Raw genomic sequence first — 72,089 nt, forward strand, 5'->3', positions numbered from 1 at the left:
TTGAATTAAGTCGTGAAAGTGGGACAGGCCCTTTACATTGTTTAATAGTCCCATTGCACGAATGAACTAAGTAATAGCTTGTCAATATTGATGACCTCCCACAGTGGTAACTAGCAGCCTGTGTTCTTATAGAGACAGTGGTGTCTGATTATTGTGAGAACACTCCGTCCACTGTAACCGAAACCTGTTATAAAGAAGTGCGTAATAATTAGGATAGACTGTACAGATAACTCATTTGTGCATAGGATTCATGTAGCTCTCAGCTTGAGAACTAGTGAAAGTCGTAAGAAATGTAGGTATCTAGCAGGGCCACTTTTCAATATGAACCAAATTGTATGATGGTTGATTCCTCTTTAGGCTGGAGAGAATCCACTTCACATTGCAGTCCGACACTGTCATGCAACTGTTGTAGAAGAAATCCTGAACTACTTGACCAATGAGAGGAGCCACACGGAGGCTGTTGTGTGTGTCAACCAGGAAAATCAGGTAAAAAAAACAGAAACGTACTTTCATGACTCAAGCAGTTGAAGCAACTGTAAGCTGATGCAGCGGGGCTTGGAGCTGAGACTACGGGACCCGGAGCTGGGGCAGCGACCCAGAGCGAAGACTGCGGGACCCGGAGCTGGGGCGGTGGCCTGGAGCGGAGACTATGGGACCCGGAGCTGGGGCGGCGGCCTGGAGCTGGGGCGGCTGCCCGGAGCTGATGCTGTGGCGGGCTGTCTCGGAGCGGAGACGGCGTTCCGGCTTTCTCGGCGGCAACATCGCCACGGAGGTCCGCTGGACTGGAGGGCGGCATCTTCGGCCTGGATCGATCGCCTCAGCGCAGAGGGAGAACAAGGAGGGAAGAGACGGAGACTAAGACTTTGCCTCCATCACAGTGAGGATGTGCTTGGTGAACTCACTGTGGTGGATGTTTAATTTGTGTTTATTGTATGTTTTGTTTTTATTGGTTCTGTGTATGACTGCAGGCAACATAATTTCGTTCAGACCGAAAGGTCTGAATGACAATAAAGGAATCTAAAAAAGATCTAGAAGCCTCACTCCACCCAACCTGCCAACCATAAAAAAACAAAATCTGCGTTGCTCTGACTCCAACTCCATAATTCCTCTCCATACATTAGGACAAAATAGGTTAGATAGGACAAAAAATATAGTAATAGAGTTATACAGCATAGAAACAGGCCCTTCAACCCAGCTCATGCATGGCAACCAACATGCCCATCTGAGTTAATCCCATTTTTCATAGTCATAATATCAGAGGCTACATGTATACCATGGGAATTAGGCCCTTCAGCCCAACTCATTCATGCTGACCAAGTTGGGATTCTGGGCTAGTCCTACTTGCCTGCAACTTTGCAAGATTTTGAGACTTACAGTTACGTGCCAATCCTTCACTTCCTTCCATATGAGACCCACCCCTCCCCCCCCTCCCCCCCATTCCCTGTCAAGCCCTTGAGGCTGTTTGCTTAAATGTAGCATTACCTCTAAACTAAACTAAGCTTTTTGATTCTCTGTTTTTTCCGAAGTACAACGTAGATTCTGTTGAACTATTATGGAAATGAGAAAGGAATTAAAGAAAATGGTATTTGATTTTTTAATTCTGAGCATGTGGATTTACAAGCTGACAACTTGCTGAGGACATAGCACTGTCTCCACTTTGACCTATTACACATCCTTTGGTTTCATCCAGGAAGGAGAAACATGCCTGCATTTGGCAGCAGAGATAAAGAAGGATGTGATTCACTTTCCACAAGAGGATACTAAGATTGTTAAAATTCTCCTGGAGTATGATGCTGATATTACTGCAACAACAAAGCTGGTAAATTAATTTTGAAAATTGCTTGGGATGCAAGAATTCAAATAGGGTTCTTAAGGTCAGCAGTATCATCACAATACCTTACCTTGTTGTATATTTTTGAAGGAGATGGAGACAGCATAAACCTGGGAAGAAAACATAAAGGGAAAGACTGCACAGAAAGCTAATTAGCCGTTTAGTTTAGTTTAGAGATACAGCTGGGAAACAGCCACTATGGCCCAGCGAGGCAATGCTTACCAACAATCACCCGTGCACTAATTCTATGTTATCCTAGTTTCACATCCTACACACTAAGAGCAATTTACAATTAATCTACAAACCTGCGCACCTTTGGGATGTGGGGGGAATCCGGAGCACCTGGAGAAAACCCATATGGTCACAGAATGAACGCACAAACTCCATACAGAGAGCACCCGTACTGGGAATCGAATGCAGGTCTCTGGCGCTGTAAGGTTGCAACTCTGCCGCTGCGCCTCCGTGCCACTTCACTTGTTAACTCAATTAGTATTTTTGATGCTCGTTGGCCCCACTGAGTTAGTCCAACACTTTATGTACTTGTTTTCCCAGATCCCTCAGCTCTACAACATTCCCAGAGCCCGGCCATTCACTATGAGGGTTCTACATTGTTTGACTTTAAAAATGCAGCACTTCAAACTTATCTGAATTAAAAGCATCAGCCATTCCTCAGTCCATTTGTCCAGCTGATTAAGATCCTGCTGTAATTCTTGATAACTTACCATCCAGCAAAGCTTAGGGAATGAATTTGCACCTGGAAGAAACCCACGTGGTCCCAGAGGGGAGTAGGGACCCGGGTTCAACCCTGACCTTGGGTGCTGTCTGTGTGGAGTTTGCATGGGTTCCTGTGACTGCTTGGGTTTTCTCCAAGTGCTTGGGTTCCCTCCCACATCTCAAAGCGAGTTGGTAGGTTGATTAGCAATTGTACCTTGCCTCGAGTGTATAGGTAAGTGGTGGAATCTGGAGTTAAAAATAATGTGGGGAGAATAAAAATAATGGCTTTAATGTGAAATTAGTATAAAATGGGTAGTTGAGGGTCAGTGTGGACTCGAAGGGCATGTTTCTGTGCTATGATTCTAAATATAACTGGATCAAGCATTAGTCACTGGAGCTGTAAAGCCACAGGGCTACCTGCTGTGCCACCTTGCTGCCATAGCAAATAGTGAGGAAGCCAAATACATGGAAGAGAGATGATCACTGATCTGGTGGAGGCATTGAACACATGAGCTATCAAGGGAGACAATCAGAAAGCCAAACTGTCAGTGTGTTTTAGCTATAAAATTTGTCTTTGGAATAAAAAGGTTACTTTGTTGTCTTTTATAGATACATGAAACTCCATTGCATTACTGTGCACATGTGGGGAATTCTGATGTTCTTCTGGAAATCTTGAAATACATTGGCTCAAATAGAATGCAACAGGCCATCAATAAACAGTCCAAGGTAATTCCTTCGTCAAAGGCCATTGGGAGCGGAGTCTTTGAATAATGTTGAGGCGGAGGTAGATTGATAAGCAGGGCTGGGGTGAAGGTGGGGTGAATATTTACTGTGGCCAATGGGCATTACAATCAGCTCACAGATAGTCTGTTTGAACAGCAGAAAGTGGTCAAATCTCCTTAACACATGGAAGACTATTTGGCTCATCGAGTCTTTACTGGCACACAGAGACATTCCATTCACTCATTCCATTTGGGAGCCTTTGGCCCAATGTCTTTTCCATTCTCCCCCCCCCCACACCTTTCCATCGTACTGTCCGAAATGGTATTTATGAAGCACACTAAATATTTAATTTTGATCTTTGTGTATCTAGTGAGAAGAGGTAGGTACACCTGTCAGCCTGAAGAAAGGTCTCCAAATAACAATGTTAGACATAAATTATCACAATGTGCTTGTATGACATTATAATGAAATCCATTGAAAAAATTCTTGCAATTTCCATTGTAAAACAGAATGGCTCTTCACCATTGCTCCTGGCTGCAGAGAGAGGACACACCGAGATGGTGAAGATACTGCTGTTACACCATGCTAGAGTGGACGTATTTGATGAGGTAACCGTCGTGCTATTTTGATGTATTCAACCAAGCACTTAAATCTTAATATCGATGATTTAAAAATATGTTTGCTTATTAAAGTTATAATGCAGAACAATATTTATTAAAAATAAATCGCGTTAGAGTTACTGCTTTACAGCACCAGAGACCCAGGTTTGTTCCTGACTATGGGTGCTCTCTGTGTGGAGTTTGTACATTCTCCCCGTTACCCTGTGGGTTTTCTCTAGTTGTTCCAGTTTCCTCTCACACTCCAAAGACGTCCAGGTTTGTAGGTTAATTGGCTTTGGTACACTGTTAAAAATTGTCCCTAGTTTGTGTAGGTCAGTGTAAGGGGTGATCACTGGTCGGCGCGGACTCAGTGCATCGATCGGCCTGTTTCTTCACTGTATCTCTAAAGCCTTTGCACAGACTCGCTTAAAGGGCTTGTATCCATGCTGCATCTCTCTGGAACCTGTGATACATGGGTGATGCTCTCTAATGATTAGCATTTACAATACCAAGTCCTGCATTGCTACTATGAAGAATGGTGCTCCTTTTTGGATTTTTTTTTTCCTACAGCATGGTAAAGCCGGGCTTCATTTGGCGGCAGAGAATGGCCATGATCAGATCTCGGATATCCTGCTCTGGCACAAGGCGTTTGTCAATGCCAAAACCAAGCTCGGCTTGACACCACTTCACCTAGGAGCACAAAATGGCTACAACAGGCTGGTAAAGCTTCTGGTAGAGACCCATGCCTCTAGTATTGATGCACTCTCTCTGGTAAGTTGCTAAATGTAGTCACTAGCCAATGAGTTAGTGGTAGCTCCGGACAGAGACAGGAACTAAACTGTGAGAGAGGGCCAGGACAGGGATGGAAGGGACTGGAGGCCGTGTGTGGGGGGCGGGGTGACACCTGCGTGGGCTTGGGCACATTTAGCGGAGCCATTAGGAGCACGAGCGCCACCTCTTTATATCTGCTAAATGACACTGCAACATTTTCTGACCCTTCATCTCTCTGACCCTTTCCCTCTCTCTCTGCTCGCTTCCTAAAGCACATTTTTAGAAATATATTTAATAAGAGGTGGCACAATGGTGCAGCTAGTCGAAGCTGCTACCTCATCGCCACCTCAGGGACCGGGGTACGATCCTGATCTCATGTACTATGGGTGGTGTGGAGTTTGCATGTTTGCATGTGGGTTTGCTCTAGGTTCTCCGGTTTCTTACCACATCCCTAAGCCATGCGGGTTTGTAAGTAAATTGGCCACTGGAAATTGCCCATAGTATGTAGGGAGGAGATGATAAAGTGGGATAACATAGTGTGAATGGATGATCAAAGCTCAATGGTGGGCTGATTGGCCTGTTTCCTTGCTATATCTCTAAACTAAGTTAAGTAAATAAAGATTTATTTAAAAAAGTCAAAATCTCTTCTTCTCATAAAGTGAAAATATTTGTATAATCAGCAGCTTTCTGCACTTGCCAAGACTTGAACTAAATATAAAATGGTTAAGTGCAACTTTTAACGTAAAAAATAGATTACACTGACCAAGTGACGTTGCTGTTGCCATGGAGATAAGATGAGGATTCCCAAAAGATTTTCTAAGTTTAGAGTTTGCAACTCTGAGAAGCTGAAAGGCACTTTCCCAGAAGTGAAATCAATAGATGACTCGATCTTTCTTACGGCATTGAACTTTGCATAAGTGATTACGGTGCAGGAAGGAACAAGCTATCCATTGGAATGACCCATCGCAGTTGACACTCAATAGTATTGCATTGCAAGTTATCTGCATTAGAAGTACTGGCAGAAATAGTTGTGAAGCAGGCGCATCTCTTCACATAACTCAGAAAAATCTTAACATGTGTGTGTGACCAAAGGGTTGAAGTATCTGGACCAGACATTTTCATTAAAGTTAGCTTTGTCTGCGTAATTTCCATGTTGTGCTAGATTATAAATACCGTGGACCATATAATGCAAGACGGAAAAATATGGGTGTACTTCCTGAGTGTCCATCCATCGAATCATAATCATGGGGTCGTACAGCACAGAAAGAGGATCTTCAGCCCAACTCGTCCATGTCGACCAAGATGCCCCATCTAAGCTAATCAAATTTGCTCGCATTTGGTCCATATCCCTCTTAACCTTTCCTATCCAATGACTCTTAAATGTTGTTATAGTATCTGCCTCAACTATCTCTACTGGCAGCTCGTTCCATTTACCCACCACCCTGTGAGTGAGAAAGATACCCCCTCAGGTTTGTATTAAATCTTACCCCTCTTGCATTAAACGTATGTTTTTGATTCCCCTATCCTGAATTCACCTATCAGATCTAACTCTTTCATGGCTTGACAATCTATGAAAGAATGCCATGGCTGTTCAATGTTATCATATCACAGCTATGTCATTTTTACATAGAATATAATTTTTTGTAATAAAACCTTTCTTTAAAAAAACAGCTTTAAGATTACCAACGTTTGAGATAAACATCAATGCATAAATTCAAATGCAATCTGAATGCATCAGATCATAATTCTTTTCAGGTTCTGCAAATCATTGGCATATCAAATTCTGAAGGGATTGGTCAGGCTAGATGCAGGAAAAATGGTCCCAATGTTGAGGGAGTCCAGAACCAGGGATCACAGTTTAAGAATACGGGGTAGGCCATTTAGAACTGAGATGAGGAAAAACTTTTTCACCCAGAGAGTTATGAATTTGTGGAATTCTCTGCCACAGAAGGCATTGGAGGCCAATTCACTGGATGTATTCAAGAGAAAGTTACAGATAGCTCTTAGGGCTAATGGAATCAAGGGATATGGGGAGAAAGCAGGAAAAGGATACTGATTTTGGATGATCAGCAATGATCATATTGATTGGCGGTGCTGGCTCTAAGGGCCGGATGGCCTACTCCTACACCTATTTTCTATGTAAGGTCAATATTTATTGCGCAAATCAAGCCTAATTTTCTTTGAGAAGTTATTGGTGAATTGCCTTCTTGATAAAGGTACCTCATAGACTTGTGTAGGAAGGAACTGCAGATGCTGGTTTACACTGAAGATAGACAAAAAATGCTGGAGTAACTCAACGAGACATGTGGCATCTCTGGAGAGAGGAATGGCAGACGTTTTGGGTCGAGACCCTTCTTCAGACATTTTGTGTCTACCCCATATCCTTGTTGAGTCAGAAGTTCCAAGAAGGTAGATGACGATTTGTAACTCATTATATTGTCACTGTCACTACTAGGAAAACCCTTGAGTTCCTGATATTTGAGATCCTGAGCTTCATATTGAGGAGAGCTGGACATAGTACTCCATTGATGGTTGAACGAGCCTTATATAAAGGTTCATAGTGACATTCTCATACTTGGACTTACCCGCCTAGCAAAGCTAAACTGACAGGCCTAAATTTGCTGGCTTTATCATTGCATCATTTTTTCCTACCTATTTGATAACGTTTGTGATCCTCCAGTTTCAAGATGCAATCCTAAAACACTAGACATGTAAAAGAATATGGTCAATAACTACCACAATGTCCAGGCTTACTTCCCTCAGCAACCCAGCTCACAGACTACCTGGACTGGTTGATTTATTCACCTTGATTATGGCTCACCTTCCAGTGTCACTTCTTTATCAATTTTTAGCCCGTCCAGCATTTCAATTTCATTTTTCTTCGCTGAATCTCTGGCAGCATCTTCTTCCTTGACAAAAATCACTATCAAATGTACATTCAATACATCATCCTCCAAGCGTAGATTTTCTTCTTGGCTCCTTAATAGCTCTTCTTACTATCCATTTACTAGAGGCACTGTGGCGCAGCAGGTACAGCTGCTGATTCACAGCGCCAGACTTCAATCCTGACCTTGGGCGCTGTCTCTGCGTAGTTTGCACGTTCCTCATGTGAACGCGTTGGTTTCTTCTAGGTGCTCCATTTTCCTTCCACATCCCAAAGACTTGTGCAGGTTTGTAGATTAATTGGCCTCTGTAAAATTGCTCCTGTAGGGCATAGATCCAAGCATAGATCCAGCTACACCATTGGGGCAACAATGGAAAAGGCTTCAGGTCTATCTCTACATAAAGGGAAAGGTCAACATTAGAAAAATAAATTGGAATGTTTTTGCATTTATGTGAGGAAATGAAAGCAATGTTCTGCACTTGCAGTTTCAGATGTTAATGTAGTTTTCTTTTAACTGCATCTAGTCCAAACGGACACCTCTACACTTGGCAGCAGCAAATGGGCAACTTGATGTCTGCAACAGTTTACTCAAGATGAAGGCGGATGTGAATGCTACAGATATTGTAAGTCGACTGGAACACATTTAATCCAACAATTGCCTGATAAACGTGAGGCCTGAGTCCAAAGAATCTCCCAGAATATAATGTTGGTCCTAACTACAAAGCAAGAACTTTTATGTGTTCACATCTGTAAGATAGTAAAATAGCTGAGGCACTCCAAGAGGTTGATATCATACAGCTTAAATCCTAAACTGTGATGCAGCTGATAAAGCATCTGCCTCAATGTTCCAATGGTGCCCGTCCAATCCTGACCTTGCATGTTATCTCTGAGGAGTTTGCACATTCTCCCTGTGACCATGGCGACTTCCTCCAAGTGCACCTGTTTTCTCTCATGTCCCAAAGATAAATTGGCCTCTTGAACATTTCTTGCATGATTATAGACTTGTTTTCTAATTGTGGTTTGTACTAATGGCTTTTTTTTTGTAGTTTTATATTCACTGCCCTGAAGCTGCTGCAAGCAAAATTTTCATTATACTCGTACCTCACCGCACTTGTGCACAAGACAATGAATTAGACTTGACGTGAACATAACAGGTTGTTATATTAAAACCAGCACAGTCTTATTCATCTGCTCTAGGAATTTGAGGACAGTTAAGGAGGAGTCGATAGGTCCTTCAAATGATTGTTAAGGTGAATTAGATATGACCGAATTTTAAAATGGTTACCCTGCAAAATTCACAGAAGGTAGAAGCAACCTTGAGCTAATGATACAGATAAAAGTATTAAGATGAATGCTGCAATAAAACTGGCTGCATTAGGAAATTAGGCTTCTTCTTTATACAACGTTCACCAGAAAAGCCTCCGTGAAATGGAAGGTATTAGTCATAATGAAAAATTAATTGGACTCTGTTAGAGAGGTTTGTTAGCAGAGATTGCTGTCCTTGATGCAGAGTTACTATTTTCCAAAAGTCAATGAGTCTGAAGCAGGAATCTACATTTACTTAATTTAGGTTTATAGGAAGTAATTAAATGGAATGATTGAGATAGATTTTGATGAGTACTCTGACAAAGAAGGTCTTATTAAAGAATTAATGTGGAAATAGGTAACCAGGCTGATATTGATAAGTTGCTACTTAATAGGTGAGTAATTAAGAATGCCATGTGGCATTAATAGGCGGAATTTTGGGTTAAGTATATTGGTTGCATTCTTTATGGCAGCAATGTTTATTAAATACTTTAATCTTGTGCTGGGCATCAGCTATTTCTGAAAATCAATACAAAGAGAAGTAATTAGAGATATTGCACTTTATCAGTCTCCTGGATAAAGGCAATGTGGCATAATTTGAGTAATGAATCAAAACAATGCATGGGTATAGGAAACTAGATAAGGAGATAATGTAACAGGCAGACCTATGTGTGATGAAAGGCAGAGTTTGTATCTGCCAAATGTCATTAAACATACATGAAGTTATACACGCACCCAGATAAGGTCAGCACAAACAGCAATAGAGTCATAAAAACATAGGGTCTTACAGCACAGAAACTGGCCCTTCAGCCCAACATGCCCATGCCCACAACATGCCCCATCTACGCTAGTCCTACCTGTCTGTGTTTGGCCCATATCCCTCTAAACCTTTCCTATCCACATACCTGTCCAAATGTGTTTTAAATGTTGCTATAGTACCTGCCTCAACTATCTCCTCTGGCAGCTCATGCCATATACCCACCTCCCTCTGTGTGAAAAGGTTGCCCCTCAGGTTCCTATCAAATATTTCCCCTCTCACCTTAAACCCTGGTCTCGATTCCCCTAAACTGGGTAAAACATATTTGCATTCATCCTATCTATTCCCCTTGTGATGTCATACACCTTCACAAGATCTCAGGCCCTCAAGTTGTGGCAACATCCTTGTAATTCATCTCTGCACACTTTATAACCATATAACCATATAACAATTACAGCACGGAAACAGGCCATCTCGACCCTTCTAGTCCGTGCCGAACACATATAACTTTCAAACAACAACGTTCTTCTTTTAGCCAGGTGACCAAAACTGAACGCAATACTTCAAATGCAGCCTTCAAGTGTTAAATTATTTTGATCATTCTCTCAATTTGATCAGACCTTTCTTCATAATTTAGCATTTGAAACTCCAGTATAATTTTCGAAAATCCTCTAAAATTAATCCCCATTTATCTGATGTAGTTTCCAAAAGTAAATGAAGCCCGTAATGTTACTTCTTCTCTTTTAAATTCTAATGGCATTGGGAATAAAGCACAAAATCCCACGAGAGATTGAGATTGAGATTGTTTCTTTTTCAGTCCATTTACTTACACAGAATTTCAAATAGCTAAACAGGCCATTTGTTTCATGCTATTTGCCTATGCTCTGCATAAACTATCTGCCTGGAACTTAATTTAACAAATTCTATCAGCAAATTCTAATTATCACAGGTTATTGTACAAATCTGGCTTCCATGTAAGTGCAGCATTGCTATCAACCCTTGCTGCACTAATAGTACATTCTACATTCTAATATTATGCCATGCGTAACTTTCTAATTTCTCTGAGCATTCCCAAGGTTGCTGGGAAAGTGATTTTTAATTTCCTGCCAATGAATGTCAAAATAATAGCAGATGTTGCTACTCCAGATCTCATTATGCCAAGAGATTCTTCCAGTCTGCTAACCACACTGGTAGACCACTAGGGTCGCTGCATTGAAGGCGCCTCTGCCTACAGCTTGTCCGCTTTCCCTCTTTTTTAATTTTAGTTTGTCTAAATTGTTTGTTCTGGGGTCACTTTAGCTTTTCTATGTGGGGGAGGGGGGTAGGGTAAGGGGGAAACCGTTTCTTAGTTGCTTACTGGCGGGGATGCGACTATTTCTCCGAGTCGCTTCCCCGCCCCCCCTCCTCGCGGCCTACCAGCAGGACCAGAGTGGCCTTTCCTACCGGAGACCGGGGACCGGATCAGAGCAACTACAGCGGCGGCGCGGTGCTGGATTCACCGCGGAGCGGGCAATACCTACCTGGATCGCCGTTTGGAGCTCCAGAGCGTTGGGCCTGCAGCATCGACATCATGGAGCTGCGGTTTGTGGAGCTCCCAATGCGGGCGGCGCTGACCGACATTTTGCTGAGGGCCGCCAGTGTTGAATCTCTGCCCGGCGCGGCCTGGGGAGGTCGGGAGCTGCGGACTCCGGTGGAAAGCAGCCGTTTTCGAGGTCCAAGCCGCTGAGATTGGCCTCCAGTCCCGACGTCGGAGAGCCAACATCCCGGCGAGTGGGCCTGAGCGGCGGGCTGCCCATAGTGGCAACTGCAGAGGGTTACGGAGGCCCTGACCACGGGTGAACATCAAGGAAGGGACTGACTTGGGTGCCTTCCCTCACAGTGGGAAACGTTTGATTCTGCTGTGTGGGGATGTTTTATGTTTAAATCTATCGTGTGTTGTGTTCTTTATTTTAGTGTATGGCTGTATGGTGATCACATTTCACTGTGCCATCTAGCACATGTGACAAATAAATATATCTTGTATCTTGTCCAATTTCAGGTAGTCCTTACTTTCTCCCTCCTTCCCCTCCTCTTCCCAGCACTCCCACGCCTATTGTCTCCACCTCTTCCTTTCTTCTTTCCGCCCCCCACGTCCCCCCCCCCCCCCCACCCCACCTCCACATCAGTCTGAAGAAGGGTCTCAACCCGAAAAGTCACCTTTTCCTTCGCTCCATAGATGCTGCCTCACCCGCTGAGTTTCGCCAGCATTTTTGTCTATCTTCTATTTTTCCAGCATCTGCAATTCTTTCTTAAACCACACTGGTCATGTCGACGTTCTCTAATCATCCTTCTTTGCTGTTTCTACAGCAAGGACAAACACCCCTCCACCTGGCTGCGGAGAATAATCATTCAGAGGTCGTGAAACTCTTCCTCAAGCAAAAGCCTGAATTGGTGATGTCGGCAAACGTGGAGGGGTCCACTTGTGCGCATATTGCCGCTTCAAAGGGGAGTGTTGCCGTGATAAAGGAACTGCTGAAGTTCAACAAAGCTGGAGTTACCACTGCTCGGAATAAGGTGGGACCAGGGAAACAAATATAAACTATTGATTGTACAAGATAAAAAGTAACACCATTTTATTATACAGGCACGCCCGAGTCTATTCCGCCATTCAATCATGGTTAATCTATCTACCCTCTCAAACCCATTCTCGTGCCTTCTCCCCATAACCTTTCATAACCTTACTAATCAATTAAGGGCCTGTCCCACTTACGCGACCTTTACAGGCGACTGCCGGCACACGTCTTGGTCGCCGAAATTTTCAACACGTTGAAAATTCAGCGGCTACCAGAAAGACACTATGACTCTTTGGTGACCTCTCACGACCATAGGATGTATGGTCGTGAGCGGTCACCAGGGGTCGCCTGTATGGTCGTGAGAGGGTCGTGAGAGGTCTCCAAAGAGTTGTAACATCTTTCTGGTCGCCACTGAATTTTCAACGTTGAATATTTTGGCGACCTATGACGGGTGCCGGCAGTCGCCTGTTAAGATTGTGTAGGTGGGACAGGCCCTCAACTTGTCAATCTCCACTTTAAAAATATCCAATCACTTGGCCTCCACCACCCTCTAACTAAAGAAATTCCTCCTCATCTCCTTTATAAAGGTACATCCTTTTAATCTGAGGCTGTGCCCACTGGTCCTAGACTCTCCCACTAGTTTCAACCCTTCCCCTTGCTTTTCCTCATAGACATACACTTGATTCAGATACTGGCTAAAAATATATATATTTCTCATTTGACAGAATAGAACAATACTATTTATGGAAAAAAAGATTCTAAATGGTGGGAAAATAGACCTGTAGTAATGTGTGCACAATAGCCTTTCCTGTTTTGATGATTGTGATCTGTTTTTTGCAGAATAAAGACTCCAGCCCAATCCACCTTGCGGCTGCTGGAGGTCATGCTGAGGTTGTTAAAGTGTTGTTGGAAGCTGGTGCTTCTGCCACTGATGAGGATGCAGTAAGTGTTGGACTAATAAAGGTCCTTAAGTTTAGTTTAGTTTAGTTTAGTTTAGAGATATAACGTATAAATAAGCCCTTCGGCCCACCGACTCCGCGCCGACCAGCGATCCCTGCACACCAACTCTAACCTACACACGTTAGGGACAATTTTCAATTATACCAAGCCAATTAACCTACAAACTTGTACGTCTTTGGAGTACGGGAGGAAACTGAAGCACCCAGGGAAAACCCACCCAGGGTCAGGGGGAGAACGTACAAGCTCTGTAGAGACAATATCCGTAGTCAGGATCGAACCTGCGTCTCTGGCGCTGTAAGGCAGCAACTCTACTGCTGTTCCGCCCTTATATTTGCGAAGAGGATGATAGGGTAGCTGTGAGAAGATTTGGTTCTTAATGCAATATAGTTGCAATTAAGTCATAGAGCTATATAGCACGTAAATAGGCACTATGGCCCAACTGTTATATGCTGACCAAGTTGCCTAACTGAACTAGTCTCACATGCCTATGCTTGGTCCAAATCCTTCCAAACTTTTCCTATTCATGTATCGGTCAAAGAATGTATTTTAACCATCATAATTGTTCCTGTCTCTACCACTTCCTCTAGCAGTTTGTTCCATGTATGTATGCACCACCATCTGTGTGAAAATATTGTCCCTTTTAAATCTTCCCCCTCTCACCTTAAACCTCTGCCTTCAAGCTTCAGACTCTCCAACCGTGGAGTGGGAAAAATACATTACATTTGCTCCCAGGTATCATTGATAATGGCCATGAACAATCATTTAGTTTAAAACATAACCCCTGAGCAATTGTGCTTTATGGATTTTATCACTCTGCTCAATGCAGAAACCCTGCCACATCTCTACTGGTAATCCTTTTTCAAATAGCATCTTCCTTGATTCAGAGTATTGGAAAATTAGCAAGCTCCTAAACAAGCTACTAACAAATACCAGTGCAAGACAATAGACAGGGTCAGATTAGATTTTCAATGTAATCAAGCTTTCTGTTTGCTTGCTATAATTATTGGTTATGATTTCCCCTGAATATAACAATTTTCCATTGATTTTCTTTACATTTTCCAGGAGGGAATGAATGCAGTTCATTTGGCTGCCAAAAACGGACACATTAATGTCCTTGAAGCTCTGAAAGGTGCTATATCCTTTAAAATAACCAGTACAAAGGTTAGTCATTGACAATATTAATTTCATAATCTCTAGTAGGTAAATTGACAAGAATCTTGTGAACACTTTTGTTACAATTTTAAATATAGTCATAGTCATATAGCACGGAAACAGGCCCTTTGCCAACTAAGACGCCCCATCTACACTAGTCCCACCTGCCCATATTTCTCCTGTGTGTTCCTCTTGTCAATCTCGTACATAATAACAAAATAGATAATTGAATAGTCCACATCTAAAATATAAATGCATTCTTTAAGCAGAACTGAGTAAAAATAGTTCCAAACCCCCAGACCTAATTCATAATGCTATTATTGCTAAGTAACAGCTGTATTCAAAAGCAGCACAAAGGAGACATTTGTATAAGAAGGATCTGCAGATACTGGTTTAAAGATAGATACAAAAAGCTGGAGTAACTCAGTGGGACAGGCAGCATCTCTGGAGAGAAGGAATGGGTGACGTTTCGGGTCGACACCCTTCTTCAAACCAAAAAAGATGTTTCACTGGTTGGTGTGTTATTTAGAAATATCTTGTGACAAGTCTTCTGAGCTCTCTGATAGTGTTGGGCTGGGAGTAGAGGTGAAATGTATATAGACGGAGACATGTCCAAATTACTTTACTGTATACATCATGGATAAAATATAGTTTTGGACAAAAAATAGGGAAAAGACCCCAGTCTAGGATCCCATTTCCACTGGGTACCAATGGCTGGGCCCCATATAACAGCCTCTTAAAAGTTTCACTCATGCCATGTTTTAAGGATGAAACATTAATAACATCGACATATTGTAAGACAACATTTTGAATTGAAGATAATGGCATGACCGGATTGTATTTGCCGTATATAATGTGAATAAGGTATATTTCTGGGGGAAAATAGAGGAAGGCAATGTAAGAATAAGAAAACTGAGTAGGAATAAGTCAGCTGGTTCGTCAAGCCATCCCACCTTGTCCATTCACATGTGAGGTAATCTTCTTTCAGGTCATTATAGGATTTAGAGCTTAATCATGAAAAATATATAATTTGGAAGTTTTAAAGCAATAGCCTTAAAGAGCAAGGTACACAAAAAAGCTGGAGAAACTCAGCGGGTGCAGCAGCATCTATGGAGCGAAGGAAATAGGCAACGTTTCGGGCCGAAACCCTTCTTCAGACGTAAAGAGCAATTTTGACTTGATTTCCTGCTCTGAAGCAGTAACTAAAATAAATATTATTATTCACTGCGTGCAAAGTTAATGGCAATTTGTGAATAGATTTGATTATTCTAAAATCAAATATTATTCTTTATTGATTAACTTCTAAAAGAATGAGAGGTGAAATATAGAGTGGTCTGAGGACTAGGAAGTTGCCAAAGGAATGTTTCTCTTTTTGAGGAAATCTAGAAGGTATAGTGTTAGATGAAGAGCTCATCCGTTTAAGATGGGAAGACATTTCTTCATTCAAAGGGTTTTAAATCTTTGAAATGAACTACTCAGTGGAATGTGAAGGCTGCTTCTTTAAATATAGGCAAGGCTGATATAGATATTTTTGGGATTGTACTGAATTAACATTTATAGGGAACAGGCAAGAAAATGGAGTTGATGCCAAGATCAGATCAGCCATGATCTCACTACATAACTGCAGGCTTGAGGTGCCATAAGGCCGATTCCTGCTTCTATTTCTTATGCCTATGAGATTGTATAGCAACACGTCTTCATCTATAGTAGACAAAGCTATATTACTCAAAATAATCAATAAATTACCACCATCCCCTCCCCGTGCCTTGCTTTGAATACAAACATCCAGAATTGATTCAAAAATGAAATTGAATCTTTGTGTATTGCTCACGAACCATCATGTGGTGGCGGCTTAGATGTATTTTTACTCAAAGTTACTTTCCCAGATTAAAATCACTGATGAGCCTGCACTCGCCTGAAACAAAAATACACTTAATCTAACTAAACGTCCTTTTCTTCCCTGGAGACTGGATTCACAGCCCTTCATGTGGCTGCACACTTTGGCCAGATGGACTTTGTGAGGGAGATTCTCACCAAGATGTCGGCAACTATACGCAGCGAGATCCCAAAGACTGCGATCGAGGGACTTCCATCGAAAGAGCAACCAAGCGAGGTAATAAAAGTTGTGACCCTTACATCATATGGGTTAGCTGATTATGAACAACAAGCTAAGCCACAATGACCCAGCCTTCATTTATCATGCTCAATCATAGGACAGCCTAGTCTTCCAAGTCCTCTCAGGGACAGATAAATCCTTTAAGGGCGGCACAGTGGCACCGCAGTAGAGTTGCTGCCTTTCAACGCCAGAGACCCAGATTCGATCCTGTCTATGGGTGCTGTCTGTATGGAGTCTGTATGTACTACCTGTGACCATGTGGGTTTCTTCCGGGTACTCTGGTTTCCTCCCACACTCCAAAGACATACAGATATGTGGTTTAATTAGCTTTGGTAAAAATTGTAAATCGTCCCTAGCATGTAGGATAGTGCTAGCGTACAGAGTGATCAATGGTCAGCGTGGGCAAATGGGACTGTTTCCACACTGTTCCTTTAAAGTCAATCTCTGACAGATGTTAAGGGGCCCACGTGAAATGAACAATACAATCTTTGGTGCAATAAATCAGTTTTGATCCTAGTAATATGTATGCCTTATTACAGTTTTGATCCTAGTAATATGTCCTAAATTGGCTGCAAATTTTTCAGGCAGACCTGATTGTGAGGCACAATGGTATGAAGTGGACAGCGTGAGCATGTCAAATCTAAGATATATTCCTCACATGACAAGAAAAGTCAAATTCCAAACTACAGTGTATTTTCATCCATAAAAGGAGTTAGTCAAACTCATAAACCCTTTAATTATTTCATCAAACTTTACAATGGGCCCATGTAGTTTTACCTTGTCACGGGGCATTTAGGTATTATTTGTTTACATGTTTATTGGAAACGACAAATGAAAAATATACAGCAGGACCAGCAATTAATTTACTTGACCGATTAGAGGACAAAGAGGAAGATGGTTTAAAATGAATTGAATTCGGTGTCAATTCAAGATGGACAAATCCAATTAAAAGAAAGATTTACTGATAAATTGTTCAAGAAGGAACTGCAGATGCTGGAAAATCGAAGGTAGACAAAATTGCTGGAGAAACTCAGCGGGTGCGGCAGCATCTATGAAGCGAAGGAAATAGGCAACGTTTCGGGCCAAAACCTTTCTTCAGACTGATGCAGGGTGGGGGGGGGGGGCGGGAAGAAGAAAGGAATAATAATAATAATAATAATATCTTTTATTGTCATTGCACATAAGCGCAACGAGAATTGGTATGCAGCTTCCAACCGATGTCATAACATAAATAACTAATCAAATTTGGATTTAGATATCCCGAGAAAGAATAAGTAAAAAGAACAGTAAAACTGTCAAAACAGTTCAACAGACTAAACAGACAGAAGAGGAGGAGCCAGAGGGCTGAGGGAGAGCTGAGAAGGGGAGGAGACAGCAAGGGCTACCGGAAATTGGAGAAGTCAATGTTCAGATTTTCTCGTAAACTGTTTTTTCAGTGGGACGCCTGTAATAACTTGCTTGAAGCATGGAGGATCTAAACCTAAGAAGGGATTCGGGCTTTGGCTGACTTTAACTCAGAAGGGTGAAGTACGCATGCTCTTTGGCCCTCAAGTCTCACCAAGTTCTATACACAATGTCAGGGGGTTATCTCAGTCGGGACCAAAACAATTTTGAGTGAGTGAGTGAGCGAGCAAGCTTAATTTATTGTCACGTGTACTGAGGTACAGTGAAAAGCTTTTGTTGTGTGCTAACCAGTCAGTGGAAAGACTATACATGATTGCAATCGAACCATCTACAGTGTACATGATAGTGGGAATAACATTTAGTGCAAGATAAAGTCCAGCAACATCTGATTAAAGATAGGTCGAGGATCTCCAATTAGGCAGTTAGTAGCTTTGGACCGCTCGCTATTTGTTGATAGAATAGTTCAGTTGCCTGATAAGCCATGAGAATCATAGGGATAGTTAAAATTTCTTGGGAAAACTTGGAAAATAAGGATAATGCTTCCATCTTAAAAATAACACGGGCTGTCACCTTTCAAGAATGTGTAAAACAAAAGAGTAATTATTTAGTAGTGACTGCAGTGGAATGTCATATCCAGAAAAATCTGGATGTAATGCTTTTATTCTGTCTGCTTCAGTCAGGGTTCACCCCATTACACCTGGCAGCACAGTCTGGCCATGAAAACCTAGTCCGTCTTCTGCTTAACTACCCTGGGGTTCAGGTGGATACTCAGACCAGCTTGCAGGTAAGTGGTCACCTTCTCTAAATGCATGAAGTTGTGTTCGTTACTGCATTACAGGGCACTCCCTTTATCACTGTGGTGACATTAATGATTCGACCTTTTTCAAGCTCAAGGAGATTGTGTAAGATACATGTCATTGGGTCAATACTGCTAACCGACAGTCTCTGGTTCTAAATGGGAAGGGAATCACGTGCTATCAGTGCCTCACGCCGAAGGGAATCTCAGACGTTCATCCACGTGCATCAAAATGCAGAAGTTTGAGATATGCTGAAGGTCAGATGGAGGCAGGTCTACCATCCACGTCACCCTGACTCATCATTAACAGTCACTTTCAGAGAAAGCCCCATACAAACCTCTCCTCCAGCTCTCTGCATTATACCAGTGAAGACAGTGCAGGGTCAGTGATCCAATTCAGTTGTTTGTGGGGAAAGATAAATGTTTATTTACAGTGTTTTACTTTATTCTAATACCATTGGAGTCATACAGTCATAGTCATATAGCACAGGAACAGGTCTGCCAGAAAGAAGCCCTAGACAGCCAGATTGGCTGAGGCTAAGATTGAACCTTCTGAACCTTCTGAGTCGGGCAGGGCAGTACTCTGCATATCGCCAACTTGGACAATTTTACATTTTTATCAATTAAACAAGCCAATCAACCTACAAACCTGTACATATCCAGAAAAATGTGGGAGGAAACCGAAGTTCTCGGAGAAAACCCACGCAGATCACGGGGAGAACGTCCAAATCCATACAGACAGCCCCCGTAGTCGGTTTCGAACCCGGGTCTCTGGCGCTGCATTTTGCTGTAAGGCAGCAACTCTACCGCTGTGCCACCGTGACTGCCCGTGAGTGGCCAGGGCAAGCCTGAGAATTCTGAAGTGGCTTCTCCTGAGGGACAGCACCCTCACACAGAGGCAAAATCCGAGCCAACTGGCTTAGTCAGAAACCGTCAGCCGCCTTTTCAAGCCCCAAAGCTGAGCCACCAGGATAAGCCTGAGATCACCAGCGCCTCCTTACGAAGCAAAAGTGAACTGCAGGGCTCGCCTCAGATCGCCACACCTCCTCCTTTCAAACCATGACTAAGTTGGCGGGAAGAAGCCCAAGAGAGTCACTTCACATGCACCCTGACAGTGGCCCCACTTCGGTCCTGGACTTTCTTATCACTGAAAATAAAATGTGAATTCACCCTGTCGGTGTTGGCCCTGTCAAATCTGGCATCATCCTTTAATAAATATTGTTAAAGTAACAAAATGTCATTTGCAGCAATTGACAATATTGTCTCAAGCCAAAATCATGGGCAATAATAACCTTGCATGCAACTGGGCGATGAATAACCAATTTAGCAGGGAGAGTCAAGTGACTAAACACAAGGGTTTCATGATCTGTAATAGCAGTGGATTTCTCTGGTTGGCCTTCACAGGGAGCTCTAACACCGTGCAAAAGGACCTGTCATTCTGCAATACAGTCAGTGAAAACAGAATCTTTCTGTTCTTGACTTTATTAATCAGGGCATTTTCTGCCTATGTTTTCTTAGCTTGTAGGTAGAAACAAAATGTTGCAGTAACTCAGCGAGACAGGTAGCAGCTCTGGAGAGAAGGAATGAGTGACATTTCAAGTCGAATTCCTTCTTCAGTGTGAGAGTCAGGGAAGAGGGAGACCAGAGATATAGAAGGGTGATGTGTGAAAACGATAGATCAAAGCAGACGTTGATCAGGGAAATGTAGAAATGGTTCATTGTTAGCTGAGGGGAAGGTGACAACGATGCATACAATCAGTAAAATTAATCAGGAGGATGGCAAAACTACCGCTGGGTTGTAAGCTGCCCAAGCTCTGACAGTGGAGGAGACACAGGACTAAAAGATCAGTACAAGATGAGGTACGAAGGTAAGCTAATCAAGAATATTGCAGCAGATCGAGGCCTAGGCAAACTGAGTGGAGATGTTCAGTGAAACAATCGCCGAGCCTACGCTTGGTCATGCCAATATTATTAGAGTCCACACCTGGAACAGCGGATACAATAACTGAGGTTGGAGGAGGTGCAAGTGAACCTCTGCCTCACCTGAAAGAACTGCCGGGGTCCTTGGATGGAGTTAAGGGAGGAGGTAAAGGGACAGTGCCTCCTCCACTGTCAGAGTGAGGCCCAACGCAAATTGGAGGAACAGCATCTCATATTTTGCTTGGGCAGCTTACAACCAAGCGGAATAATACAGAAGGTGCAGGATCAATTCATTCCAACGAGGAAGAAAAATTCCAAGGGGAGTAAGGGGCGACTGTGGCTGACAAGGGATGTCAGGGACAGTAGAAAAATAAAAGAGAAGAAGTACAACATAGCAAAGATGAGCGGGAAGCAAGAGAATTTGGTAATGTTTAAAGAGCAACAGAAGATAACCAAAAAGGCAGTATGGGGAGAAAAGATGGGGTACGAAGGTAAGCTAACCAAGAATATAAAAGAGGCTAGTAAAAGCTTCTTTAGGTATGTGAAGAAGAAAAAATTAGTTGACCAAAGTTGGACCCTTGAAGATTGAAAAAGGTGAATTTATTATGGGGAACAAGGAAATGGCAGATGAGTTGAACAGGTACTTTGGATCCTACTAATGAGGGCACAATCTCCCTGATATACTAGTGGCCAGAGGATCTGGGGTGGTGGAGGAACTGAAGGAAATCCACATTAGGCTGGAAATGGTGTTGGGTAGACTGAAGGGACTGAAGGCTGATAAATCACCAGGGCCTGATGGTCTGCACCCAAGGGTACTTAAGGAAGTGACTCTAGAAATTGTGGATGCATTGGTGATAATTTTCCAATATTCTATAGGTTGAGGATCAGTTCCTGGGGATTAGAGGGTAGCTAATGTTATCCCAGTGTTTAAGAAAGGTGGGAGAGAGAAATCAGGGAATTATAGACCAGTTAGCCTGAAATCAGTGGTGGGGAAGATGCTGGAGTCAATAATAAAAGATGAAATAGTGGAACATCTGGATAGCAGTAACAGGATCGGTCCGAGTCCGCATGGATTTACGAAAGGGAAATCATGCTTGACTAATCTTCTGGAATTTTTTGAGGATGTAATCAGGAAAATGGACAAGGGAGAGCCAGTGGATGTAGTGTACCTGGACTTTCAGAAAGCATTTGATAAGGTTCCACATAGGACATTAGTGGGCTAAATTAGTGGGCTAAATTAGCAGTCTATCCCCAAGGTATTGGGGATAGACTGCTGACATGGATAGAAAATTAGTTGGCAGACAGGAAACAAAGAGTAAGGATTAACAGGACCCTTTCAGAATGGCAGGCAGTGACTAGTGGGGTACTGCAAGGCTCAGTACTGGAACCGCAGCTATTTACAATATACATCAATGATTTAGATGAAGGGATTCAAAGTAACACTAGCAAATTTGCAGATGACACAAATCTGGGTGGCAGTGTTAACTGTGAGGAGGATGCTATCAGAATGCAGGGTGACTTGGACAGGTTGGGTGAGTGGGCAGATGCATGGCAGATGCAGTTTAATGTGGATAAATGTGAGGTTATCCACTTTGATAGCAAAAACAGGAAGGCAGAATACGATCAATATGGCGTCAAGTTGGGAAAAGGGGAAGTCAAAGGGATCTGGGGGTCCTTGTTCATCAGTCAATGAAAGTAAGCATGCAGGTACAGCAGGCAGTGAAGAAATCGAATGGCATGTTGGCCTTCATAACAAGAGGAGTTGAGTATAGGAGCAAAGAGGTCCTTCTGCAGTTGTACAGGACCCTAATGAGACCACACCTGGAGTATTATGTGCAGTTTTGCTTCCCTAATTTGAGGAAGGACACTCTTACTATTGAGGTAGTGCAGCGTAGGTTTACAAGGTTAATTCCCAGGATGGCGGGACCGTCATATGCTGAGAGAATGGTGCGGATGGGCTTGAATACTCCGGAATTTAGAAGGATGAGAGGATACCTTATTGAAACATGTAAGATTAAAAAGGGTTTGGACATGCTGAGGCAGGAAACATGTTCCCGATGTTGGGGGAGTCCAGTACCAGGGGCCATAGTTTAAGAATAAGGTGTAAGCCATTTAGAACGGAGAAGAGGAAACATTTTTTCACACTGAGAGTTGTGAGTCTGTGGAATTCTCTGCCTCAGGGAGCGGTGGAGGCCGGTTTGCTGGATACTTTCAAGAGAGAGCTAGATACGGCTCTTAAAGATGGTGCAGTCAGGGGATATGGCGAGAAGGCAGGAACGGGGTACAGATTGGGGATGATCAACCATGATCACATTGAATGGCGGCGCTGGCTTGAGGGGCCAAATGGCCTACTCCTGCACATATTGTCTATTGTCTATTGTCTATTGGTATCAATTTTGATTTCTCCAACTTTAAGTAACCCTTGCTTTCCCTCTCCCTCTGTCCCTCCCCCGCCCTAGTTCTCTAATGCCCCTGTCCCACTGAGGAAACCTGAACGGAAACCTCTGGAGACTGCGCCCCACCCAAGGTTTCCGTGCGGTTCCCGGAGGTTCCCGGAGGTTTTTGTCAGTCTCCCTACCTGCTTCCACCACCTGCAACGTCCTGCAACCTCCGGGAACCGCACGGAAACCTTGGGTGGGGCGCAAAATCTCCAGAGGTTTCCGTTCCGGTTTCCTAAGTGGGACAGGGGCATTATGCTTCACTGTCCTGATTAATTTTCCTGATTGGAAGCCTTATTGTCACCTTCCCCTCAGCTAGCAATACACCATTCTACATTTCCTTGAACATCATCTGGTTTGATCTGAGGTTTTCACACCTCACCCTTCCATATCTCTGGTCTCTCTCTCCCCGACTCAGTCTGAAAGAGGATCTCGACCCAAAAAGTCACTCATTCCTTCTCCAGAGATACTGCCTGTCCCGCTGAGCCACTTCAGCATTCTGTGTGTATCTTCAGTGTAAACCAGCATGTGTTCCTTCCTACACATTTTTTTAGCCTGTGTTTAGTTTTCTCTCAACTATTCTCAACAGAAGTTCTTAGGCCTAATGTTAAATCCGTTTTGGCTGGAATAATGAATGGGACCATGTCTATCCATCTCAGACGAGTTAGTGGACTAGGCATAGAGTGTAACTAAACTTCCAGTCATAACGTTATACAGCGCAGAAATGAATGATTTGGTTTAGGTTTTGGTATATTACTGATGTACAGTGAAGAGCTTTGTTTTGCATGCTATCCAAACAGATCAGATATATTATACATCAATATAATTGTCAAACTCGAGTACAATAGATAAAAAAGGGAAAGATACAGAGTGCAGAATACACTCAGTATTGTAACGCATCAGTTCCATAGACAAAGTCCAATGTCCGCAATGAAGTGGAAGTGAATCGGACAGCATCACCCTAGCTTATGAGAGGACAGTTCAAAATCCTGATAGAGGGGAGGAAGCTGTCCCTGAGTCTGCTGTCACACGTTCATGCTTTGAACCTTCTGCTGTTCATGAGCAGGGAGAAGAAAGAATGACCCTCCAGTCCCAGCCACATTCTTGTGAATCTTTTTTGCAACCTCTCTAATGGATGAACAGTTTCTTGATTAGCGAGAATGTCAAGGGTTTTAGGGATAAGGCAGGAAAATGGGGTTGCGAGGGAAAGATAGATCAGCTGTGATTGAATGGTGGAGTATACTCAATGGGCCGATTGGCACACTTCTGCTCCTGTGACTTCTGAACATGAATTACATCCTTCCTACAGTGTGGAAATCAGAACTGCACACAATATACCAGGTGCAATCACACTAATATCCTATGCAGATGTAATGTGACGTGCATCATCTTCACCACTTTGTCTGCCTGCATCGCCACATCTGGGGAGGTATATACCTCTACTCTTGGGTCTCTCTGTTCTACAATACCTCGTAGGGCTGTCAATTACTGTGTGTGTCCTGTCCTGGTTTAACTTCTCAAACTGCATCCCTTTCCACTTGTTTGAGTAAATTCCATCTGCCATTCCTTTGTCCACATTCCAAGTTGATCTAGGACGTGGACAAAGGTTGATAACCTTATTCAATTCCATTTATACCACCAAATTTGTTGTCATCCACTAACTTACTATTCATGCCACCTATGCTCTTATCCAAATAGTTAATCCCCTTCAGGGGACCCAGAACTGATCCATGGCACACCACTGATTACAGGCCTCCACTCTGGAAAACTATTCACCGCTATTACCCTCTGCTCCTTCCAGCAAGCCACTTTTGTAGCTAACTGGCTAGCTCTCTCGGGATCCCATCCAATATTACTTTCTCGATAAGTCTACCATGTTTTTAGTTTAGATTAGAAATGCAGTGCGGAAACAGGCCCTTCAGTCCACTGAGTCTGCACCACCCAGCAATCCCCACACACTAACACTATCCTACACACACCAGGGATAATTTTACATTCATACCAAGCCAATTAATCTACAAACCTGTACATCTTTGGAGTGCTGGAGAAAATCGAAGATCTCGGAGAAAACCCACGCAGGCCATTGGAAGAACCTATAAACTCCGTACAGATAGCACCCATAGTAAGGATCGAACCTGGGTCCCTGGCGCTGTAAGGCAGCAACTCTACCGCTGCACCACTGTACCAATCATGTGGGACCTTGTCAAAAGCTTAGTTGTGCACGTATACAACATCTACCTCCCTGCCCTATGCAATCTTCTTCATCACCTCTTAAATAAGAGTCAGTTAAACAGAATGGTGGGTTGATTAAGACAATGGAAGTGTTGAGAATGTGCCTGATGGAAGGTTCAGGTGCTCAGTGGAAACAGAAAGTGTTGCCATCCTCCAAATTACATTCTTGGATCCTCACAACCCCTTGAACTATTCCATCTCTGAAGTCATCTTGCCCAGAAAATCCTAATTACTGTGTTCCTACTGGCTCATGGATGGCACTAAAGGCAACTGTGAGTTGTCATTTATACAGAATGAAGGGCGAGCTTGACGATAATAGTTAACTTTCAGTAAGTCTGGAATAATTGTTTTTCTAGTCATTGTTGCAGGGATCAGTGTGCTGAGCTCCACACAACCTCTGGAAACCCACGGTTTAATATATTTCTGTTGACTCACCAACTGTCATGTAATTGACGTTGTCTAAAAGTTTACTATTTGTTTGGTCAAAGTAGATAAACTTAAATAATTGAGAGTGACTCTTCCATTCGTCAGGATTGCTAAGAGATTGTTCAGTACAGGATGTGATAGCCATTTAACAAATGTACATAACAAATGACGTCAGATAATGATTGTGGGAACATAGCAGTAAACCATGACTCATTTCCCCACTTACAATGAAGTGGCATTGAAAACAACTCTCGATATACCCTGTCGCCACTTCTCTATATGGAAATATCAACAGATATTCACCGGTTTGAATTTTCCAGAAATAAAAATCTTTCTTGACCATTAACAAAAATAATAGTTTCAGAAGACATTCAATCCTCAAAAGAATTAATGTGTGCCCTATTATTAAAAGATGTGTGTAGGAAGGAAGTGCAGATGCTGGTTTAAAGCAAAGATAGACGCAAAATGCTGCAGTAATAGTCTGAAGAAGGGTCTTGACCCATTCCTCCTCCCCAGAGATGCTGCCTGTCCCACTGAGTTACTCCAGCATTTTGTGTCTATCTTCGTTATAATGATGTGAACTGGATGTACACTATTGGCAATAATCAGAAAAATGCACTAAACTCTGTGACACCTTCAGTGAAAATAAAGTGGGAATTTACATAGCATTTTACAGCAAAGAAACAGGTCATTTGGTTCCACAGATTTATACTTCACACAGGCCTTCTCTCACTTTAATTCACACAACAAAATTAAGTACCGCAAATGCTAAAGATCTGAAGCAAAAACAAAATGTACGGATGCTCCACATATCACTCAGCAGCTGTGACAAGGGAAACGATTGTTAATGTTTGGGTTAGTTTACATATCATCAGAGTCTCCTGAAGAGCTATTGATCTGAAATGATAACCCTGTATTTCTCTCCATGACTTTCAGCATTCCCACCAGTTTTTTTATTTTAATTTCTTCCTGACTTTTCAACATTTCCCTTCTGCAAATATTTGTTCTGCTACCCTGTGTTTAATAAAATTCTCTCTATCTTTAAAAAAAATCAAGCTGTACCCCGAGGAATGACATTCTTCAGTACATAGTACAACGAGAAAGTATATTATTCATCTAAAAAAAAACTTCTTGCAACAAAATTCCCAACAGAAGGAATCTCAACTAATATGTCTTAATTTAGTTGGGAAACCTGTGGAAAAACAGGGTCTGAAGAAAGGTCCCGATCGAAAACATTATCTGTCCATTTCCCTCCACAGGTGCTGGCTGAGTTCCTCAGCACGTAACTTTTTGCTCATGGTTCCAGCATCTGTCGCCGCTAACGTCTCCGCGTTTCCGAAGGAATTACCCTTTGCACAACGCGCCATATTACTGTAGTAAAATGTTTCTATCACTGATAAATTTCTAATACATTTCTGTAAATTTTACAGCCCTTCATATCAATAAGTAAATGCAGTCCCAGCCACGTATTCATTGCAACATACCCGCCTCACATAGGATTAGTTGGATGTGCACAAAAGCACAGAGGAAATACGTCTCATGTTCCAAAGAGGAAATTTTGCAACTTCTATATTTATTTTAAATGTAATTTTGAATATGCTTCAAGTATTTTGGTCTATGAGGTCTCAAAGCATCTGGGAGAAATGCACCCTATAAACAACACTTTACTTCCTTTATGTACATGAGCATTCCAAGAAAAACAAGCTACCAGAATTACATTTACAGTATTTTGTGACATGGTGGTGAAGTTGTCTTGGGCCTGTGTGAATGACCTGATATTGACTCTTGTTCCAGGGAGCGACCCCTCTTCACCTCGCTTCTCAGAATGGCCACACTGCAGTCGTCGGGCTCCTACTGAGTAAATCCACCTCCCAGCTGCACATGAAGGATAACCATGGGCGCACCTGCCTTCACCTGGCAGCTGCCAATGGACACATCGAGATGGCACGGGCTCTCCTCGGTCAAGGAGCTGAGATCAATGTCATTGATAAGGTGCGTGAGAAGAGACAAGACCTGCTGCATGCAGGCACGGAACTCGTTATCAAAATATGGAGGGGACCGGGGGACGGGGGACCCACTTTTTTGCATGCACACACTCACACGCACATGCGCGAGACTTCGGAGGCTCAATCCAACACTAAATGCAGCTCAACTGTGCCTGTCTTGCCGGGTTAACCTACAGCCCTGCTTGGACTGACGGGACACCAGCGCTGCTTCTCCGCACTGGCTGTAAACCTGGGCCATATTTCCCGCGTCCAGGCAGGGCTGTAGGTTAACCTGGCAGAGTTGAGCTGGGGTTAGCACTGCTTCTCTGCGCTGGCTGTGGGCCTGGAGGTACAGCTCGTGTCTGTCTCCCGACGTCTCTAGCCAACCATGAGGATGGGGGGCACTCGGGTGGGGAAGGGACACCGCCGGAGACCCGGCCGGGATGGATCCTGGCTGCGGATGAGGCGCAGGTCTGTGCCGCGTCTCACTCCTCCAATCACCGCGCTCTGTCCTCAGTCCCACCACCCTCCCCCCTTACTCCTCTCTCCTCCAATGATCGCGCTGAATCATCATCCCGCCCCCATTGTCTGCTGACCGACGTCTCTCTCGTACAATCGGCGCCCGCGATCAGCAGTCCCACCTCCACTGTCTCGCGGAAAGCGGAGATTTCACCAGGGTTTAAAATCTGGATTACAAAAACTTGGGGGGGGGGGATGTCCCTTTTTCAGAAAAAGGGTTTGATGAAGGGTCTCAACCTAAAACGTCACCTATCCATGTTCGCCAGAGATGCTGCCTGACCTGCTGAGTTACTCCAGCACTTTGTGTCCTTTTGTGTATTAACCAGCTTCTGCAGTTCTTTGTTTCTACAAGATCTGCTGCACATGGTTCTTTGAATCTTCTATTTTCTGCATTTTCTAGCCTTGCTAAATTTTCTTTTACGTTTTTATGTAATGTGGAATTAGCCGTATAAAATATTGCAACCCAAACTACAATATATAACTCTCACATCGCCAGCCTTACACCTTTAGAAAAGAAACTGCTTTTAACTTTAGATTACAACATTATTAATGCAGCATAATTCATATGTTGGATCTCGACATGGCCGCAACTTGCTGGAAATATCCATTCCTCAAAAATTTTAGACAATAAATGTTCTCTTGTGGACCAAATTCCAAAGCAAAACTCCAAGGGTCTCGACCTGAAATGTCACCCATTCCTTCTCTCCAGAGATGCTGCCTGTCCCTCTGAGCTACTGCAGCTTTTTGTGCCTATTTCCAGCTATTGATTGTCATTGTCTTTAGTTAGCATTAAGGAAAGTGGCAATTAAATGCTGCCTATGACATTTTTTTTAGTGCAACAATATGAATTCATGCCAAATGTCCAAAATTGTTGGGGGAAAACAGCAGAGGATAAAAAGCAGGATATATGAACTGAGGTGAAGTCCTGTGGCAAAATAAATTGAATCAATTGTATGATATTATTTTTCAAATGACGTAGAGTGATTACTGATGGCAGAGTTCACGAAGAGTAAACTATTTAACCAAAGCACTCAGGAGTAATTTTGATTTTCATCACCAGATTATAACTAGTAATTATATTTTTGCAGCTACTTGACTCAAAATCATTCGGAGCATAAAATGGGCAAAAAGTTTTCAACTGTAATAAAAGTTAAAATCACTTTCTCCTCCTCTTTGGACTGTTGGAGGAAACCGAAGATCTCGGAAATAATCCACGCGGTCACGGGGAGAACTTACAAATTCCGTACAGCCAGCACCCATAGTTGGGAACAAATCTAGGTCTCCGATGCTGTAAGCGTTGTAAGGCAGCAACTCTACCACTGCGCCACCATGCCGCCCCTAAAGTGCAGTGTGCTCTATCAATGTGTGGCAAGTTCATGCAGTCCCCACCATGTATAATCTTTGCAGCTGGCTCTTAAATGGATACACCACAATGAAACATTCTTCAAGCTATCAGGGAGTAGTGATACTGAACAAGAGTCCATCCAGGGGCTTAGACAAGCAGAAGAATAGTCAGTGCATGATTTTTTTCCAGGTCTTTGGTTTGGCCCCAATCCCAAAAGTCCTGCTATTAACTGCCATAACTGGATAACTTACCACTTAGTGTGAGCAAGGTACAAATGAATCAAAGGAGAATTAATAAATTAGAGAGAGAGAGCAAGTTATAGGACTGCAAGGAAAATACGACGGTGAAATGTGATTCTTTGGCTGAAAGCCAGCAATTGGCTAAACAATCTCCTCCTATGTCATTCAAAATATTTCCAAGCACTTGAGGGTACAGGAGTCAAAGATCACATTTCAGATGAAGAATGCAATTTAATAATTGCTCTTTTAAGTAACGTGATTTCAGGGGGAAATGGATTAGTTTAAACTGGTTGTTATGTGAGCAATATACAATTTGTTTTTCAAACGAGTAAAGTTGAAAATCAGACAGCAGATGTATTCTGAGTGTTGTTTTACTTTTGACATTGTTCAGGGGAAGTTTTGCATTGGAAAAAAAGGCACCAAGGCAAACAAATATTTCTCTAGAAAATCATGTCAAGTTTTCCAATAGGCCCCAAGATTGCCATACTGTGAATGCACACAAAATTGCTCAATTTAGGATTAAGTAAATTTTAGGATTTAAGTAAAATTATGAATTTCTTAGCCACTTTTTTGTTGATACAGGAGTAAACAAAATAAATGCACACATTTATTTTTAACCAAAGTGCAGCAACACAGTGCGTAAATATTCCTACATGTTTTTGCAGGACATTGGTTCCCTACTGTAATTCCGATCCAAACCAGGTCCCAGGCTTCAGCAATATGCAAATATTTCACACTGAGATAGGATTATGCCAATAATGATCAAACCAATCCAAGTAGTCAAGAGTGGGAAATGTAGGAAATGTACAAGTCCCCGAACAGTCAAAGAAGTATATGTTGTGTATAGAGCCAGAACTAGTGAAAAGCTGTGGGGAAAGTGGTCACAGAGAAGTGGATTGAGGCTTTTTGTTTTTTTCTCTTGTCAGAATGGTTGGACTCCGTTGCATTTTGCTGCAAAGTCTGGCTACCTGGATACAGTACAGTTCCTGGTGGAAAGCGGAGCTTCTCCCAAGTTGGAATGCAAGGAAGGAAAGGCTCCCATTCAGTACGCAGCAGCCGACCGCCACCAAGAGGTGGTGAGCTTCTTAATCCGCACGAATAACATAACCCTGAAACTAACGGAGGACCGCAAGGTAAGGAGTAGAAGTACAAAATGTTAAACAATGCTGGTGTGGAACCAACACCACCAGGATCTAACGCTTCTTATCACTTCCCGGAGAATAAATATTTAATAGAATCATGGAATAATGGTATGGCCTTTAGCATATCATAGCTTTGCTAGGTCTATTGAAAAGCCTATCAGCTAAACTTTCCCAAAAGCTCTATAGATGTTACCCCTTTGACAATTTATCCAAATTATTTTTAAATCTAGCTATTAAACATCGAATGTAAAACAGGACAACATAGGAACAAGCCTTTCGGCCCACAGTATCTGTACTGAGCATGATGCTATTCAACATATCTCCTTTGCCTGCATGTGATCTAAATCCCTCAATTTCCTGCATATTAATATGCCTATCTAAATACCTCTAAAATGTTACTGTTGTATCTGCCTCCACTACCATCCCTGGCAGTGCAATCCAGGCACCCACCACTCTGTGCAAAAATCATGCATCTTGTTTATACTTTGTGTAGGAAGGAACTGCGGATGCTGGTTTAAACTGAAGATAGACACAAAAGGCTGGATTAACTCAGCGGGACAGGCAACATCTCTGGAAAGAAGGAATGGGTGTTGATTCGAGTTACTCATTCCTTCTCTCCAGAGATATTGCCTGTCCCGCTGAGTTACTCCAGCTTTTTGTGTCTATCTTTGTTTATACTTTACCCCACTCACCTTAAAACTATACCCCGAGTAGTCTTTGACATTTCCATTTTGACTACCTATGTCTTTTATAGTTTTATAAATCAATGTTGCTATTCTTTCATCCAGAACAAAACACTTCATATTTGTTCCCTCATCTTGCCTTTAAGTTAATTTTCTGATTTTTCTGTATTCTTTTATTTTTTGTATTCTTCGACATATTTTGTATATTCATGAAGAAACATATATGTGTGTGTGTTTTGTTTTAAGAGAATAAATTACTGTAATAAGATATAGATTGAGTGAGTGGGCAAAAGTTTAAGGTTTAATTAAACTTATTAAAGTATAATAAAGTGTATATGTATACAAAAAAAAACAGAAAATGAACTTAAAGGCAACGTGAGGGAACTAATATGAAGTTTGTTGTTTTGTTCTGGAATGAAAGAGTAGCAACAGCAGGTTTATAAAACTATAAAATACATAGATAGTCAAGATGGAAATATCAAAGACTACAGGGCATAGTTTTAAGGTGAGAGGGACAAAGTATAAAGGTGATGTGTGGGGCATGCTTTTGTGCTGCATGGGATGGTATTGGAGGCAGATACAATAGCATTTTAGAGACTTTTAGATAGGCACATGGATATGCAGGAAATGGAGGGATTTGGATCACGTGCAGGCAAAGAAGATTAGCGTGAGGTCACAAAATTTGATAAAATAAATCAAAAGGCAGATTATTATCTAACTGCAGAAAGATTGCAAGTGATGTACAGAGGGATCTAAATGTTCTCATGCATGAATCATAGAGAAGCTGGCAGACATGTCCGCCAAGTAGTTAACATGGCAAACAACATTTTGATTTTTTTTTGCAAAGGGGTATGAGTTTAAACATTTGGAGGTTTGTTGCAATTGTACAGTCTATTGATGAGGCCACACCTGGTATTCCGAGTACAGATGTGATCCCCTTACCTATAAAGATTTTGTAACATTAGAGGCAGTCTAAAGGAAATTCACTAGGCGAATGAATACCTGGGGTGAGAGAATTATCCTGTCATGAGAGACGGAAGAGTTAGGTTCTATATTGGAGCTTATAAGAATGAGGGGTGACCTGATTCAAATTTATAAGATCCCAAGGAAAGATGTTGGGATGTTTTCATGAATGAGAGAATCTTGAACAAATGCACATAACTGAAAGATAAGGGGAAGGTTCATAGAATCTGTTTCTCACAGAGGCTGGTGAATCTTGGGAGTTACCTGCCCCAGCATGTGGTGAAAGCTGGATCATTAGAAGTATTGAAATTGGCGATGCATAACTACTTGATGGATCGAAGAATAGAGGACATTGGAGAAATGGCACAAAAGAGACGTTGAGACCACGACATATCTGTCATTGTTTATATTAAATGGATCGGTGGGCCTGATGGCTACCCCATCTCCAATTTTCTTGTGTTCTAATATTATCAATCTGCTGTTTCACAGCGCTGTGAGAGAACCTTCACCAAAAGGAGTTTATCTTTTATTTACTTTTTACAATATATGTATTAACAGAGAGGACACCATTTATTATCCATTCCTAATTGTCCTTGAAGTGAGTGCATCGGCCGTCCACTTATAACCATATAACCATATAACAATTACAGCACGGAAACAGGCCATCTCGGCCCTACAAGTCCATGCCGAACTTCAGAGGCATTTGAGTCAATTATATCAGTATATTTGGAATAACATTTAGGCCAAAAAATGAAGGCATGACAGAATTTCTCTTCTGAAGGACATTAATAAACCAACTAGGTTTTTATAACAATTTGATTGTTTTGTGGTCATCATGACAAATTGATATATTTAAATTCCAGATCATTAATTAAATATCAATTCCATAGCTGCCAACATCAGATTGGAACTCAGGCTTCCAGATTGTTAGTCCTGCCCTCTGGATTACCAGTCTGGTCATTTAACTGCAGTAATCACCAATATACTGCAGCGGTTCAATGAGGTAGTTCACAACCTCTTTCTGAAGGGCAATTAGGAAGACGGCAAATACTGGTCTTGCCACCAGTACTTGTTTCCCATGAATTCCACTTTCCATTTAAGAAACATAAATCCTCACACAAATCGCAGAGGAATCCAAGATGCTGCCAGAAATACCTCTTGCCCTTGAGTTGGAAAATGGTTCAATGCTTCAAAGGTTTGTGGATTGATTATATTGGTGATGAGTTTGCTGTTCAAACCTTTGGTTTACTTGCTCCATTCCTATTCCCATCCAAACTGACCCAACCCCATTGCAGTTGCTTCAGAACACATTCTGTTCTAATGGCTGATGCTCTGTTGTTGGTATTCTGCTGTTGGTGTTCTCTATTCAAAAATGCTATTGGCCATCTGCTGTTTAGCTTAATTCATTTCTCTCTCCCCTCTTTTCCCATCCCAGGTTTGGGTTGCACACACAATGAAATAGTGACACCTAATCCTAGATTCTCCCACAAAAGGGAAAGTCCTCTCCACATCCACATGTGGGCAGTACAGTGGCACAGCAGTAGAGTTGCTGTCTTACAGCACCAGAGACCCGGGTTCGATCCTGACTATGGGTGCTGTCTACATGGAGTTTGTTCATTTTCCCTGTGACCACATAGGATTTCTCTGGGTGCTTTGGTTTTCTCACACATTCCAAAGAAGTGCAGGTTTGTAGATTAATTGGCTTCTGTAAATTGTCCCTGGTGTGTAGGATAGAAATAGTGTACAGGTTGGTTTGGCACAGACTTGTTGGGCCAAAGGGCCTATTTCCACACTGTATCTCTAAACTAAACTAAACACAACCTCAGATGATCATAAAGTATCATTCTTCAAACTTAGCATGTCCAACTTTTCCACTTAAGATAATCCCCCTATTCCAATTATTAGTCCATTAAACCTGCTCTGTTCTGCCTCTAATGCTTTAACATTCTTAAATTAGCAATACCAGACATAATACTCCAGATTTGATCTCACCAATTCCTTATATAATGGAAGGATGGTCTTCCTACTTATATATTTTGTTTCCCAGCAATACATTGGAAGGGAAACTAGGCAAGCTCATGAAGGAAAGGGATAAAAATTATGTATTGGTAAGGTTATATGTGGAATCTTTTAGAGTTCACTGGCCTGTTGCCATATTTCGATGTTGAAACTGGTATATAAAACTATGCAAGAGATCAGTTGTCAACCATGTTACACTATCGGTACTTTTATAGTATGAAATGCTTTGAGGGATTTCAGTGGATAAGGTAAATGTAATTATAATTGCCGATCTGTTCTGATTTTATCAGTGAACTAAGCTATAGCTCATAAGAATAACGAACGTAATTATTGTGGATTTGGTTGCAGTTCATCTTTGACCTCATGGTTTGTGGAAAGCTTAATCGGAACAAGGTAATTGAGGAGTTTGTCCTGCACTCGGCCGCCCCCATGGACACTGCCATCAAACTCTCCCGTGCATTTGGCATCACGGCTCTGAAGGAAAAGGAGAGGTCCAAGGAGTTGCTGGAAGCCGCCAAGTATTGCGAGAACATGGCAAGCGAGCTGCTTACGGTGGCATCCGGTTGCAGGAGTGCTGGGTACCTGCTCCGAGCTGTGGACCATCGGGGCACCACCATGCTGGACTCCTTAATAGAATGCGAGCAGAAGGAAGTGGTGGCCCACCCAGCCGTGCAGAAGTACCTGACCGACGTCTGGTATGGGAACTTGAAGTGGGCCCACTGGAAAATAGTCCTTTTGTTTTTTACCTTCCTAGTCTGTCCTCCCATTTGGCTGCTCTTCTCCCTCCCATTTAAGCACCAGCTCAACAGGATCCCAATAATGAAGTTCATGAGCCATTTGGTTTCTCATATCTTCCTGCTGGTGTTGTTTGTGTTAACCATCGTCTATCCCCCGCTCAGCCCAATATACGAAGGTCGGATGCTTCCCTGTTGGAATGAATGGCTGCTGCTGGCTTGGCTTTCAGGAATGCTGGTCTCGGAGCTGACCCACCCAGGGGAGCGGGCAGGATTGGCGTGGATTCGAGTATTCATCCTGGGATTTTCAGCCGTCGCAGTCTTCTGTCACCTCCTTGCATTTGCTTTCCGGGACCACGAGCGGCTGCACTGCTTCTTTGCTCGAAATATCTTCCTTGCAGTGGCCATGACCCTCTGCTTTGTGCAGTTTTTGGAGTTTCTCACCTTCCACCACCTCTTCGGCCCCTGGGCCATCATTATCCGAGACCTGATGAAGGACCTGGCCAGATTTGCAATCATTCTTGCCCTGTTTCACGTCGCCTTCACCATGCAGCTTGCAGCAGTTTACCAACCTGTGTACCCTGTTCCACCGTTCAACCCATCCGCTGGCAATAGATCGGATTCTGAACAGGTACTTTATGACATTCAAGACCCACTGGATATTACCGTCCTACTTTTCTTTGCTCTCTTCGGTATGGTGGATCCTGACTCCTTGCCCGCATTGTATCGGACACCCATATTTACCCAGTTCATTGTCAAGTTTGTATTTGGAATGTACCTTGTCATGACACTGATTGTCCTGATCAACTTGCTGATTGCCATGATGAGTGACACCTACCAGCGAATCCAGGCTCAGTCAGACACTGAGTGGAAGTTTGGGAGGGCTATGTTAATCCGCGACATGATCAGGAAATCTGGGACTCCATCTCCATTCAATCTATGCACCCATCTTTTCTACTACATCAAAATGCTGTGCAAACATAGGGGTAAGTCGATGATTTTCATTGAGTTGAATGCTCCAGCCATGTACCAACATGTATGTGTTTCATGATTGAAGCTAAGTATATCATGCTTTTATTCCCTAGCTTGAATATTAGAGGAACTGACAAAAGTCAGCTAAAAGCACATGAATGCCAGGGATTTATGCAAAGGTGCAGAATCAGTTTTGCACCTTTAACAGGCACAGACTAAATGGAGAAGCAGGGAACTGCAGATGCTGGTTAATACACAAAAGGACACAAAGAGCCGGAGTAACTCAGCAGGGCCGGCAGCAACCCTGGAGAACATGGATATGTGACATTTCGGGTCGAGAACTTCCCTCAGACCGTTTCCTTTTTTCTATATTTGGAGTCTGAAGAATTTGGAGTCGACCCAGAACGTCACCTATCCATGTTCTGTCAGAGATGCTGCCTGACCTGCTGACAGACTCAATGAAATAAATAGTCTCACCTCTGCTTTCATCCAATATGTTTATAAACCCTCTGGAGATGGGCTGCCTAGTGCCATCTTCTACTGTGAACACCATTGATGCTGCCCCTTGACGAAGTCCCGAGGCTGCCAGATTATTAGAGTTTTACTTTATCACATTTGTGAATGACTACCTTGCAGTTCACATTCCTGCCTTAGCATATGAAAATTCACCTTCTCTCAGTATTTGACCTTAATTTCTGGTCTATCCTTGTCCTTTTGATAACAACCTTAACATTTCCAGAATTATGACCATTAACCATGGAGTTGTGCGGGGCTGGTCCCGACATCGCACGGGGCTCTGAAATTCTTGCAGTGAATGAAATTTTAGTGCACCAACTGCCTGTCGCAGAACTGACGACCAAAGTGGGACAGGCCCAAGACCATGGCGCGACGCAACGTCTCACCTTCAACAGCAGCAGAAGCAGGCAAACGATCGCCGAACTCGGCCTGGGGCTCACGGCCGTTGCAGTCCAGATCCGCCCCCACTTCTACTCCCAGAGCAGGGCCAAGAAAATTGAAGATAGACCCAAAATGCTGGAGTTACTCAGCGGGACCGGCAGCATCTCTGGAGAGAAGCAATGGGTGACGTTTCGGGTCAAGAGCCTTTTTTGCAGACTGAAGAAGAATCTCGACACGAAACGTCACCCATTGCTTCTCTCCAGTGATGCTGTCGGTCCTGCTGAGTTACTCCAGCTTTGTAACCATCTTCAAATGATGGCACGCGCTCCAGACGGCTGTGCGTACGCATGTAATCGTGCCCGAACTTCGCTCGACCATCTCGGCTCAACGCGACCGCGAGGTCACGTAATTTGCATACCAAGGACACGTAAGTGGGTCAGGCCCTTTACCCTTGTGAATGCAGATCTGACCTGCCAATGAGATGTATGGTACAGAGTTAATGGGATATGGGAGGGGATGAGCCTTGGTCCAACTTTGTTCATCTGCTTGAAACCACTAGCTCTGTCATCTTGACACATCATTGTCTGATCTTCAACCACAGTTATAAGGAGCGCTGCCCAATACTTTATATTGATCCTTCTTCTCCCCTCCCTTCAGGACCCAAAATATAAATCCTGATACATTCACCCACCCACCCCATCTAGAAAACCTTGATCATATCATAGTTACAATATTTACCCCTTCCCAAACTTTGTAGCCATACCACTGGTTCCAGTTATTCAAATCATCTACACTGCCACAACTCCCGAACTTGACATAACTCTTAGGCAGCACTTTATCATCATGAAAACTGTCCCAGATACTTTCCAAAAATCAACCATAACATGTGAAAGTTTTGGTCACATTTGATATCGCTGTTAAGGAGATAGACAGAGATAAGGAGAAAAATCAGAGTGCCTAATAACAGAGATATATTACATTCTTTTTATATTTCTAATACTTGAACAAGTATTATACAAGCATTATGATGCCAGAGACAAATTTAATTTGAAGTGATACCCCACAATAAGGTTAAGAATGACTGAATTTCATTATTGTGCAATCACTTGACATTTTTGTGTCTCTGTAATGTTAATTATGGCTATGGAAACATGATAAATAATCATTGTAATGCTACAAAGAGAACTAACCCGTGGGAAATAGAATTGTTGAAGTTTTGGATCTGAAGAAGGCCATTGAACTCCCTGGATCTTTGTGGGTGACAGCTTCAGATTGAAGCCATCCACTCTAAACCAACTTGTAAATCATGCTTCAGGATGTCCAAATGGTTCAAGGGTGGACAGAGACATATTTTTTTGTCTGCAAAAAGGAAATAATTAAAATAAATAAAATGCAGTTAATACCCAGCAAATCAGACAGCATTCATGGAGAAAGAAACAGAGGTATTATATCAGGTTTATAGCCATATATCATAATGTTCTGGAAATAAATAAGAATTATTTAGAATAATCCTATAATTTATGTTCCTGAGATTTGTTTATACGCATTACTATCACCTCTGTTCGCAAATCTTATGGGATTTTAATGTGTAAAAGTTTTGCAGGAGAGGATTCTAAACAAGAACATGGCAACATCAGTATGTGATGTGGCTTTGCTTTATATCCTTAACACAACATGACAGATAACCTAGCTAATCTGACATGTATCCTTAGGTCAGGCTGGTGAGAAAGCTGATGAATTGCAAATTTATAAAGATCAGATGCCGGTAAATTTATGGCAAAACTAGACTAAGTGGGACCTGTTGGGTCCCATGTTCACACAGGAGGGCTGGTCCCCCAACACAATATTCCACCTCTCCACCAATTCCAATATTAGTGGCCAGTGGGGAGGGGGGGGGGCTTTCTGGAGCGCTAGTATGGGTGTTGTGGGCCAAATTGACTGGTTTCCAGGGGGCTAGTATGGACATTGTGGGCCAAATGGATTATTGGGCTGGCAGCTCAGTCACTCAGGCCTGGTGGGCTGGCAGCTCAGTCACTCAGGCCTGGTGGGCTGGCAGCTCAGTCAACAGGCCTGGTGTGCTGGCAGTTCAGTCATTCAGGCCTGGCGGGCTGGCAGCTGTCACTCAGGTCTGGTGGGCTGGCAGCTCAGAAACTGCCAGAAATTCAGCCCAAAACAGGTGAGAGACTCTGTGAGAGAGAAGGGGGAGAGAGTGGAGAATCAAAGTTAGACATTTTTCATCTTTTTGTGCAGATCACAGCAATGAAGGAAGAAAGTCTATCCTGGCCTGGATCTCACAGGGAGCCGGTGAAGGGAGGGAGAAAAATACTGGGGTGAGGTTTAATACTTGCAGAGGGAATACTTACTGATGGGCCGAAGGGGCTCTTTAAAAAAAAATCTGAGTGAAATATCAGTGAAAGGCACTGTTTCTGGACTTTTCCTGGCCTGGCACGGGCCCTTTGGGCCAAATGCTCCTCCTGGGCTAATACGGGCATTTTGGGCAAAAGGGACTGGTTTCTCGGCTAATAGGGGCCATGTGGGCCAAAATTAGTGGTTTCAGGCAGGCTAAACAACTCATTTCATTTCACTTCCATTGCCATTGCAGTTTCAAGCACAGGCCAGGCCAGGCCACGCCAAACAGCTGATTGCATTTTCATTTCAATTCCATTGCCATTGCAGTTTCAAGCACAGGGCAGGCTGAACAGCTCATTGCATTTTCATTTCACTTCCATTGCCATTGCAGTTTCAAGCAAAGGGCAGGCCAAACAGCTCATTGCTTTTTCATTTCACTTCCATTGCCATTGCAGTTTCAAGCACAGGGCAGGCCGAACAGTTCATTGCATTTTCATTTCACTTCCATTGCCATTGCAGTTTCAAGCACAGGGCAGGCCACGCCATTCAATTCTGTTTGTAGTTAGTTTAGTTGTTTGTTTGTTTGTCTTTTTGTACAAAGTCCGCGAGCATTGCCACTTTTCATTTCACTGCACATCTCGTATGTGTATGGGACGAATAAACTTGACTTGACTTGACTTGACAAACAGCTGATTGCATTTTCATTTCACTTCCATTGCCATTGCAGTTTCAAGCACAGGGCAGGGCAAGACAAACTGCTGATTGCATTTTTATTTCACTTCCATTGCCATTGAAGTGTCAAGCACAGAGCAGGCCAAACAGCTGATTGCATTTTCATTTCACTTCCATTGCCATTGCAGTTTCAAGCACAGGGCTGGCCAAGCCAAACAGCTGAATGAATTTTCATTTCACTTCCATTGCCATTGCAGTTTCAAGCACAGGGCAGGCCAAGCCAAACAGCCGGTTGCATTTTCATTTCACTTCTATTGCCATTGCAGTTTCCAGCACAGGGCAGGCCAAGCCAAACAGCTCATTGCATTTTCACTTAATTTCCATTGCCATTGCAGTTTCAAGCATAGGGCAGGTCAAGCCAAACAGCTCATTGCATTTTCACTTCATTTCCATTGCCATTACCATTGCAGTTTCAAGCACAGGGCAGGCCAAACAGCTTATTGCATTTTAATTTCATTTCCTTTGCAGTTTCAAGCACATGGCAGGCCAAACAGCTTATTGCATTTTAATTTCATTTCCATTACAGTTTCAAGCACAAGGCAGGCCAAACAGCTCATTTCATTTTCATTAAGGGCTAACAAATCATTTATTGCAAGTACATTGCAGACTCACAGCTCAGTTGATTCACAGCCTAGATTGAGAATCGTGGCCTCTCCCTTGCGATGTTGCAGAGTGACTGAGTCATGTTCAGGCATCCGGGGTTTTATAGTCCTGCCCACCCCCCCAAAAGGGGCATTACCTTCATCGTGGTGATTGACAGGCGAGAGGATCTCAAGGTTTTTTAAACACTCATAACTTTTTTTTCATCGATGAGAAAAATCCTCGGGGCCTGCTCAGCGGAGGACTGTGAGTAAGATGGCCAAAAATCATAGCGATATATGGTGGCGTATTTTCTAAAATCAATATACAGTGCAGACAGGAAGTGGTCAAGATGAGACTCTTAATTATATAGATATTACAGATTAGCAAACCAATTAAACTTATTAAGAAGGCAATACATTATACCTGTTAGAAAGTCTAATTACAAACAGTTGATAAGATCCGCAAACACTATCAGTATTCTAATAGTTTTATGTATTTTTTCCACTGGGGCATTAACCTGTTACTTTCAAGCATAAAGTTTAATTTGCAAATATTTCCAACAGCAGCTTTTAACTGGAAATTGCACTGATCACAAGCTCCAGCTGTGATGTTGATATCCAAGGCCAATTTAAATATACACTGCACAAAACCTTTTTAAAATTGGCAAGAAAGAAACCTACAGAACATACAAACCTGTATACTTTTGGGATGTTGGAGGAAACCAGAGCACCTGGAGGAAATCCACGTGGTCCCAAGGTGAACGTACATGCTCCATACAGACAACACTCATAATCAGGATCGAACATGGGTCTCTGGTGCTGTAAGGCACAAACTCAGCTATTAAATGTATTCCCATTATGCTGGTTGTGAAATTTAAATCCAATCAATAAATTTGGGCACATAATCAGTAAATTCATCAGTCTGGTCATTGAATCCAAAATTCATATTGCAAATTTATAAAACATTCGTTATGCCGCATTTGAATTATTCTGTGCGGTTCTGGTTGCCCTATTACAGGAAGATGTGGATGCTGTGGAAAGTGTGCAGTAAAGATTTACCAGGATGATGCCTGGATTAGAGACTACGAACTGGAGGGAGAGGTTGAACAAACTCGGATTGTTTTATCTGGATCGTCGGAAGTGATGGAAGATCCTATAGGAGTATATCAAATTATGAGATCATAGATAGGATAGACAGTCAGAACGTTTTCCCAAGGCGGACATGTTAAAGACAAGAAGACATAGCTATATGCTCAGAGGGAGAAAGTTAAATGGAAATGTATGGGGCGATTTTTTTATTTTATTCAGTCAGTGTTGGATGCCTGAAATGTGCTGCCAGGGGTCGTGGTGATGGTGACATTTAAGAGGCTTTAAGATGGGCACATGGATATGTAGGGAAAGGAGGGGCATGGATGAAGTACAGGCAGAATGTATTAGTTTAATTTGGCATTATGTTTGCCAGAGAAATTATGGGCCAAAGAGTCTGTTCCTGTGCTGTATGTTCTATGGAATTGAAAACAGAGCAAGGCATTTGTAAAAATGACCACAAACCTACAAGTCTGTATGAAAAACATGTGTTTTTCATTCAAACCCTTCAAAGTTGGAAGTCTGCTTTCCATCCCCAGTCTTCCTAAGATTTGACAGTGGACCCACCCGTGTGGGTTTTAATACCTATTTAATATGTTTTAATACCTATTTATTCATGCAGATTTGAATAAATGCACTTCTAGTCTGCAGTCATCCTCTGGGAGGAAAACCTTTCCCCAAATCCCTCTAGGGCAGCACAGTGGCACTGCAATAGAGTGGCTGCCTTATGGGCCTGTCCCACTTACACAATTTATAGGCAACTACAGGAAACTATGAGGTCGCCACATGTTCGCCGGAGGTTGCCGTGGTGTCGCCTGCATGGTGGTGAGTAGTTCCCCCATTCTCGTAACTAGTCGTGGCTTCATTCTGGTCATCACTAATTATTCAACGTTAAAAAATTAGCGGCGACCAGAATTTTTACGCCATGGAGAGTAGCAAGAATTCTCGTAGGTGCAGTGGTAGTGGGTTGCCAGGAGGTCGTAGGTTGTCGTAGGTTGTAGCCAGTGCTGACCGGTGAATTGGCTCATTGGGGAAAAAAAACATAAGCAGTAGTTTTCAGAACCAAGGATAACCGACCAGTAATGTTAATGTCCGCCGAGCTTCACAGCCGTGGATCTCTGGCTTCTTAAAAGTTGTCTCCACTCCTTCTCCCCACCCCATCTCCCCCTTCTCTCCGCTCTTCCCCCCCCCTCTCCCCCCCCCTCTTTTAAAGGACTTAAGTGACCCTTCCCGGACACTGTGTTTTCATCGTCTTAATTGAGCGCCAACCTTCCTGTTCATCGTGGTGTGTGTCTGTATCACATTGTCTTTGCACCGTGTGAATTTCACTCAGACAACGCTCCCCCCACTTGCCCTGTCCCCCTGCCTGCATAATTGGCTGGTGAAGGAAGCAATGTTGTGTATGTGTGTTCCACTCTGCCAGTCGTCGTTTCAGTAGCCGTTCCAGTCGCCGGTTTTTCAGCGACCTGCTACGAATTGACAGTCACCGGCAGTCGCCTGAAAAATCGCCTAACTGGGACAGGCCCATTATAGCGCCAGAGACTCAGGTTCGATCCTGACCATGGTTGCTGTCTGTATGGAGTTTGTACGTTCTCCCTGTGACCGCGTGGGCTTTCTCCCACATGTCCGATGTGTCGGTTTGTAGGTTAATTGACTTTGGCAAATTGTTCCTAGTGTGTAGGATAGAACTAGTGAAAAGGTGATCGCTAAACTAAGTCACCTCCAACACTCTTACTCCTCACCTTAAACCTGTGGCCTCTGATTTACACATCTGTTAGGTCAAACGTTTCTCTCTATCTACTCTATCTATGCCCCCCAAAAGGGTAAATAGTGAGAATTAATTTCACCTTGGAATTTGTTTAAAATTCCTCTTAATGTTATTTCCACTCCTGCCAACGGGAAGGAGGTATTTCTGAAAATCGTGACCTCCAGGTTCAGGAATAAGATGTAGGAGTCTGAAATCCTAAAATTACACTTTATCCCACCTCTCTAAATCTAAAATAAAACCAAACGGTCTTAAAACCACACAGCATCATCAAAACGTTTGTATTTCAGATAAACTGCCTATCAGATTTGACCTATAACATTACTCATCTTTTCTTTTTTGAACTGATTTATATTTCATTTTTTAAATTAATTTCAGGAAAAGACCAGCCTTGATTCATTTTCGAGTAGCAATTCTCACTTTATGACCTTTCTCCCAGTTGTAATTTGCAAGACTGGGCCATTGTGAATGTGTGTGTTATTTTTGTCCAAACCCTTAGGTAAACTTTGCTCTACGGAGGGCCGTGAACTAATGAATGAAGGAGATAACCTTGACACCATATCAGATACCCGCTCCATTGACATGTTGGCACATACGTCTGTTGGCTGGATACGAAACACCTCAAAGAGGGCAACGCAAATCTCCCCTGAAGGTATTACATCAATTCCTTTATGTGCAGAAGTGTTGATCGTGTTTTAAAACAATAGTGGATTGCACAGGTTTTTTATGTAGCCTACACTTAAAGAATAACTAGCAATTTAGATACGTATTTTCAGCTGATACGGTATCCCATATCTTTGTAGCAAGCAAATGCCATTGACAGTGAGCACAATAGTTGGTACACAAGAGTTCACCACAGACCAATGAAGATTCCCCAGAGCTACACTATAGATTTGAATGCTGTAGTTTATCTTTGTTTGGAATCGTACATCTTTTCTATCAGCAGTATCTCAGAAGGCCTGGTAAAATGTCATGTGCTCTTTAAGTTGACCTCCCCACCATAGAAGGGATCTATAGGAGGCACTGCCTCAAAAAGGCAGCCAGCATTATCAAAGACACACACCACCTTGGCCACACTGTCATTTCACTCCTGCCAACAAGAAGAAGATATAGAAGTCTAAAAACCGTGACCTCCAGATTCAGGAACAAATTCTTTCCAACAACCATCAAGCTAGTAAACACTGCAAACACCAACTAAACTTCAAACTACGAACTGTCGTGGTTGCCCCAGGGACTTTGCATTATATTACTGCACTTTTTTATTTATTGACCTTTTAATTTGTTTATTTATCATGTTATCTACTGAGTACTGTGTTTACAACCCTGTTGTGCTGCTGCACGGATAAATGTTAATGTTTAAGAAGGAACTGCAGATGCTGTAAAATTCGAAGGTAGATAAAAATGCTGGAGAAAATCAGCAGGTGAGGCAGCATCTATGGAGCAAAGGAATTGGCGATGTTTCATGTCGAGACCCTTCTTCAGACTGATGTGGGGGGGGGGGCGGTAAGAAGAAAGGAAGGGGGTGGAGGCAGTGGGCTGCGGGAGAGCTGGGAAGGGGAGGGGAAGGAGGGAGAAGAAAGCAAGGACTACCTGAAATTGGAGATTGTTCATACCGCTGGGGTGTAAACTACCCAAGTGAAATATGAGGTGCTGTTCCTCCAATTTACAGTGGGCCTCACTCTGGCCATGGAGGAGGCCCAGGACAGAAAGGTCAGATTCAGAATGGGAGGGGGTGTTGAAGTGCTGAGGCACCAGGAGATCAGGTTGGTTATTGTGAACTAAGCAGAGGTGTTGGGTGAAGCGATCGCCAAGCCTACGCTTGGACTCACCGATGTGGAGCAGCTGACACCTAGAGCAGCGGATGCAATAGATGAGGTTGGAGGAGGTGCAGGTGAACCTCTGCCACACCTGGAAAGACTGTTTAGGTCCTTATATGGAGTCAAGGGGGGAGGCAAAGCAACAAGTGTAGCTTTTCTTGCGGTTGCAAGGGAAAGTACCAGGGGAGGGGGTGGTTTGGGTGGGAAGGAACAAATTGACCAGGGAGTTACGGAGGGAGTGGTCTCTGCGGAAAGTTGAAAGGGGAGGAGATGGGAAGATGTGGCCAGTGGTGAGATCCCATTGGACGTGGCGAAAATGTCAGAGGAGTATCTGTTGTATGTGACGGCAGGTAGGGTGGAAAGTGAGGACAAAGGGGACTCTGCCCTTGTTATGAGTGGGGGGATGGAGAGTGAGAGCAGAGTTATGACTTATAGAAGAGACCCTGGTGAGAGCCTCATCTACAGTCTAAGAGGGGAACCCCCAATCCCTAAAGAATGAGGACATTCCCAATGCCTTGGTTTGGAACACCTCATCCTGGGTGCAGATGCTGCGCAGTCAGAAGAATTGGGAGTAGAGCATAGAGTCCTTACAGGTAGCAGGGTGGGAAGAAGTATAGTCCAGATAGCCATGGGAGTCAGTGAGTTTGTAGTAGATGTCTGTGAGTAGTCTGTTCCCTGCGATGGAGATGGTGAGGTCCAGAAACGGTAGGGAGATGTCGGAAATCCACAGAGCTGCTGTGGATTTGGAAGCAACAGCAACTAAGAGCAGCAGGAGAAAACACTGATTAGCTCTAGCCCATGTGGGAGGAAAGAAGTGAATCAGAGGGGGGGGGAAACAGTTGAAAAGGAGAGGCAAAGCACAGGCAGACTTTACTCAGAGTTGCTGTGGATTTGGAAGCAACAGCAACTAAAAGCAGCAGGAGAAAACACTGATTGGCTCTAGCCAAAGTGGGAGGAGAGAAGTGAGTCAGAGGGGGAAAACAGTTGAAAACTGAGGAATTTGGTTTGTAAATTGGTAAATTAGGCAATTTATCAGTCAATATAAGCAAGACGGCTCTTAGGGAGCGGCAGTGTGAGCGGCCGTGTGCGAAAAGTGCAAGTCTTTGGCTTGATAGTCTTCGGCGAGGAGGCTACGCAAAACGCTGAGAGGGAGAGACGAAAGAAGGAGATGTCAGGCAAGCTGATTCAGTGCGATGCTTGCAGTATGTGGGAGGTCAAGGACACTGCTGGTGCCTCTGGCTGCTACAAATGTGAGAAGTGCATCCAGGTACAGCTCCTGAAGGACCGTGTTGGGGAACTGGAGAAGCAAGTGGATGACCTCAGGTTTGTCCGAGAAACTGAGTTGTTCCTCGACAAGTCCAACAGTAAGATTGTTACACCTAAGGTACTGGAAGAGAGAAGGTGGGGGAAGGTGAACAAGGGAGGGAAGCATGGAATGCAAATGTCCCCGGATGTTGTACCTCATGTGAACAGGTTCACCCACTTAGAAGCTGTCGGGTCAGAAGACGTTATTACACCGAGCGGTGGAGTGGCTTGCGAAGCAAAAAGGGCTGTTGAGCCAAAACCAAAGAGGCCAACGTCAGGCAACGCCATTGTAGTGGGAGACTCCATTGTGAGAGGTACGGACAGGGGTTTCTGCGGCAACAGACGGGATTCGAGGATGGTGTGCTGCCTTCCTGGTGCCAGGATCCAGGATGTCACGGACAGAGTGCAGAAAATCCTCAAGGGCGAAGTGGTAGTGCATATCAGCACAAACGATGTCGGAAAGAAGGGGATGAATATTCTGCAGCATGACTTTACAGAGCTCGGAAAAATGCTGAAAAGCAGGACCTCCAGGGTTGTTATCTCCGGTTTGCTTCCAGTTCCCCGTGCTGGCGAGAGGAGGAACAGGGAGATACGGGACCTGAATATGTGGCTGGGGAACTGGTGCACAGGGCAGGGATTTAGATTCTTAGATCACTGGGATCAGTTTTGGAGTAAGGGGGAACTGTTCAAAAGGGACGGATTGCATCTTAACAGGTGGGGGACCAGCATTCTGGCAGGCAGGTCTGCCACTGCTGCACGGGTGGTTTTAAACTGAATAAGGGGGATGGGGTGTCAAATGGGATAGTCGAGGATGGAGTTAAAGAGAAAGGGTTTCTTAAATGTGTGAGCGTAGAGACAGAGGGGTGTAAAATGAGGGTAGAAGCAATAGGTAGCAAGGTGAAAAGTAAAAGTGGCAGGCAGACAAATCCACGGCAAAAATCAAAAATGGCCACTTTTCACCATAATTATATAAGGGGTAAGAGTGTTGTAAAAACAAGCCTGAAGGCTTTGTGTCTCAATGCAAGGAGTTTGTTTAAGGTGGATGAGTTGAATGTGCAGATAGATATTAATGACTATGATCTAGTTGGGATCACGGAGACATCCAGGGATATTCAATATTCAGGAGGGATAGACAGAAAGGAAAAGGAGGTGGGGTAGCATTACTGGTTAGAGAGGAGATTAATGCAATAGAAAGGAAGGACATAAGCTTGGAGGATGTGGAATCGATATGGGTAGAGCTGCGAAACTAAGGGGCAGAAAACGCTAGTGGGAGTTGTGTACAGGCCACCTAACAGTAGTAGTGGAGTTGGGGATGTCATCAAACAGGAAATTAGAAATGCGTGCAACAAAGGTAAAACAGTTATAATGGGTGACTTCAATCTACATATAGATTGGGCGAATCAAATTAACAAGGGTGCTGAGGAAGAGGATTTCTTGGAATGTATGCAGGATAGTTTTCTAAACCAACATGTAGAGGAACCAATGAGAGAGCAGGCTATTCTAGACTGGGCATTGAGTAATGAGGAAGGGTTAGTTAGCAGTCTTGTTGTGCGTGGCCCCTTGGGCAAGAGTGACCATAATATGGTTGAGTTCTTCATTAGGATGGAGAGTGACATTGCTAATTCAGAATCAAGGGTCCAGAACTTAAAGAAAGGTAACTTTGAGGGTATGAGACATGAATTGGCCAAGATAGACTGGCAATTGATTCTTAAGGGGTTGACGGTGGATATGGAATGGAAGGCATTTATAGACTGCATGGATGAGCTACAACAATTGTTCATCCCAGTTTGGCAAAAGAATAAATCAGGGAAGGTAGTGCATCCGTAGATAATAAGGGAAATCAGGGATAGTATCAAAACAAAAGATGACGCATACAAATCAGCCAGAAAAAGCAGCCTACCAGAGGACCGAGAGAAATTCAGAGTCCAGCAGAGGAGGACAAAGGGCTTAATTAGGAAAGGGAGAATTGATTATGAATGAAAACTGGCAGGGAACATAAAAACTGACTGCAAAATTTTTTATAGATATGTGAAGAGAAAAAGATTAATTAAAACAAATGTAGGTCCCTTGCAGTCAGAAACAGGTGAATTGATCATGGGGAACAAGGACATGGCAGACCAATTGAATAATTACTTTGGATCTGTCTTCACTAAGGAAGACATAAATAATCTGCCGGAAATAGCAGGGAACCAGGGGTCAAATGAGATGGAGGAACTGAGTGAAATCCAGGTTAGCCGGGAAGTGGTGTTAGGTAAATTGAATGGATTAAAGGCCGATAAATCCCCAGGGCCAGATAGGCTGCATCCCAGAGTACTTAAGGAAGCAGCCCCAGAAATAGTGGATGCATTAGTGATAATTTTTCAAAACTCTTTAGATTCTGGAGTAGTTCCTGAGGATTGGAGGGTAGCTAATGTAACCCCACTTTTTAAAAAGTGAGGGAGAGAGAAAACGGGGAATTACAGACCAGTTAGTCTAACATCGGTAGTGGGGAAACTGCTAGAATCAGTTATTAAGGATGGGATAGCAGCACATTTGGAAAGTGGTGAAATCATTGGACAAAGTCAGCATGGATTTATGAAAGGTAAATCATGTCTGACGAATCTTATAGAATTTTTCGAGGATGTAACAGGTAGAGTGGATAAGGGAGAACCAGTGGACATGTTATATCTGGACTTTCAGAAGGCTTTTGACAAGGTCCCACATAAGCGATTAGTATATAAACTTAAAGCACACAGTATTGGGGGTTCAGTATTGATGTGGATAGAGAACTGGCTGGCAGACAGGAAGCAAAGACTAGGAGTAAACGGGTCCTTTTCACAATGGCAGGCAGTGACTAGTGGGGTACCGCAAGGCTCAGTGCTGGAACCCCAGCTATTTACAAATATATATTAATGATTTGGACGAGGGAATTGAATGCAACATCTCCAAGTTTGCGGATGACACGAAGCTGGGGGCAGTGTTAGCTGTGAGGAGGATGCTAGGAGGTTGCAAGGTGACTTGGATAGGCTGGGTGAGTGGGCAAATGCATGGCAGATGCAGTATAATGTGGATAAATGTGAGGTTATCCACTTTGCTGGCAAAAACAGGAAAGTAGACTATTATCTGAATGGTGGCCGATTAGGAAAGGGGGAGATGCAACGAGACCTGGGTGTCATGGTACACCAGTCATTGAAAGTAGACATGCAGGTGCAGCAGGCAGTGAAGAAAGCGAATGGCATGTTAGCATTCATAGCAAAAGGATTTGAGTATAAGAGCAGGGAGGTTCTACTGCAGTTGTACAGGGTCTTGGTGAGACCACACCTGGAGTATTGCGTACAGTTTTGGTCTCCTAATCTGAAGAAAGACATTCTTGCCATAGAGGGAGTACAGAGAAGGTTCACCAGACTGATTCCTGGGATGTCAAGACTTTCATATGAAGAAAGACTGGATAGACTCGGCTTGTACTCGCTAGAATTTAGAAGATTGAGGGGGGACCTTATAGAAACTTACAAAATTCTTAAGGGGTTGGACAGGCTAGATGCAGGAAGATTGTTCCCGATGTTGGAGAAGTCCAGAACAAGGGGTCACAGTTTAAGGATAAGGAGGAAATCTTTTAGGACCGAGATGAGGAAAACATTTTTGACACAGAGTGGTGAATCTCTGGAATTCTCTGCCACGGAAGGTAGTTGAGGCCAGTTCATTGGCTATATTTAAGAGGGAGTTAGATGTGGCCCTTGTGGCTAAAGGGATCAGGGGGTATGGAGAGAAGGCAGGCACAGGATACTGAGTTAGATGATCAGCCATGATCATATTGAATGGCGGTGCAGGCTCGAAGAGCCGAATGGCCTACTCCTGCACCTATTTTCTATGTTTCTATGTTTCTAAATTGTCCAGGTTAATTTAAGTTAGTGGTGAAATGGATGAAGTGAGTGAGTTCTGCATGGGTGCAGGAGGTAGTACCAATGCAGTCGTCAATGTAGCGGAGGTAGAGTTCGGGGATAGAGCCACAGTACGCCTCGAACATGGATTGTTCGACGTACCCTACAAAGAGGCAGGCATAGCTGGGGCCCATGCGCGTGCCCATAACTACGCCTTGGATTTGGAGGAAATGGGAGGAGTCAAACGAAAAGTTATTGAGGGTAAGGACCAGCTCCGCTAGGCAGAGGAAAGTATCGGTAGATGGGGATTGGTTCTGCGGTGGAGGAAGAAACGGAGTGCTTTAAGACCCTCCTGGTGGGGGATGGAGGTGTAGAGTGACTGGACATCCAATTTGGAAGAATTTTAATATTCTGTTTCGGTCTATATGAAAATTAAATCTTGACTCTTCAATATCCTCTGTTTCATCACTGAAAAAGTTGACTTGATATTCTGCAATACACAAAGTGCTGGAGGAACCTAGTGGGTCAGGCAGAATCTTTGGAGAGAATGAATAGACAATGTTTCGGACTGAAGAAAGATCCTGGCCCAAATCGTCGCCTGTCCCTTCCTTTGACTAATGCTACCTCACCCAGTGAGATCCTCCAGTACTTTGCAATTAATTCAATATCCCAGCATCCACAGTTCCTTGTCACTGTACCTGATACTTGGTTATGCAGTAATCTGTGAGACTGTTGATCAACTTGAGAAAATAGTAAAAACACACAAAGTTTGATATTGTCTATTATCTTTGAACAACCATTTCCCTTCAACTCTATTGCCTCCGAGCTGAATTACTGCCCATATGGTCTTCAAATATGACTCCACCTCACTGTTAGTAAAATATAATTGCCTCATTTAAATGCTTCATCATAAGGTTAATGGTGGAAGAACTTCATTAGTTCAAGAACGTGGTGAGTCAGCATCTTCTCAAGGAATATTGAGCGTTGCAACTGTTCTGGCATTACCAATGATGCTCTCTTCTCAAAAATGAATAGTAAAATTTATGTTGTTCCACACTTCTTTGTTCCTGAATTTTTCTTTGGGGGAATTAGTTACATGTAACTAAGGTAGGTAAGGAACTGCAGATGCTGGTTTATGAAAAAGGACACAAAGTGCTGGAGTAACTCACAGGTCAGGCAACATCTCAAGATGACATGGAGAGGTGTTGTTTTAGGTCAGGATCCTTCTTCAGACTACATGTAGTGGGGTGGGGGGGGGGGGGGGGGGGGGGGGAAAGAAAGCTGAGAAGAGAGGTTGAGGTAGAACAAGGCCTGGTAAGTGATAGCCTGTTTATAGGTGACTGGGATTGTTATTGGTAGATGGGTGGACAATGGCCAGAGACCCCTCGAAACAACACCTATCCATGTCTTCCACAGACTACCCGAGCCATTGAGTTACTCCAGCACTTTGTGTCCTTTTAAATTAGCTAATGTACTCATTTGAATTGGGCAAAGTCAACGGGGAAAAATTCCTGCCTCTCAGAAGTGGACTGATAATTCTGGGGATCATGAACCAAAGATGTAGTACAAGCTTGTCAGTGAAATTGCATAGAAACAAAATGTAAAAGAAAATTAATCAAAGGGACATTTTTGTAGCTTAATTTTCTAGCTATCTTTAGATTTCTGAGTCAGCAGTCAAGAAAAATAGATATTAACTTAATCTAAACCATTTGTAAAAACGTAGTTTGAAAATTAATCAAAATAGTTCTTATTTTAGATACGTGTGAACGTGATAAAACAGCTTCCAACATTTCCTTCCACACAGCTGGGTTCTTACGAGGCATACGGCAGAATGGTCCAGTTCAGATTGAAGAAGTTGTAGACTGGCATAACGTGGCATTCCGTTATCTAACAATGAAAGGCCAAACTGATGGTATGTTTGTAATGGATTCATCTCAGTTTGAAGATGCAAACAATACAATTTGGTTTGCTCTTCTAGTGAACGCGCTAGCATCTTGAATGGTATCACTCAGTAGATAATCCAAAAACTAAAATATACTAGACCAAGTGCAGACCCGTTGGGTCTGTTCCCCCAACGTGTGGTTGGGGGGGGGGGGGGGGGGGGGGGGGCGGCATGCAGCGTCACACACTAACTAACCCCCCCCCCCCCCTCCTGCTACTGGTGGGGTGGGGAGGGGGGGAGAGAGAGAGAGAGAGAGAGAGAGAGAGAGGGGAGGAGAGAGAGGGGGGAGGAGGGAGGGGGGGGGGGGGGGGGGGAGGGGGGGGGGAGAGAGGGGGAGGGAGAGGGGGGGAGAGAGGGTGGGGGAGGGGGGAGAGTAGGGTGGGGGAGAGAGGGTGGGAGAGGGGGAGGGGAGAGGGGGAAGGAGAGGGGAGGGGAGGGCGGGGGAGGGGGGGAGAGGGGGGGGGAGGGGAGAGGGTGTGTTAGAGAGACACAGAGAGAGACAGAGAGAGACAAAGAGAGAGAAGGAGGGGGAGGGAGGGAGAGAGAGTGCCTTTTTACTACAACCCAAACAACCATTTGCAGGCAGTGCTTTTTTACCTCTAACCATATTTTCATTTTCAAACCAAATTAAGGGTACTCACAGTGCTGTTGACATTTGTCAGTGTCATTCAAATCTCTGATTGAGGCACACCACTTGCAGAGACTGATTGAGGCACACCACTTGCAGAGACTGATTGAGGCACACCACTTCCTGGTTTTATAGTCGCTCCCCCTCCCTCCAGCAGGGGCAGCAGAGAGAATGGGGAATGTTGTAAAAACATTAATATCTCTGTCAATTTTCATCGATGGGAAAAATCCTCGGCACACACGTGGCGGAGGGGGGCTCTGAGCGAGGTGGCCAAAAATGACGGCCGTATGTGGCGGCGTACTCTCGGAAACCGCAGCACAGAAAGCCGAAACCGGTCAAGAACAGAGTTTTAGTAATATAGATAGGACATTTATTTTCAGTAAGATCACACTTACAAACGATGTGCAGTGAAGCATATTGATCATTCTTAGAACGTAGAACATAGAAAAAAGTACAGGACAGGAATCGGCCCTCCATCCTACAATGACTGTGCCAAGCTAAACTGATTTCTCCTGCCTGCAGATGATCAATATGCCTTCATTCTCTGCACACTCATGTGCCGATCTAAATCCCTCTTAAACTATCGTATCTGCCTTCATCACCACCTCCAGCATTGCATTCCAGTCACCTACCACCCTCTTTATAAGAAAAAACTTGCCCCGCATCTCCTTTAAACTTTGCCACATCCACCTTAAACCTGTGCCCTTGAGTCTTTGAGCCTCAACAAGAATTTGTTCTGTTCCATTTATACATTGTTTTTTGACTTCCCAATTCTTAACCACTGTAAAGAAGGAAATCCTCTCCTGCAGCAGATTAATTTAGAGATTGTTTTAGTTACATTATGGCAAAACAGGTACACATTTATATAGAACACAGATTTCAGTTTTGACTTTTTGTGTTGTTCAGGACTGGTGTTGATACAACTGCAATATGACGGAAGACCAAAGGTCTGCAACTGTGATTTTGGCATCAACCATCAAACTTGACTTGCCAAATCCCAATAACATCAACATCATGAGGTGCTGCCTAGATTGATTATAATACTGCTTGACTGTGTGTCTGAAGATACAGCTTTCAAGGTCACCAAACATTGTATAGGACATCAAGTAATGTTGATCAGTGGAACAGTGTCAATGTGACCATTGATGATATGTAGTAAAGTGTGTTTATTTTTGTATTCAATAAGGGATTATATTTAAAGGATATCGTATATGAGTGTAATTGCTTAGCAGTTCCAGTTTTATTTGTTGAGACAGGCATAATGGCAGCAAGTGGCTCTTACCAATGAGCACAATTTTATTTCCATCAAGCACTTAAGTCAAGCTTCTTGGCAATTTTATTGAAGCAATGTACCTATATACTGTAGCAGACGTTCCTGTGAGAAATGTATCAACAAAAAAAAAGAAAACTGATGGGCTGGAGTTAAATATAAAGCATTGATGGCCAAAAGGGCCCTGGTGAGACCACATCAGGAGTATTGTGTGCAGTTTTGGTCTCCTAATTTGAGAAAGTACATCTTTGCTATTGAGGCAGTGCCACGCACGTTCACGAGGTTAATCCCTGGGATGGCGGGACTGTCATATGAGGAAAGATTGGAAAGGCTGGGCTTGTATTCAGCCGTTGGGTCCCGTCTCCTCAACGCGCGGTTGCAGAGGGGGCTGCCTGCGGCGTCACACACATACTAACCACCCCCCACACACACACACCAAACACCCCCCTTGATATTATATTAATATTATTCATTCGCTCCTTTTACCCCATCCCCGCCCTATTCACGCACGCATAGCCCCCAATCCGCAGGCGCACCTAGAGAGGGGTGGAGGGGGTAGAGAGAGAGGGCATAGAGAGAGGGGGCAGAGACAGAGAGAGTGGGACAGACAGAGAGAGAGGGGCAAAGACAGAGAGAGGGGCAGAGAGAGAGAGAGGGGGCAAAGACAGAGAGAGAGGGGACAAAGACAGAGAGAGAGGGGCAGACAGAGAGAGAGAGACGGAGAGAGAAACAGAGAGAGAGAGGGGGCAGAGACAGAGAGAGGGGAAGAGAGAGGGGGGGAGAAGGAATGAATGAATGAATCTCTTTAGAGAAGAGGGGGGAGAGAGAGGGGGAGGGGGCAGAGAGTAGGGAAGAGGGAGTAGAGAGAGGGGGGGGAGAGAGGCCAGGGGAGGGGAGAGAGGAGGGGGATAGGAGGGAGGGAGAAGAGGGAGGTGGGGGGAGAAGGAATGAATGAATCTCTTTAGAGAAGGAATGGGTGACGTTTCGGGTCGAGACCCTTCTTCAGGCTATATATATATATCACAAACAACAGAGGTCCCAGCACATATCCCTGTAGAACTCAGAACACAAAATGATGCATCTCTGGAGATGCTGCCTGTCCTGCTGAGTTACTCCAGCATTTTGTGCCTACCTTCAATTTAAACCAGCATCTGCTGTTCTTTCCTACTTCCTGTAGAACAACACTGGTTACACACCTCCAGCCATAAACACCTTTAATCAGTAAATTGGTTCTGAATCCATACGAATCAATGTAATGACTTAATGATTCACATCATTGTGTCTTGTATCTGATGATTCATATAATCATTTCAAGAAGTAGGCCAGCATCTTCTTGTCAGTAGCTCAGATGAATAAATTTGTCAGAATTTTAAAATGTATTTTCAATTTGTTTGTTCTTTTGATGCTGATGTGACCTGTTTAATTTATACAGTGATTACCAATTTTTTTGATCATTTATAAAAGTAGTAGGAATATTTTTGAACTATTCAATGTCATGTTAAAGATCCAGATCTACTTTGGAGAAGGAAAATAATTAAACGTTTAATCTGCACTATTCCAGTGTAAACCTGCTGCAGTATTAGAAAACATCTTGTTTAAAATATGCTGCCATTAATGTGTTAGTATCATCACAAGCATTTGATAATTGGTAACATGACTAACAGGCAACAAGACATTGTTGTACAATGGAGATTATCTCCTGGATTACAGTGTGAACTAATTACCTTTGATAAAGTTTTCTTGAAAAAGCTTCCCAAGTTATTTTCGTGAAGAATTTTTAAAAGTTTGACGATGAACAGTGTGGATTTTGTACAGATAACACTTACCATTTGATTTTCTGCCCCTCTTAAGGCGGTGATTTACGTTGAATTGGATTTATTAAATGGTATTGGGTGCAATTGGGCTTTACTTGATTTTTTAAAAATCATATTGGGGTTATAGTAATCCTGGACACAACAGACAAACCACAATTGCCAACCATTATATTGCAGCAACAATAGTTATCTCCATAAAAATCATTAGACCTAAGTGTAGATTGGAGTAACTGAGGACGTGCCACCTGTTCTGAAGACACATCCAATGCAAATTTTATTTCAAAGTCACGTGAGTGATTACGTGAAGAGCCCGCAGGCCCGCATGCGCATCAATACGTGGACCGCATGGGGCGCGAGTCGGAGCAGTTCGCTACTGCTCTGACAGGTAAGTTAATTTTTTTTTCAGCGGGTTGCTGCGGCAGCGGGCCCGGAGCAGCTGATGGAGGCGGCCGGTCTCAGGCCGCCGTGGAGGCTCCATTAGGAGCTAGATTCCATATTGCGGCTGCCACCGTTTGAGCTCCTCCATAGGTGCTCAGTTCCGTTATTGCGGTTGCCGGTTTTGGAGTTCCAAACGGGAGCAGGTGGCCTGATTTTAGGCCACCGTGGAAGCTCCATTAGGAGTCGGGGCTGCCGGCGCGGCTAGGGAGCTCGTTGCTAAAATTAGCAGCAGACGGTTTTAAATTAGCCGCGGCTAGGTTTTCGATCGCTGTTAAAGATAACAGCAGCCGATGCTTTTGGAAGTTAGCCGTGGCCAGAGCAGTGTATGCTAGGTAAGCTCAGCTGCCATACCGCCAAAAAACATTTTAAACTTAGATGCTGCTAACTATAGACTATATAGTGTAGACTATATAGTGTGTCCTCTATTTTTAGTGCATTTCGATATTCTGCAGTTTGTTCTTTAATTGAAGTCAAAATTCTGTAGAACTGATTAAGGCAGTTATAAATAGAGCTGGCAGTTTTTAATAGCGGTTGCTGTTCATTCACGTTTGTGACTATCGCAGCAGATAGGACATTTATTATCATACACCATATGGTGTAGTAAAATTTTACTTGCCATTACGGCACAGTATGGGGTTCCACTGAAGCGGGTGGCTGTTCGGAGGAACTCCATTGAGGCTCCAGAAAGGAGCTCCTGGCTTGGGAAACCTTTTTTCAGCTGTGTCTATCAGACACCTGTGGAGGAATACCTGGTGCAGGGCTGCGTCATGATAATTTCCGCTCAGTAGAGGGGACTGTTGGAGATCTTTCATAAGCAACCCCAACCTTGTGGATATCGATAAAGCAGTCGAATCTTTGATCCAATAGGGCTATGCTTCTATTTATATCATATGAACAAACTACGTTCCATATACCGGAGGCATTACAGACGGCTCCAGTAATTTGCCTGTGGCAACACCTGGCATGGTTGCAGAATTTTTCTCCCACTCTGTCTAGCAGACTATCGGGAAGAGGTGACTCTGATTATAATGCCGGCTCATCCGAGTCATATGGGGGCCAGAGGCCTGAGGAAACAACACCTGGTGCAGGGTTGTGCTCTATTTCCTCCCTGAAATACCCTGGTGAGGCTCCAGAAGGGAGCAAGGACAGAGTCACTAGCAGGTGCAACCTGTCTGGTAAGTATAATAAATAATGATGATTTATACTGACAGAGCGCCGATCTGCACAGCTAGTCCCGATTCGGCTCCTAGAGGGAGCAGCTTGACAACCCCGAATCGGGGCAAAGTCAAAGCCAAGTCTGTGGGACAAGTCCTGTCGGATTTGGATCAAGGGGATTCTGTCCCCACATCTATGGTAGATGTGATTGGCCGTTTGTCTCAATTGGAACATCTGATGAATCAGATGGTGGCACAAAAAATGCTCCGTGTTACGGAGGCATGTCAGGCAACAGCTCCTGGTTCAGGGTTGCACTCGGATGAAAGGAGTGTTGGAGATGGTGACTAATAATATGCACATATGCCTGAGGCAGCTCCTGGTTCAGGGTTGCAATATAACCATAACCATATAACCATATAACAATTACAGCATGGAGACAGGCCATCTCGACCCTTCTAGTACGTGCCAAACACGTATTCTCCCCTATTCCCATATACCTGCGCTCAGACCATGACCCTCCATTCCTTTCCCGTCCATATAACTATCCAATTTATTTTTAAATGATAAAAACGAACCTGCCTCCACCACCTTCACTGGAAGCTCATTCCACACAGCCACCACTATCTGAGTAAAGAAGTTCCCCCTCATGTTACCCCTAAACTTCTGTCCCTTAATTCTCAAGTCATGTCCCCTTGTTTGAATCTTCCCTACTCTCCGTGGGAAAAGCTTATCCACGTCAACTCTGTCTATCCCTCTCATCATTTTAAAGACCTCTATCAAGTCCCCCCTTAACCTTCTGCGCTGCAAAGAATAAAGCCCTAACTTGTTCAACCTTTCTCTGTAACTTAGTTACTGAAACCCAGGCAACATTCTAGTAAATCTCCTCTGTATTCTCTCTATTTTGTTGACATCCTTCCTATAATTAGGCAACTAAAATTGTACACCATTCTCCAGAATTGGCCTCACCAATGCCTTGTACAATTTTAACATTACATCCCAACTTCTATACTCAATTCTCTGATTTATAAAGGCCAGCACACCAAAAGCTTTCTTTACCACCCTATCTACATGAGATTCCACTTTCAGGGAACTGTGCACAGTTATTCCCAGATCCCTCTGTTCACCTGCATTCTTCAATTCCCTACCATTTACCATGTACGTCCTATTTTGATTTGGCCTGCCAAGATGTAGCACCTCACACTTATCAGCATTAAACTCCATCTGCCATCTTTCAGCCCACTCTTCCAACTGGCATAAATCTCTCTGTAGACTTTGAAAATCTACTTCATTATCCACAACCCCACCTATCTTAGTATCATCTGCATACTTACTAATCCAATTTACCACACCATCATCCAGATCATTGATGTACATGACAAACAACAGTGGACCCAACACAGATCCCTGTGGCACCCCACTAGTCACTGGCCTCCAACCTGACAAACAACCATCCACCATTACTCTCTGGCATCTCCCATTCAGCCACTGTTGAATCCATCTTGCTACTCCACCATTAATACCCAACAATTGAACCTTCTTAACCAACCTTCTGTGAGGAACCTTGTCAAAGGCCTTACTGAAGTCCATATATACAACATCCACTGCTTTACCCTCATCAATTTCCCGAATAACCTCTTCAAAAAATTCAAGATTAGTCAAACATGACCTTCCAGGCACAAATCCATGTTGACTGTTCCTAATCAGACCATGTTTATCCAGATGCTTATATATATTATCTCTAAGTATCCTTTCCATTAATTTGCCCACCACTGACGTCAAACTAACAGGTCTATAATTGCTAGGTTTACTCTTAGACCCCTTTTTAAACAATGGAACAACATGCGCAGTACGCCAATCCTCCGGCACTATTCCCATTTCTAATGACATTTGAAATATTTCTGTCATAGCCCCTGCTATTTCTACACTAACTTCCCTCAATGGCCTAGGGAATATCCTGTCCGGACCTGGAGACATCCAATTTTATATTTCTCAACACTCGGATGAAAGGGGTGTTGGAGTTGGTGTCAAATAATATGCTCCGTGTTACGGAGGCATGCACAGGCAGTTCAAGTCATATGCCTGTAGCAACACCTGGTTCAGGGTTGCACTATTCCTCCCACTGTAAGGGAATGTTCAGAGTCCAGTATGGAGATGACACCGAACATGATTCCGAACATGACTTATGCCTAAATCCCATGCTTTAATGCATGATGTACGAGAGTCGCATAGGAAGGGCTGTCTGCTCTTGCCTCTAAATTTGCTGTTCCCTCGGGGACGGGCAAGCCACTACAAGAGAAGTTGGCCAGTGGCATTAGCTATCTAACATCACAACAGCTGAAAAAATGACAAACATGGCAGACAGGGTCTGCAAATGGAACTTCGCTGTAGCTCCAACAAGCAAATCGACCCGGGTTCAGAGACGCTGGCAGGTAAGATCTCTTTATTAACCTCCGTAAAACTCTGAAATGGAGCAGTCTGTCAGCCCAGGTTTGGGTTTACTGGCAGCATGGGCTGTCTGGTGTTTTTTCATGTCTCTGGGATAGATCAGGATAGATGCAGAGACATTGACAGGGTACCTTGTATAGTAACTTCTGAAAGAACAGCTTGGTTACTCTGGTTCTGGGTAGCCCATCATGGAACTGGCTGGCCATATGGGTCACATTGGCCAGGGAAGCACTGCCTCATCATCTGTGATTGAGGTTATCAGGCTGCTCAGTAGAATTAAGTAGTTGGCGTCTTCCTGAACACATGTTTAAATTTCTGCTCAGTTAGCAGAGTTGCTGGTTCATTGGAATCATCATTGCCATCCTCTCTGGGATAGGGAGCTACCAGCAGGAAGCTGGTCTGGCATATAATATTTTTATCCGACCTGCAGGTTCATGTTGTGAATTAGCAATGTATTTATAATAATCCGTAGGCTCTCAATACCAGTATTCCTGATTGAGTGGCGGGTCGAGGAGATTGGGTTGTGCACTCTGGCAATTCAGACAAGTAGTTTCAGTCAAGAGGACTGCAAAGCAATTCCTGATTCAGGTTTGCATTATGCTAAATTCCACTCTGAGGTAGAACGCTGAGAATTTGTGGTAACTCTTATAGTCAAGAGTTGACAGGGTACTTGTATTCCCACATCAAGGGGAGACTGTGTTTTCAGCTCTAGTCATAAGGTTCTGATTATATGTTATCAGCGAAATGTATCAATAACTAGATAATGCATCTTCTGCGGCAAGAGAAGCCAGAAATTGTTTCCATTCATATGATCAATAGACGAACAGTGGTTCCGAGGGGAATCAGTGACATCTCATCGGAGGATGAGTGGTCTGGCCAAGAACTAGAGGGGTATATTTCTGAAGATTACAGAAACATGGAGCATGCTGAATCAGGTTAGCGTTTGGCTAATTTGATCATGTGTTTAGTTACCCAGTTTAAATGGATGATTGGGTTTCTGCAATTTAACTGATTCAGAGAATCGATCTTGAAGATGCATATTTTGCCATATCTATACACATGAGCCACAGATTATCTGGTGTTTGATAACAAAGCCAGTGGTGGAAGCCAATGCCGCCCTACTCAGACATAAGGGCCATTGTGGCATCAAGTTTTAGATAATATGCAAAATTTTGCAGCTGATAAAACTTGAGGGTTATCAGTAGATACCTCTTGCGATATTAAGTATGAGGCATCATGAAATTAATAGTGCCAATTTTGCTTATTCATTCAGACCATGGTAAGGCGGCTGAAGCAACTCCTATTTACTCGCTCACGAGTAATGGCTGGGGCAGCCTGTCTTCTCGGGCAGCTAGCTCTGCACGATTGTATGGGAAATTTGTGAACAAAATATGTGAGTTATTTTTTAAACGGAAGTAACAGAGGTTTTGTGTGGCTTTCAGTTTGAGCCTAGAGAAGCGTTTATGTGATCGCACAATTGACACTGCTTGTGCTGCTTTGTCATTCTCTATAGTACCATAAGTGGGACAATAAATGATTGGTTATTCACCCGCTGTTCACTAACGTTATGCAGGGTGTCTTTTATATGACCACTCTAATAGCCTACACTCATTGTAGTGTGCAATGTATATCAGTAAATTATTTTGCAAATATTCTTCTACTGTATTCCTACTGGGAGCAGTATTTTTAAGATGAATATGTTTTCAGTAACTGATCTCAGCACAAATAACACAGTCTTTACTCAATCTCTGGCTTGGTCTCTGGGTCATAACTGACATTAAGATAGTTTGAAATGAGCAGGATTGCATACATTTGAAGTTGACAACATACCCACCAGAGCAGAGATTGGGGGTGTCATTAGGTATACAAGTGCACTGAGCTTGCTAGTACCTATGAGATGAAAGATAGTTTCTTTATTGTTATTCAATAATCTCAAGATATTGCTGATGGCTCATTAGCAGTCAATAGAATGGATAGTTCCCTTTCATCATAGATCAAGAGGCATGTTAATAAATTATAACATTTGGTGAATATGTCTGAATATTTGCAGATAGAACTCTGCACAGTGTTGCATGAGTTATTGTCCAACTCAAGGTCAATTGGGACTATGGTCCGGTTAAGAACAATGGCCATGTACGCAAGTTAGCATAATGGTATTAATAACCCATGTTTTTTTCTACCATTAATGGTTTATCTGTTTAAGTGTTTCACACACAGATTGGGTTACTGCATGAAACCACAGAGCTTTGATGTCTTCACTTAGTCACTCACATGACTTCGAAATAAAATAGAAAGATTAAACGAGAACTTACCGTTTGAAGTTTGATCTTTATTTTATGAGAAGTTGAAGTGAGGGAATATACGTGCCCTCCACTCCCAACCCTACTTCTCATAAAGATCATTCGGTAGTTCTAAGGTTGTTAATCTTTCTATAGTTTAAGTTCAGCAACTAGTCTGTGGTTTCATACAGCTGCTCTGAAGATTGACGTGCATGCGGGCTGGTGGGCTCTTCACGTAATCCCTCACTTCAACTTCTCATAAAATAAAGATCGAACTTCAAACAATAAGTTCTCATTTAATCTTTCTATTTTATCCTAATCTTACACTGGTGTCTGTACTTTGCCTGTATATCATTCACCTTTTAATTCCCTGCAGAGAATATAAGACATATAAGAAATGATTCATCAACATTTTCATGTGCCACTTCCCCATGAATGTACAGGGAGGATATTCATTTAATGGCAAGAACCTTAATAGCGTTGATGTACAGAGGGAACTTGGGGTCCAATTCCACAGTTCCCCGAAAGTCGCTACACAGGCAGGCAGAGTGGTAAAAAAGATGTATGATATGCTTTCTTACTGTCTTATGAAGAAAGACTGGATAGACTTGGTTTATACTCTCTAGAATTTAGAAGATTGAGAGGGGATCTTATAGAAACTTACAAAATTCTTAAGGGGTTGGACAGGCTAGATGCAGGAAGATTGTTCCCAATGTTGGGGAAGTCCAGGACAAGGGGTCACAGCTTAAGGATAAGGGGAAATCCTTTAAAACCGAGATGAGAAGAACTTTTTTCACACAGAGAGGGTGAATCTCTGGAACTCTCTGCCACAGAGGGTAGTTGAGGCCAGTTCATTGGCTATATTTAAGAGGGAGTTAGATGTGGCCCTTGTGGCTAAGGGGATCAGGGGGTATGGAGAGAAGGCAGGTACGGGATACTGAGTTGGATGATCAGCCATGATCATATTGAATGGCGGTGCAGGCTCGAAGGGCCGAATGGCCTACTCCTGCACCTAATTTCTATGTTTCTATGTTTCTATATGCTTTCCTTTGTCTTTTGGGGCATTGGGCATGCGAGTCAGGAAATAATGTTGCTGTTTTGTAAGATTTTAACCTGACTGCATTTGGAGTATTGAAGTTGTGGACGCCCCATTACAGGAATTATGTGGAGGCTTTGAGGAGGGTGCAGAGGAGGTTCACCAGAATGCTGCCTAGATTAGAGGATAGTAGCTACTGTATAAGGAGAGGTTGAACAGTTTAGAGTGTATAGAATGTCGGAGATTGAGGGGGAATGTCGGAGATTGATGGAAGTAAATCAAATTATGAGTGTTCTAGGTAGGGTAGACAGAACGTTTTCCTAGGGTGAAAATGTCAATGACCAGAGGGCATAACTTTGAAGTGAGAGGGTCAAAATTTAAAGGAGGCCTAGTTGTTTTTACACATTGGTGGATGCTGGGACCATGCTGCCAGGGATGTGGTGGAGACAGATATAATAGGGGGTTTTAAGAGGCTTTTGGATAGGCACATGGGTATGCAGGGAATCGAAGGATATGGATCACATGCAGGCAAAAGAGATTGGTTTGACTTGGAATCATCTTCCTCACAGACATTGCGGGCCTGTTCCTGTCCTGTACTGTGTTCGAAGTCACAGAACTCCTTGCTGATCAACAGCTCTCCCTGATGTTATTTCTGATCAGCATAACTCATTGGCCGCTTTTCCACTTGCAATATATGCTCAGTTTTCAGAACCTGGATTGTATGGAATAAAAGTGGATGTGGATGTGGATGGATTCTACCCTTTGGATAGATTCATGTCAACTCTATTGAAGTCATAACAGTGCAGGAGGAAGCCATTTCTCCCTGTGAGCAAATGCAGGCATTGCTGAGAATGAAATGTTTAATGAAAAGATAAATGAAAGCAAAGGGGAAACCATGTAATCATGGAGAAATGTAACATAACACAGAGGTAACAGTTGAAGGCAGAAACATAAACAGGAATGAAAGAGCAGTACAGGGACACTAAGAAATAAAGCTGGGAAAACAAGATGACAGTCTAATGAAACAAAAGTGCCTGTATTATGGGGAAACTGGCCAGGTGTATAAAGTCAGTATAAATTTTGAAGGAAACTTGGAGCCAGTTAAAATGCATTGGGAGACAGAATCCATTCTTTCCTTGCACTGATCTGAAAAGTTATAATTTTGAGACATAAGGAACTGCAGACGCTGGAATCCTGAGTAAAGCAGAGTGCTGGAGTAAATCAGCAAGTCAGGCAGAATTTGTGGAGGGATTGGTTAGGCGATGTTTGGGGTCGGGACCCTTCTTCTGATCCGCAGTTTCCACTTCCTGCACACAAGGAGCAATTTACAGAGGCCAATGAACCTACATACCCGCACTTCTTTGGAGTGTGGGAGGAAACAGGAGCACTCAGACGAAACCGACGTGGTCACAGGGAGAACATGCAAACTCCACGCAGGTAGCACCCGAGTTCAGAATTCATCCACCCTCTCATAATGCCAACTTTTCCCTCCTCAACACCAGGTTGCTCAACAACAAAGCCCTTGCCCTCCATGAACTAATCCTTGACAACACTCTGGACTTCCTTCTGCTCACTGAGACCTGGCAACAACCCAATGTCTTCTTCTCCCTCAATCAAGCATCCCCACCTGGATTTAATTACATCTCCAAACCCCGCCCCTCCCGCCATGGAGGTGGCATCGCTGTTATTTTTAACCAGAATTTTCGGATCACTGAACTCACCTTCCCGCCAGTAGCATCATTTGAATTCCTCGCCTTCAAAACCCTTTCCTCCATGACAGTCATCCTCATTTACCGGCCACCTAAACCAAACCCCTCCTTCCTATCTGATTTCACTGAACTCCTCACACTTGCCTCATCCCTCTCCCCACGTCTGCTGCTACTTGGTGACTTAAATATTCACATGGACTCCCCCACCTGCAAGCTCGCATCTGAATTCGCCTTTTTACTTGACAGCTTCTCTCTCACTCAGCACGCCACCTTTCTCACCCATGACAAAGGTCACATCCTTGACCTGGTCTGCTCCACAAATCAAACGGTACTCGACCTCCATCCTTGCCTCTTCCCCCTCTCTGATCATAAGCTTATATGGTTCACCATCCCTTCTCCGCCACCTCGCCCCCGCTTCCTCTGAGAACTCACCTTCCGTAATCTAAAATCCATTGATCCCCTCCACTCTGATCTCCTCTCCACCACTCTCCCCCTGGACTCAGCCCCCATCTCACCTGATGATCTCACAAACCATCTCAACTCCACCTTGTCTACCTCCCTTAACACTATGGCCCCCCTCAAAACAAGAACCGTAACTTTCAACACATCTTCACCCTGGTACACACCTGCACTTTGTAAACTGAAATAGACTGGTCGCCGACTTGAACGACACAAAGAAATCATCTCTCACAGTCCACCTTGAAGCTTACAAACTCCACCTCACTGACTACAAAGATGCACTCATTGCTGCAAAATCTGCCTACCTCTCCTCCATCTTCACTGATCCCTGCCTAAACCACAGAACCCTCTTCTCCACAGTGGGCAACCTCCTCAAGCCTCGAGCCAACACTCTCCCTACCTCTACTCCGGATCTCTGCAACTCATTCCTCCACTTTTTCGCTGATAAAATCAGCACCATCTATCAATCTTTATCCCCTGTACCCGACTCCCCAGCATCTACTCCACCACCTACCAAGGTCCCTCCTTTCAACATCTCCACTGACCTCCTTACCCCTCCTCCACACTGCTTCCTCTCCCAGTTTGACCTGGTCACCCCTATTGAAATCTCCAAACTCATCAGCTCTTCCAAACCCACTACCTGCTCCCTCCACCCTCTCCCCACTCCCCTGCTGAAGTCCTGCCTCCCCGTTCTCTGCCCCTACCTCACTAATCTCTTCAACTCCTCATTGTCCCAAGGAATTGTCCCCTCTGCTTTCAAAACTGCTGCTGACACACCAATCTTAAAGAAACCTGGTCTTGATCCCTCCTCTCTCATTAACTACCACCCAAACTCAAACCTCCCCTTTTTGTCAAAAACCCTGGAGCGTATCGTTGCGTCGCAACTTCATTCCCACCTCCTTGCGTATAACCTACTTGAACCCCTCCAATCTGGCTTTCGCCCCCACCATAGCACAGAAACTGCTCTCCTCAAAGTCCTCAATGACCTCCTCACCTCTGCTGACACTGGTTCCCTCAACATCTCTGCTGACACTGGTTCCCTCAACATCCTCATCCTTCTCGACCTGAGTGCAGCCTTCGAAACAGTGAACCATAACATCCTGCTCACCAGACTCAAAGACCAGTCACTCAAGGCATTGAAAGGCTCTGCACTCAGCTGGCCCCCTCCGTTCATCATACCTTTGGTCAATACTGATCAACCTGGACTTCATCTCTCCCCCACCACAACCACACCTCTGCAACACCTGTTTGTCAGCTATACATGCAACATAACTTCCTCAAACTCAACAGCGTAAGACAGAATTCCCCTCATAGGCTCCAAAGCCACACTGAGCAAAATTGAACCCCATAGGTGGCACCACTGTCTGCCCATTGGCCGGCAGGCCTTTGATTCCCCCTCTCCCTTGAGCCACATCCAGGCATCATCAAAACCTTTTTCATCTCGGGGGGCTCACCCTAGAAACACCTGGGGGCCCTGAAGCTATCCAGCTTGTTTCCCAGCTGGACTATGCGTAAATCCGGCATCACTCCACCTCATCAACCGACTCCACAGAACGCAATCCCCCACACCAATGGCATCACATCACTCCAGTCCTCAAACAACTTCACTGGCTTCCCATCTCCCACCGGATCATCAACAAAATCCTGATCTTCACCTACAAAACCCTCCACCATCTGCCCCCCATATCTCACTGACCTCCTCTCCCCCTACCAACCCTCACGGTCCCTCAGATCCACATCTGCCGGTCTCCTCTCCATCCACAAGTCCAACCTCCGCAGTTTTGGGGACAGAGCCTTCTCCAGGGCAGCTCCCAGGCTCTGGAACACCCTCCCCCAGCTGATCCATAATTCCGTGTTCCTCACCATCTTCCAGTCCCGCCTCAAGACCCATCTCTTCACCTCTGCCTATCCTTAGCCTCAGGTCCCCCTCCCTTTTCATCTGTGCATTAATTGCCTCATATTGTGTTTTGAATTGTATTCTGTCTTTACTTTGTGTACTAGTCATGTCTCTACTATTTATTTCATTCCCCTTACATGTTTTTCCTCTACCTGCTAAATATTTGTAAGGTGTCCTTGAGACTCTTGAAAGGCGCCCATAAATAAAATGTATTACTATTATTATTAGAATCAAACGTGGGTCTCTGGTACTGTGAGGCAGTAGCTCTACCAGCTGCTACTGTGCCACTCTTAATACAATTGGAAGGGGGGGAATCAGGCTCAGGGCACTTGTGTAAGTCATCAAATGGACCTAGTCTGCAATTGTCAGGGGGTAAATGTTCAATTTGTCACAAATCTCATTCTGAACTTCCTTGTTAGCTTATAATTTGACCGCAGATCTTATTGGCCCAGCCCTTACAATTTGGTCCTTTTTACTATAATGGGATGCAGTAGAGTTTAAAAATAGATTCACGTGACCAATAGTTGGTGATAAACAAACTTCTGTGTTTTTCCCCAGTGCTCTTTCTTTCTCATAGACTGGTAGGTTTCTAAAGATACGGCAGCAGGCTACACACTGACTTAAAGATATGTTTATAGTTCAGTAAAAGGGCAATCTCAAGCTGGGCCTGAAAGGCAGTTGCAACAGAAGGGGTCAATAGGCAGGATCACATGAGAGCTGATATAGCTTTGCTTTGGAAAACAGGCCACCTCTAAGATATGGTTGGCCCATTGCTCCAAGTTCATGCAACAATATGGAAAAGGCTTGAGAATGCCATAAATTCAGCAGCAGGGATAGGATTTACATTGCATGCTGTGGGAATCCTGTTCTGTAACCGGAACTAGTTTTTCCCTTGCGCAATATTTTCAAAGCCCTCCACATATTTAGTATTAGAACATAGAACAGTGCAGCACAGGAACGGGCCTTTCAGCCCACAATGTTTGTGACGAACTGATGCCAAGTTAAACTGATCTCATCTGCCCATTAATGATCATATCCTGCTGTTGCTTGCACGTGGTAATGTGGCTCGCTGGTCACTGTCACTGCCACCCAGAAATGCCAGCAAACAAGCATGTGCTGTGGGAACCCACCGACGGAAGACGTGACCCAGGACGGCAATCAAAACTATGCTGAAGACGTTGATGAAAGACACATGTGTAGAGATAAAAGAGGAGCTTGCCAGCTGCATGGGGGACAGAGATGTGTGCTGCGGCCATCACCGTGCCCGTGGGAAACCAGCACCAATGCGTCACTAATGTTTTCAATGATAATAATAATAATAATCTTAAATGCTACTATTGTATCTGCCCCCGCGCCTGGCAGTGCATTCCAGGCCCCCACCACTCTCTGTGGAAAGAAACTTGCCATGCACATCTCCATCAAACATTCCCACCTTCACCTTATAGTTAAGCCTCTAGTGTTGCATATTTCTACCCTGGGAAAAAGGTTTTGACTGCCTATATTTGTTCAAAATATGTGAGGCATAAATATCAGGATTTGCCAATCTGTAGTACCTCAGTATTATCCAGATAGTACCTCTAGTAGTACCTCAGTATTATCCATCACCAAAACAATTGCAGTTTTTGAAAAACAATATGTTGATTATTTATTTTGGCTCAATGTTCCACTCAAATTGGTTTCCATGAAGATTTATGAGAGTTGGTTCTTATGAAGCAGATTAAGGCCCTGCGTTATTCCATGATGCACTTTCAGTCATGTCATGGATCGCCATGCCTTCATTCCTCAGCCACAATTCAGGCATCCCTCAACATTCCTTGGTTTCTAACTGGCCTGGACCCATCTGCTCCTGATCTGAGGCAAGTTCCCAATAATTTCTACCACTCCAAAACCAGTTTCATTCCTTCCCACGATGCCAGCCCTGACTCAAAGCATAATCAATTCTTGCACATTCACTTGAAGACCTGATGACCATAGTATGAGTCTCATTGCTATTGAGAACTCACTAGGTCAAACAGCATCTGTGAAGGGAAATAGACAATTGATGTTGCAGATCAGGATCCTTCATCTGGACTGGATTAAACTAAAAGAAGGTTACCTTGCTGGGAATGTGAACTCCCCAGCCTTGGATACATGAGAGTGCTTAGACAAGCACATTGCTTTGTGGTGGTTTTTGCTATTAATACATGCAAGTTCCACTTTGTGCAGTCTCACTCAAGGCACGATTTACTTTAGTTTAGATCAGAGGTACAGCATGGAAACAAGCCCCATGGCCCAGACTGACCACTGATCACACATTCACATTAGTTCAATGTTATCCCACTTTCACGTCCATTCCTTGTGCACAAGGGGCAATTTAAAGAGGAAAATCAACCTACAATGCTGCAGGTCTTTGGGATGTGGGAGGAAGCTTACCTGTCCGGGAGCAATTCCTTTATCAATATTGGTGCAGCAACGCACATGATCCCATTGCTTCTCTCCATTCTAATTATCATGATATTGTTATTGAGAGCATTGCCGGAAGACCATTTCCCAAGACTCTATCAAAATGTATTTGAACGTTATTAAATGGTTGGCTTTGATGTCAATGTAGCCTAAGCTTGCTGCCAGTTTATTTAAGCACTCACAAAAGAATGATTCCCTCAACTTTGCAGATGCACTAAAACAAAATCTACTCGCACAAAGGAATGGATCGTCATTATTTTTCAATTACACAGGATGTTTTTCTTCCAGCTTGAATTAGCAGTGGTGTTTGGAACTTGCTACATCATCCATTCAACCATCAAAAGTAGCAGAAACCAGTTTCAACCCAATGTTCTTGTATTCATTGTGAAAACCATCTGTTTTAACAGGGATAAATCACAGGTAACCTGACTGGGTTTCCAGTTGTGTGCACTGATAACAATCAGACTGAACACCTAGGGCTTCCAGATTTATGCTCCAGCTCTTAAGAGACTTTTCTTCCAAATGTAATTAAAACCTCTCCATGCTGTGACAAGACTTCAAATAAATCATCATGAGACCACTTTATGTTACATTTGGAACTGTGCCTTTCAATTAATCATGCTACATAATAATGGAAGTTCAATCAAAAGCTTATGTGACGGCATCAAATTCCTCCAAACCCCAGCCAATTTGTATGAAACAGTTCAAATACAAAAATAATATATTGCTGAAAACCTGAAATAGATTAGAAAATGGCAGTAATAGTCAGAAATAAACGTGAACATTTTCACTTTCCACTGACACTGCTTAATCTGCTGAGAATGTTCTACATTTTCAGTTTTTTTGCACATGGAAAGTTTCCTCTAGGAGGAAGGGAGATAAATAGAGAATTGCGTTTGGGTCTGATTCTCCTGGATGAATAAATACCAAATTGTATCCCACATTCCTTACAAAAGCTTGAAGTAGTTCTTCACTTTACTTCAATTTTCATTACTGGGTCAGTGGTGGAGAGAGTTAATAGCTTTAAATTCCTGGTGTTAACATCTTGGATGACTTGTCCTGGTCCCAGCATATAAATATAATCATTAAGAAAACGTGCAGGCACCTCCAGTTTACTTGTGGTTTATTGCCACGTTTACCGAGGGAGTGAAATGCTTTTTGTTACATGCTAATCAGTCAGCGGAAAGACTATACATGATTATAATCAAACAGTCCACAGTGTACAGATGCATGATAATGGGAATAACATTTAGTGCAAAATTAGTGTGGTGTCCTTGTACACCGGTCATTGAAAGTTGGCGTGCAGGTACACCAGGCAGTGAAGAAAGCTAATGGAATGTTGGCCTTCATAACAAGAGGATTTCAGTATAGAAGTAAAGAGGTTCTTCTGCAGTTGTATAGGGCTCTGGTGAGACCACGGGAGGGTTTAAACTAGATTGGCAGGGGGTGGGATCTCGTGCAGGACAGAGGCACAGGAGAGGCTAGAAGTTGGTATGGAGGGTGGTGTGGGAAAGGTTAATGTACAGAATAGGCAAAAAGTCAGAGAGCGAGGAAGGGTGGTTGGTTTAAACTGCATGTATTTTAATGCAAGGGGCTTGACGGGTAAGGCAGATGAGCTTAGGCCATGATAGATATGAGCGACTGGGACGTTTTAGCCATGATTGAAACCTGGTTAAGGGAGGGGCAGGACTGGCAGCTCGATGTTCTGGGGTACAGCAGCTTCAGGAGTTACAAGGGTGAGGAAAAAGGGGAGGGGGAGTTGCATTGATGGTTAAGAAGGATGTCACGGCTGTGTTGAGAGGTGACATTACAGACGGTTCGTCCAGTGAGGCTAAATGGGCAGAGCTGAGGACCAAGAAAGAGATGATCACCTTTTTGGGGGTGTACTACAGATGGGAATTAGAAGAGCAAATGTGTCGGGAGATTGCAGACAGCTGCAGGTCAAGTAAGGTTGCTATAGTAGGGGATTTCAACTTTCCCACATAGACTGGGAAAATCAGAGCGT

At 43.5% G+C, this 72,089-nt stretch overlaps 3 protein-coding genes across 3 annotated transcripts; all 3 read left to right on the top strand.

Moving 5' to 3' along the window:
• The first annotated feature begins 3,650 nt into the window (after nt 1–3,650).
• On the top strand, nt 3,651–8,254 carry LOC129696218 (ankyrin repeat and protein kinase domain-containing protein 1-like). Its single transcript, XM_055633888.1, has 3 exons — nt 3,651–3,876; nt 4,438–4,638; nt 8,047–8,254. The coding sequence occupies exons 1-3, from the start codon at nt 3,712–3,714 to the stop codon at nt 8,167–8,169; spliced, it is 489 nt and encodes a 162-aa protein (XP_055489863.1). The 5' UTR covers nt 3,651–3,711; the 3' UTR covers nt 8,170–8,254.
• Nucleotides 8,255–11,792: 3,538 nt separating this feature from the next.
• LOC129696215 (ankyrin-1-like) lies at nt 11,793–16,583 on the top strand. Its single transcript, XM_055633886.1, has 4 exons — nt 11,793–12,137; nt 12,977–13,078; nt 14,159–14,257; nt 16,215–16,583. The coding sequence occupies exons 1-4, from the start codon at nt 11,889–11,891 to the stop codon at nt 16,428–16,430; spliced, it is 666 nt and encodes a 221-aa protein (XP_055489861.1). The 5' UTR covers nt 11,793–11,888; the 3' UTR covers nt 16,431–16,583.
• Nucleotides 16,584–17,982: 1,399 nt separating this feature from the next.
• Nucleotides 17,983–54,925, top strand: LOC129696214 (short transient receptor potential channel 1-like). The gene is made up of 7 exons (XM_055633885.1): nt 17,983–18,552; nt 27,375–27,572; nt 30,595–30,801; nt 34,824–36,195; nt 44,091–44,243; nt 52,375–52,482; nt 54,047–54,925. Exons 1-7 carry the CDS (start codon nt 18,250–18,252, stop codon nt 54,124–54,126), a joined length of 2,421 nt encoding a protein of 806 aa, XP_055489860.1. The 5' UTR covers nt 17,983–18,249; the 3' UTR covers nt 54,127–54,925.
• The last annotated feature ends 17,164 nt before the right edge of the window (nt 54,926–72,089 follow it).

The sequence above is a fragment of the Leucoraja erinacea genome, chromosome 4, assembly GCF_028641065.1.
Source record: "Leucoraja erinacea ecotype New England chromosome 4, Leri_hhj_1, whole genome shotgun sequence".
NCBI classification, from domain to species: domain Eukaryota; kingdom Metazoa; phylum Chordata; class Chondrichthyes; order Rajiformes; family Rajidae; genus Leucoraja; species Leucoraja erinaceus.

Coding starts and splice junctions, on each gene's coding strand:
- LOC129696218 (XM_055633888.1), top strand. CDS start 3,712: ATGTGCTTGTATGACATTATAATGAAATCCATTGAAAAAATTCTTGCA. Junction 3,877..4,437: donor GAGTGGACGTATTTGATGAG/GTAACCGTCGTG, acceptor TTTTTCCTACAG/CATGGTAAAGCCGGGCTTCA. Junction 4,639..8,046: donor GTATTGATGCACTCTCTCTG/GTAAGTTGCTAA, acceptor AACTGCATCTAG/TCCAAACGGACACCTCTACA.
- LOC129696215 (XM_055633886.1), top strand. CDS start 11,889: ATGTCGACGTTCTCTAATCATCCTTCTTTGCTGTTTCTACAGCAAGGA. Junction 12,138..12,976: donor TTACCACTGCTCGGAATAAG/GTGGGACCAGGG, acceptor TGTTTTTTGCAG/AATAAAGACTCCAGCCCAAT. Junction 14,258..16,214: donor TTAAAATAACCAGTACAAAG/GTTAGTCATTGA, acceptor TCTTCCCTGGAG/ACTGGATTCACAGCCCTTCA.
- LOC129696214 (XM_055633885.1), top strand. CDS start 18,250: ATGAGAATCATAGGGATAGTTAAAATTTCTTGGGAAAACTTGGAAAAT. Junction 18,553..27,374: donor ATACTCAGACCAGCTTGCAG/GTAAGTGGTCAC, acceptor CTCTTGTTCCAG/GGAGCGACCCCTCTTCACCT. Junction 52,483..54,046: donor AATGAAAGGCCAAACTGATG/GTATGTTTGTAA, acceptor TGTGTTGTTCAG/GACTGGTGTTGATACAACTG.